Source organism: Gossypium hirsutum, chromosome A08 (genome assembly GCF_007990345.1).
Source record: "Gossypium hirsutum isolate 1008001.06 chromosome A08, Gossypium_hirsutum_v2.1, whole genome shotgun sequence".
In the NCBI taxonomy this organism is placed as follows: domain Eukaryota; kingdom Viridiplantae; phylum Streptophyta; class Magnoliopsida; order Malvales; family Malvaceae; genus Gossypium; species Gossypium hirsutum.
The window spans coordinates 72,780,178-72,852,266 of NC_053431.1; the positions used below are offsets into that span (position 1 = coordinate 72,780,178).

General features: G+C 35.4%; 2 protein-coding genes across 5 annotated transcripts; one reads left to right on the plus strand and one right to left on the minus strand.

Moving 5' to 3' along the window:
* Window positions 1-26,620: 26,620 nt before the first annotated feature.
* LOC107948898 (auxin-responsive protein SAUR32) lies at window positions 26,621-27,450 on the plus strand. Its single transcript, XM_016883561.2, has one exon. It carries the CDS (start codon window positions 26,962-26,964, stop codon window positions 27,313-27,315), a length of 354 nt encoding a protein of 117 aa, XP_016739050.1. The 5' UTR covers window positions 26,621-26,961; the 3' UTR covers window positions 27,316-27,450.
* A 3,510-nt stretch (window positions 27,451-30,960) lies between these two features.
* LOC107948907 (CDPK-related kinase 4) lies at window positions 30,961-35,378 on the minus strand. 4 transcript variants are annotated; one of them, XM_016883571.2, is made up of 11 exons: window positions 34,716-35,378; window positions 33,908-34,038; window positions 33,624-33,665; window positions 33,424-33,532; window positions 33,218-33,296; window positions 32,743-33,039; window positions 32,486-32,595; window positions 32,207-32,311; window positions 31,932-31,994; window positions 31,394-31,561; window positions 30,961-31,283 (listed from the first exon to the last, which is right to left on the minus strand). In XM_016883571.2, the coding sequence occupies exons 1-11, from the start codon at window positions 35,196-35,198 to the stop codon at window positions 31,146-31,148; spliced, it is 1,725 nt and encodes a 574-aa protein (XP_016739060.1). In that variant the 5' UTR covers window positions 35,199-35,378; the 3' UTR covers window positions 30,961-31,145. The 4 variants fall into 4 exon arrangements, with proteins under 4 accessions (XP_016739060.1, XP_016739068.1, XP_040930483.1 ...); XM_016883579.2 differs by having other exon boundaries at window positions 34,702-35,333; XM_041074549.1 differs by lacking the exon at window positions 32,207-32,311.
* Between the last annotated feature and the right edge of the window lie 36,711 nt (window positions 35,379-72,089).

A 72,089-nucleotide genomic window follows, 5' to 3' on the forward strand; every position in this document is an offset into this window, starting at 1 on the left:
GTTGCTCGCAGTTCTTGCATATGTTGGGTTTTTTGTAAGGTTAGTTGTTTATTTTTCTTTTGTTGTTATAGTCGTTCTCACATCATTTTCATTTGTTCCTAGAGTTTAGAGATTTGTTGGGAATAAAAGTTCAAGTTAGGTGTGGTTTGATTATCAAGTGTTGGGCATGGTCAAATTCTTGATGGTGGTGGAAATTTTCTTTGGAGAGTTGTCACAATATTTTCAATAGGGATAGGGTTTCTTTGATCATATGGGTTCAATAAATTACAAGGTTGATTACTAGCTTAAAGACAAATAGTGGCGGTTGGAATATTCTCTTGGTTTAAAGGTTAGTGACTAGGGATAATTTCATCTGTGTTTTCCATCAAATATTTAAATGTTTTTAGGTGAGTAATCCACGCTCACTGCACTAATTACTGATGTTGGTTGAGGGAGTTAGTAAATATAAGAAGGAAAATGACAAAACTTGGAGAAGGTACAAGGTTTACAAAATGTAACTTGGGTCGAGTGCCTAAGGGTCTAAAAGATAAAATCCCTTAACTAAGAAAGTAAGAGAATATATATATCCCTAGATAATTTTCTTTCTCTAGGCATTTGCTAAGGTGAGTCATGTGATCCTATTAATACATATATTAGGATTTATCTCATGAGACAGGTGTCACCTCGTTAAAATTTTGTAATTTGCATGGTGACAAGTGTTGGAAATGCAAATTGGGTAATCCCACATTGGTTGAGAAAATGCTTTTAAGAGAGATTCGATATATTCTTGCCTCTTACCCTCATTGAGCAATTGGAGCCAAAGGCCCAACACACGATCGTCGCCTAACCCATCCATGTTAACACGTGTCTATGACAAGTATCGCACGTGTTTCTTTTTGGATAAAATTTATGTTTTTTCTTTCTTTTTAATTATTTTTAGAATATTTTCAATTGCAGAAAATCTATTTCAGAAAATATATTTTTTAACTGTTGCAAATATATTTTTCTGTTATTGGGTATTTACCATTTTTCCCTTTTGAAAAATCCTATAAATAGCATACCATTCTCCTTATTTTGCACAAGGAAAACAACAATCTTTTCTCCCACGGCTTACCTATTCCTTTTTCAGCTTTTTTGATTTTTTTTAGAAGAGCAATACCAATTGTGTTCCATCTTTTTTATTCAAGTGTATGAATATTGAAGTATTGTGTTAACCTTGGGGGCAACGTCCACTACATGATTACACTAATCAAATCAGATTTGCTTCTAAGACAGTGGTTTTTCAACGGCATAATGATTATTTATTTGCTTATATTCAGTTTATTTTTCCTATCAATGCTAACGATTTCATTTTGCAATAGTATATTTTCAACAATTTAGAAGCAGATCATACTATTGTTTAAACATGCTTGTCATGATGAACAAATAAAGTCTTGATCTCTCCAAGCTCGAGCCTCTCGATAGAACCAACTACCGACGCTGGTCTCAAAGAATGGTTATATTTTTGGAGCAACTTGAAGTCAACTACGTCTTTGTCAACCCACCAGTCACCAAGGAAGCCAGAGACTCTACCATCGTTCCTAGAGACTTGGATGTCGATGCCACAACAAAAGCCAAGTTTGACAAGGACAATAGAACGGTAAGAGGTCACATGTTAAGCTACATGGCTAACAACCTCTTCAACCTATTTTTCAAGAATAAGTCAACCAAGTCCATCTAGGATACCTTGGGGAAGAAGTATGGAGTTGATTATGTTGGGATAACGAAGTATGTGTTGAAAAGTAGCTCAATTTCTAGATGATTGGTGATAAGCTAATAAAGGATCAAGTACATGCCTACGAGAAGTTAGTTTCTAACATCCTAGCTAAAGGGATGAAGATGTGCAAAATTCTCCAAGCAAACTTCCTAATTGAAAAGTTGTCAAAGTTTTAGTCTGACTATCAAAACCTCCTGAAGCATAAGAAGCTAGACATTTCTTTGGAGGAGTTGATTTCTCACATGAAGATTAAAGAAGTCAATCGTCTTAAAGATAAGGCTTTAATTACTTCAAATGAATTTTATTTAAAAGTTAACCTTGTGGAATTTGGTTTTGGTCCCAAGTTTAACAGGTTAAAAACCACTAAAATTTCAAAGAAGAATGTAAAACTCCAGAATAAGAAGGCTGTCAACTTCAAGAAATCAGAAAAGAATAAATCCAATAACTTTTTAAATTGTTACATGTGTGGAAAATTTGGAAACAAAGCATACCAATGCTACCAATGCTACCAACGCTCTGACCACTAAAATGAAAACAAACCACAAATACATTTAGTTAAAAATACAAATGAGATAATAACCATTGTGGTTTTTGAAGTGAGCCTGGTTGAGAACAATGCCAAGTGGATTGTAGACACAGGCACTTACAAACATTTTTAGCCACAAAGAAATGTTCACCTAGTTTAAAAGTGTAGCTAAAGGAGAACAAGTCTACATGGGTAACTTTAACAGTTCAGAAGTACTCAGTAAAGGAAGGATCTTACTTAAACTTACTTCTGGCAAAACATTAGCATTTAGTAATGTTCTTTATGTACCTACACTGCGTAGAAATTTGATCAGTGGTGGAATACTGAATAAGGAAGGCATAAATTAGTCTTTGAATATGATAAACATGTACTCTCCTGTAATTGAGATTATGTTAGGAAAGGATATCTGAGTGGAGGTTTATTTGTGACTGAGACTATGTTTAATGATAATAATAAAGTCACCATTTTTGCTTATATTGTTGAATCCCTTTATATGTGCATGCTAGATTAGGTCATGTGAATATTCATTCTCTAAAAGCACTCATAAAAATGAATCTACTCCCTAATCTAGATGATAGTAGCTTTAATAAATGCAAAATTTGTGTTGAAGCCAAGCATTCTAGACCTTCTTTAAAAACTCTTACTGTGACAGCCCTAAAGTGACCCTAGTCGGAAAGCGGTCGCGGGACCGCTAGACCGAGTCACCAAATTATTTGAATGTGATAATTATTGCCTAAAATATGTGAATATAAATGTGTGAAAGTTTTAAGCTTCGATTTAGTTAATTGCATGTGAATTTAGTTTATAGGACTTATGTGAGAAAATTTAGAAATGTGCTAGGCAAATGCAAGTGGCCTAATAGTGCATGTAATCAAAGGGGTGGACTTGCATGTCAATTTCCCCCCATTTAAGTACTAGTGGCCGGCCATGACAAGGGATGATGGGCAAAACATGTCATGAAACATGTTGTGTTAATGGAAAAATAAAATAAGAAGCATGGGCAATAAACTAATAAGAAATTGAAGGAAGAAAACAAAGAAAAAAAATGTGTTCATCATTCTCATGCATGACCGAAAAAAAAAAAGAAGGGAAAGGCTTCATACTTTAGTTCTTCTTAGCCGTGTAGAAGGGGGAAAAGGGAAAAAAAAGAGAACAAAAAGTCTTTCTCATTTTGTTCTTCTTGGCCGATTGTGAAGAGGAAGTAGGGAGGGAGGCATTCGGTCATCCTAGGCTAATAGCAAGGTAAGAAGTTTATATTAGTTCATGAAATTTTGGTTAATCTTGAGTAAGATATCAAACTACTTTTGTAACCCATGTAGAAATTTTGATTTGTGTTATGGACTAGGGCTTTCGGCTATGGTATTTGACAATGGTGAATTTTGTTGTTCCATGTTAAATTTAGATGAGCAAAGATAGATGAGTGTTTGAACTATACAAATAATCATATGTGAGCAATGGGTGCTAAAGGGAAAGAAATTGGCTACCTTATTATGTACCAAGGCCGAATGTGTACTTGGTAAAGGAGGGGTTGTTATTGAACATTAGGTCATGTCCCTAGTGAATGGATGAATTGATAACCATTGTGTATGAAGATTTGCTTTACTATGTTTTTGTTAGCAAGATGAGAAACGAGTTAAGATGGTCTTGGTGTAATTGCCGAATGCATGTTTAAGGAATTGGTTAAGTACATTGTTATTAAATACTTGTTGTTAAGGAGTTTTGAGTTGGTTATAAATTGGGTTTAGTGTTCGAGGAACATTGGTTTGGACACCTAGTGCCGAATGTGTTCAAACGCAACTTACCAAGTGCATAAATATGATAATGCTATGATGGTAGACTTAATTGGAATTCGGCATTGTAAGTGATGCTTTGGGCTCTTGTGTTGGTTAGGGACAAAATGTATGTTATGAGGAACTAAATGATGTATATGAATTCGAAAATGCAAGGTATTAAGCTAGTCCTATTATTCGGTGGTGCATGAGTAGAGCACATGTATAATGCTTGAATAACTAGTCAATAAAATTATTCGCACCTAATTGTATAATATAAATGTATTTAATCGAATAGTTAAATTGATAAATTATTAAATAAGCTCTATCTGTTTGAATTAAGCTCAAGAGCTTAGAGGACCAAAGTTGGATAAGGAGAAGGAAAAAGTGATCGAATAGCCGTCGAAACCGTTCGACAACATCCGAGGTAAGTCTTCGAGTAATGACCCTACTTGAATTATATTGAAATGATTAGTCATACTATGACGGATAGCCGAATGTGCATAGAGACTATGTTATAAAGCCAATTGAAATCATGCTCTTTGTGTGTGGCTATTGAGCCGAAATTGGAAAGGTTTAATAAATATTTTGTGTTTGAGCCTTAGTAACGAAAATGAAATATGGATGTGTCATGATTATTGATATATGTGTGCATTAGCATTTGAATGATATCCGGGCTAAGTCCCGAAGGCATTTATGCTAGTGATTTTATCCGGGCTAAGTCCCGAAGGCATTTATGCTAGTGATTTTATCCGGGCTAAGAGCCGAAGGCATTTGTGCGAGTTGATATATCCGGGCTAAGTCCCGAAGGCATTTATGCTAGTGATTTTATCCGGGCTAAGACCCGAAGGCATTTGTGCGAGTTGATATATCTGGGCTAAGACCCGAAGCCATTTGTGCGAGTTGCTATACCCGGTTTAAGACCCGAAGGCAATTGTGCTTGTGGTTATATCCGGCTAAATTCCGAAGAAACTTGGGTTTGAAGGTGAGCGTTTTGTGCTGTAATAAATTCAATTAATACGCTCGAAAAACCCAAACGATAAGGTATGTTTGCATGTGCATCGGAAAAGTCGATTCGTTTTAAATAGTATTCGTTCAATCGACTAACGAACTTTCGGCTTTTAGATAGGTTGATACCTTGTGTGTGTATATGTTGATGAAGTGTGAAGTAAGTATGATTATGAGAATGTGTATTAATAAAGTGATTCATTTAGCTATGTGAATGTAATACTTTAGTCAAAGCCGATTTCATTACTTGAAACTTACTAAGCTTTAAAATGCTTACCTCGTTGCTTTGGCTCTCTGTTTTATAGATTTTGTTCGTTAGCTATCGGATTTGGGATCATCGAAGTCGAAGTCATCCACACTATCAAAGCCCTTTTGGTACTCTTTTAGTTGAACTCTGGATATGGCATGTATAGGACTACCCTTTGTTGTTTTTTTCAAGTACTTTTTGTGATGTATGTGTGTACAGCCATGCGAAAATGGCTCGTAGAAGTGGAGTATGGCATTAGACCATTTGTGTTTATGTATATATATATGGTTTCATGATGTGACTATGGACTGGAATGGAAGTGTTGGGAAAATGATCAGCCATTGGAATGGCTAAATATGATCATATGTGGACCTATGTATGACAAAACTCTAGTTGGTCCATGGTAACCACGAAATAGGTAAAGTTTACCTTGAAAACAGATGCTGACAGCAGCAGTGGTGTGGATTTGAAAAATCACTAAAATTTGTAGGAATGGAATTAAATATTGAATAAATTATGTAATCGAACCTTGATGAATCTATTTTCATATGAAAGTAACGAAAAAATCATATGAACAGTATATTAAGAGATATTAAAGTTCTCGTGAAACAGGGCCAGAACGGTTTCTGGATCTCCTGTTTCGACTTTGAAAATTCACCATAAATTATCCAGAGACAATTAGAAGTCATGCCTTATATGTATAGATTCCCCTTTGAGTCTAGTTTCATTAGAAACAAATGGAATGAGTACGGAAGCTCTGTACAGGGAGATATCCAAGTCGTAATACGTGAAGGTCAGAGTAGTTGAACCCAGAATCAGGGGAGACTTTAACTAATAAACTGTACCAATTGGCCTGACCAAAAATTTTAGAAATAAATCCACAGATGGATATATGAGTCTAACTTCAGGGAAAATTTACGGAATCAGTTTTTGAGTTTTGGAACTCGAGATATGATTTTTAAGGCGACAGTGATGCGGTTAGCCAGCCTGTCTGGAATTTTTTTTTAAATGGACTGTGAAAACAAAGTAATTAAGTCTGTTAGCACCTCGCGTTCGACTTCGGCAACGGTCTCGGGTACGGGGTGTTATACTTACTAATAGGAAGACTGAACTTTTATTGTTAGTTCATACTGATCTAGCAGACTTGTAACAGCTCGATTCAGGGCCTAGTCGGAATAGTGGTCTCGGGACCACAAATCCAAAGTTGGAGGAATTATTTTATTTTTTTTAAAATAGAGTCATACCATGGTTATTATAGTGCATGAAAAATTTGGTGAGCTAATTTTAACGTTTGTGAGCCCAATTGCGAAAAAGGACTAAATCGCATAAAGTACAAAAGTCCTAAATTGATAGCTAAAGATGTCAAATAACTAGAGAACCAAAAATTGGGGGTCTTTAAAGGGAAATTAGTCCCTTTTAAAAGTGCTTGGTCGGTCATAGAGTCAAAGAGGGGACAAAATCTTTAAGTTTGGTATGTTAGGTGACTTATTTTGACTAAAATAGAAAAAGTAGTCAACTGTCTTTTCTTCTCATCTCTTCCCACCAAAATTATCAGCAATTTTTGGGATTTGAAAGCTTCAAAAACTTCAGCAACTTTGATCCCTCTCAAGTAAGTGATTTTGATAGTTTTTCTTAATGATTTTTACATTTTTTAGACTCTAGAAACATAAGCTTTCTAATGAGGGGTCTATTTTGCAAAATGATCAAGAGTTTAGGGTTTTTCCATGAAAATATTTGTGTTGTTTGCTGAGTTTTTATGGAAGAAAATGAGTCTTGGTTGTCATATAAACAACTTTTGTGAAAGGTGTTAGCATGAAAACAACTAAAGGGACTATTTTGCACAAGTTGCAAAATAAGTGATAAGTGTGTGAAATAGAGAGAATTTGGAGTTTCTATAAGATTAAAAAGAGTTCAGCTAGGCTTAAAATGCAAAGAAATTTGATAAAAATCGATTTTCGAGCATAGGGGCAAAATGGTCATTTTGCCAAAGTTTAAGGGCAAAATGGTCATTTTACCAAAGGTGTAAATTTTTAATTGCCTAATTGTAATTAGTGACTAAACGAGTGTATTTTTTCTAATATAGATCAAGAATTTCTAAATCAGAACCAAGACTAGGGGAAAGCCAAGCAAATCGACTAAACCGTATATTCGCTACATTTTGAAGTCCGAGTTAAATTGTATGTAAATCATGCAACTACGTTGCTGACATGTGTGTTGGAATCATCATTGAATTTATATATCATGAATTGATTGATTATGAAATTGAGATAGTATAACTTCCGTTGAAACCTTAGAAAGTAAACCAGATATTCATGCCGTAACATTTGGGTCACTTGTGTGAGCTAGTGTAAGACATTCTGGGACATGTATCGGCCACAATATGAGAGCCAGTGTAAGACCATGTCTAGGACATGGCATCGGCATCGAGTCAAGTGCTAGTGTAAGACATGTCTGGGACATGCATCGGCTTCAAGACGTAAGCCAGTGTAAGACATGTCTGGGACATGCATCGGCTGCGAGATGTATCAGTGTAAGACCATGTCTGGGACATGGCATCAGCACGATTATGTGAGATCTAGTGTAAGACCATGTTCGGGACATGGCATCGGCCTCGAAAATGATAGCCAGTGTAAGACCATGTCTAGGACATGGCATCAGCACCTTACCCATGTTTGAGTCTTATAGAATATCTGGTAGTGTACCGAATGGTTCAACAGTGAAAGTTATGGATTTAAGTTAACGAGGAAAGTATAACTGTATTATGAGTATTACAGGTACCTAAGTGATACATATGTATAAGATGTGAACTCATTGTATATGCTATGTGATTTGTATGAAGTGAAGAGTAAGTCATGCTTATGCCCACTTTGGTATCATGAGTTGTTCATAAATGGTAGACTTAGTGTTGTATATTTATTTATGTGCAACTTATTAAGCTTTATGCTTACTCCGTTTCCTTTCCATTTCCTTACAGTGCCGCCTATCTAGCTCAAGGATCACCAAAAGTCAGAGATACCGATCACACTATCAGCCGAAACAATCGGTATAGTTGGATTTATATTTTTAAATATGGAATGTGTAGGGCTTAGACTTTATCATTTTGTGTCTTTGAGAATTGGGCAATTGTAATGACTCGGGTTGGGAACCCTTTATTTTGAATTAAGCCTTGAATGATGGCTAACACTCATTTTGATTTATAAAAGATGTATTGTCATGGTTAAATGAATGTTTATTGTGGCTGATTTGATATTAGAAGTTATGTTGTTTTGATACTGGTTGGTATTTGTTTGAATCTAAGTATGTCAGGGTGGCAAAGAGGCTTGGTAAATAGCCTTATATTGTCCATACAGGTAGACACACGGGTGTGTGTCTAGGCTGTGTGTGACACACGGTCAGCCCCATAGGCGTGTGGTCCAGCCGTGTGTCCCCTGCACGTAAAAATTTTAGATCAGTATGCATGGTAATAAATGTACGGTCAGAGACACGGCCGTGTGTCTCAGCCGTGTGGAGGACACGGCCTAGTGCACGGGTGTGTGCCATGGTCGTGTGACATTTTAGGGATGCTGACGTCAGAAATAGAATGTCCAAGTTTTTGCACACGGGCTAGAACACGGGCGTGTCATGGCCGTGTGACTGTTGGCACGGGCGTGTATCCAGCCGTGTGATAACCCCTGGAGGTATGAATTAGAAATTAATTCTACATGGGTGTGTCCCAGGGTGCTTGGGCCATGTGAATCATATGGGCCATCAGCACGACCATGTCGAAATGGTCACACGGGCGTGTTACCCTTCCACAGGGGCGTGTGTCCTATTTTAAAGGCAAATTTCTAAAGGTTGGTTTAAAGACCTGGAAAGGTTCCGAATAGTTTTCAATGATCGATTTAGGGCTTGTCGGCCCATAATAAGAAGGTTAAAGTAGAAATAGAAAAATTTTTAATTTAGACCGAGTCTCAGTGACTTGAGGTTCATTGAAAGCATGATATCGAGTTAGGTAATGCCTTGTACTCCGCCCCGGTGTAGGTTACGGGTATGGGGTGTTACAAGACTTTAAAAAAAAAGTAAGAGTGGAAAACACTATTATATCACCTTTGTAGATGATTATTCTAGCTACACAAAGGTTTATCTTCTAAGACTGAAAGATGAAGCAGATAAAACTTTCCTTCTTTATAAAGCAGAAGTAGAAAACCAGTTTGATAGGAGAATAAAACCAATTAGAAATTGTTTAGGTGTTTAGAAAAAATAGGCTTGCCTGCTTTTAAAAAAGGCACTATTGAATCTCAAATTATTGATATTGTATTTGTTGGTTATGCTCTAAATAGTTTTGCATATAAATTCATGTCTTTGCATGATCATTCCATATGTGAATCTAGAGATTTTTTTTTTTAGAATTTTTTCCATTTTGGATATCCAACATAAGTACTAATATATAGTTAGATAAGCATGTTTTTTTTTCTTCTAGTGCACATAATAGATATGTTCTCAATGATGATATTGAACCTAGGATGAGTTAAAAACAAATGAATGTTACTAGTTTTTGGAGAGATATCATTAATAATGAGATAGAGTCTATTATATCTAATCACTTTTGGGAATTAGTAGACTTGCCTAGAGGTTTTAGACCTATTAGAAATAAATGGGTCTTTAGAAAGAAACTTAGACCAGATGGGTCAATACAGAGGTATAAGGCATGACTAGTTGTAAAAGGATTCACTAAGAAATTTGGAGTAGATTATTTTGATACATACTCTCCTATGACTAAGATCTCAACCATTCGTGTTTTCTTTACTTTAGCTTCCATTCACAATTTGCTAGTACATCATATAGATGTGAAGACAACTTTCTTAAATGGTGATTTAGACGATGAGATTTATATGGAGTAGCCTCTAGGATTTATGGCACTTGGTATGGAAGATAAAGTTTGTAGACTCATAAAATCTTTGTATGGTCTCAAACAAGCTCCAAAGTAATGGTATAAAAAATTTTATAAGACTATTCTTACTTCTGGTTTTATTGTTAATTATGCAGATGCATGTGTGTATTCTAAGATGTTTGGTTATGATTGTGTCATCATAAGTCTGTATGTGGATGACATGTTAATTTCCAGTACTAATACAGAAGTCATTAACAAAACCAGAAATTTCTTATCTACTAAGTTTGATATGGCTAATTTGGGAGAGACAGATATAATCTTAGGAGTTAAGGTTACTAAATTAGAAAATGGATTTGCTTTAAACCAATCTTCTTTAAACCAATCTTCTTTCTTTTCTTTTCTTTTTTGATAAAAATGACCCAAAGGTTCAAAAAAAACTCAATTAAAAGCATCATGAATTACACTGTTATGGATTTCCAAAGGATAATCTATTTTAAACCAATCTTACTATATAAAGAAAGTTTTAAAATGTTTAATGGCTTTGATGTAATCCCTGTGGAAACTCATTTTAATTCTAGTATACAACTGATAAAAAATAAAGGAAATAGTGTTTCTCAATTAGAGTATGCTAAAATTATTGGAAGCATTATGTTTTTGATAAACTACACTCAGCTTGATATTGCTTATGTAGTCAATAGACTAAGTAAATATACCCATAATCCTAACAATGAGCATTGGAATGCTCTAAAGCATTTGCTTAAATATCTTAAGGTACTATAACTTGGAAGTTGGAACTTGTCAAATACCCTGCAGTCCTAGAGGGATATTGTGATGCAAAATAGGTAAATGATAATTATGAAGTTAGCTCTACAAGTGGGTATGTCTTTACTTTGGGTAGAGCAACTATTTCTTGGAAGTCTACTAAATAGACCTGTATTACTTGCTCCACGATGGAATTAGAGTTTATAGCTCTTGACTTAGCCAGGCAAGAGGTCGAGTGGCTTAGGAATCTACTTGCAGAGATTCCTTTATGAGAAAAACCAACACCTCTCGTATCTCTATTATGTGTGTAACAACCCGATTTTGGGGCTAGTCAGAATAGTGGTTTCAAAACCACTAATCTGAGACCAGAGAAATTATTTTTAATATTATTTTATGTGTTAAAGCATGATTATATGAGTGCATGAAAATTTTGGTGAACTAATTTTAGCGATTGCTTGCTTAATTTCGAAAAAGGACTAAATCGCATAAAGTGCGAAAGATTTGTTTTACTAGCTAAAAGTGTTAAATGGCTATGAAACATTAAACTAGAGGTCCTTAGTGAGTAAATAGACCACAAATTTATTAGTGGCTGGACATGGAGCCTTAATTCATGGAATGGTCAAATGTTAGGTGACTTAATTGATAATAAAATATTAACCTAAAAGGCTAGCTATCATCCTTTTCATTTTCCTTTTTCCTTCACCGAAAATTTCAGCAAAGAGGGGGGTTTTGAGAGCTCAAAACTTTAGCAACTTCTATCCTTGCAAGTAAGTTATTTTGATGGTCATTTTTGTTGATTTTTGTATTTTTGGAACCCTTATAACTTAATCTAGCTAATGAGGGGACTATTTTGCAAAATGGTTGATACTCTAGAGGTTTACCATGAGAGTATTTGTGATGTTTGGTGAGTATTTATGGAAGAAAATGAATTATGGTTGTTAAATAAACAACTTTAGTGAAAGGTGTTTTCATGAAAACACATAAAAGGACCATTTTGTGAAGTTTATAAAATAGGTTGTAAATGTGTGAAATAATTGAAAATTTTGAGTTTCTATAAGAGTAATAAAGGTTCAGCTAGGCTTGTTAAAGGAGGAAATTTGATTAAAATCATTTTACGAGCCTAGAGGCAAAATCATAACTTTGTTAAAGTCTAAGGGTAAAATAGTCATTTTGCCAAAGTAGGAATTTTGGAATGCCTTGATTAATGTGATGATTAAATAAATAAATTTTGTCATTATAGTCAAGAAATACGAAATTCAGACTTAAACCGGGGGAAAACCAAGCTAGTAGACTAAATCAAACTAGTCGCCTATATTTTGCATACCGAGGTAAGTTCGTGTGTAAATAACGTACTTTATATTATGCAATTAATAATTGATGTTGAATGAGTTGTTTAATTAATGTTACAAATATGTCCAAAGAGACTTGATGTAGTAAAACTCTCAATTGAACCTTAGGAATAGATTGGATATCCATGCCATGACAATTGGGTGATATGTGTGCTAGTGTAAGATTATGTCTAGGACATGGCATCGGCCACATTATGAGAGCCAGTGTAAGACCATGTTTGGGACATGGCATCGGTGTTGATATGTGTGCTAGTGTAAAATCATGTCTAGGACATGGCATCGGCCACATTATGAGAGCCAATGTAAGACCATGTCTAGGACATGACATCAGTATTGATATGTGTGCTAGTGTAAGACCATGTTTGGGACATGGCATCGGCCACATTATGAGAGCCAGTGTAAGACCATGTCTGGGACATGGCATCGACATTGAGACGAGAGCTAGTGTAAGAGCATGTCTGGGACATGGTATCGGCCTCGACATATGAGCCAGTTTAAGACCATGTCTGGGACATGGCATCGACAAATTACCCTATTTTATGAGGCTTATCGGGTATCCTTTAGTATTCCAAATGGTTTCACAGGTTATTTTAAGCTTATGATAAAGATATGAAAGGATATAATCATGTTGTGAGTGGTACAGGTTCTTACTCGAAACTCATGAGATATGAGTTAGTTATGATGCCCTAATGGTAAGGATGAAATTGAGTAAGTTTTATCTATGAGAATAATTGTGGAGACGATCTTGAAATCTTTGGCTTATACTTGTGATGTGTAAATATGTAGTAAATCTAACATTGTTAAATCAAGAAAGCTATGCTGGTTTATAATATGATATGTGTTTAAAAATGCATGGTTGATGTTGTTACTTATTTGCATCAACTTACTAAGCTTTATGCTTAATCCCTTTCCTTTCCATTTTCTTATAGCATCACCAAGCTAACTCAGGGATCAAAGGACGTCGGAGGCTCGATCACACTATCAATCAGAATATTTGGTATAGTTAGATTTATCATTTTGAGTATGGCATGTATAGGGACTTGGTCTTTTTGCTAAGTGTCATATTGTTTTCGTTAAATATGTTGGCTTGTCATGAAGGTTGAGTCATTTTGTATAAGACCATGGATGATGGCTAATATTTATTATTGCTAAATGTATTTGATGAGGATTTCCATGGATGTGGTTATTGCATGGTTTGTATTGATAAGTAAGAGATGTTGTATGTGCTAGAAAACAGCTTAGAATCGATGTAGATGTTTGGTTGTGGCTGTCTTGGTTATGTGTTTATGCTTGGATTGAAGATGTTTGATGTGGTGTAGGTTGGTGCAAGTAAGGGTGGCAAAAAGGATTGGTAAATAGCCTTGGTTTTGTCCACATTGACAGACACACGGGCGTGTGTCTAGGCCGTGTGTGACACATGGTCTGCCCCATGGGGGTGTAGTCCGGCCGTGTGCCCCCTGCACCTAAATTTGGCAAAACAGAATGCTTAGTAGTAACCACACGGGCGGAGACACAGCCGTGTGTCTCAACCGTGTGGAGGGCACAGTTATAGCACATGGGCATGTGCCCAGGCCGTGGAAGTCTGTACCTTAAATGTGAAATTAAATTTTTCACACGGCCTAGCACACAGGCGTGCACCTTAGTCATGTGCCCCTAAATGGTCGATGACGTCATAAACAAAATGTCAAGGTTTTAATATACGGGCTGAGATACGAGTGTGTCATGGCCGTGTGAGGAACACGGGCCATGGGCACGGGCGTGTGTTAGGCCGTGTGAAAACCCCTGTAGGTTCGAATTGAGAATTAAATCTACACAGACCTTCAACATGGCCAAGTTAAGAGGACACACGGGCATGTCGCCCTTCCACACGGGCATGTTCCCCTATTTGCATTGAAATTTTTCAAAGTTTTCTAAAGTGTTCGGTTTATTCCCGAACTATTTCCAAAGCATGTTTTAGGCCTTATCGGTCCATATTAGGGACGTTAAGAGGAAGTTTGAAAGTTTTAAATTTGAGCGAAATTTTATGACCTGAAAATGTTTATATGCATGTGTTTAAGTCAAGTAACGCCTCGTACCTTGTCCCAGCGTAGGAATAGGGTAAGGGGTGTCACAATGTGACTCAAAGGATGCAATTTGCGTTGTTAAGAGTGTGACAACCCGAATTAGGGCCTAATCAGAATAGTGGTTTCCTGACAACAAATCCGAGATAGAAATAATCGTTTTATATTTATTTTTGGGTTTATGATATGATTTCATGATTTCATGAAAATTTCGTGATGAAATTCTGTGCATTTCGCGCTTAAGTTGAGATTAGGGACTAAATCGAATAAATTGTAAAACTCGTGTTTTAGAAGCTTTTAGTATGAAATTACTTTGGGATATTAACTAGAGGTCTTAAATAGAAATTTGACCCATTCTTAAGTTATGGACAAAAGTTGGACATTGAGGGAATTTTTTGAAAGTTTAGTAGTAAGGGCATTTTGGTCATTTGTGTATTAAATGAAATAAAATGGGAAAAATAACACAAAATTGGTTATCATCTTTATTAGTTGCTGTCGAAAATTGCTCTCCTCCATAGCTAGGGTTTCTTCAACTTTCAAGCTTCATAGTAAGTGAATTCAAGCCCCGTTTTTAATGTTCTTCACATTTTTGAAATCCTTGTAGCTCGGTTTACTTATTTCTACCATTAGTTCGAGTTAGGGTTTATGTTTAAAAATTTACCCATGAATCATAGGCATGTATTTTGTTGTTTGATGGTAGAATATGAATGTTTGAAGTTAGGGGAACGATCTTTTCTAAGCGATTTTTGACAAAAACGAGCAAAACGGCATAATCGATAAAAATACCTATTGTTCATAACTATGTGTTAGAGTGAGAATTTGATGTTGCCGTAGAAGAGAAAAATGATCAGTAGGTCATTAAACATAAGAATAAGGGCTGAAATTAAAATTCCGAGCCTTGGGGAAAATCGTAATTTTGTAAAAGTTAGGGGGCAAAAATGTAATTTTTGTATAATGTGATTTTTGGATTAAAATAAATAGTTTGAGTGTTAAATGAGCTAAATATGTTGTTATAGATCAAGAAAGGCGTGGAATCGACCTCGAACGGGAAAAGGAGAAAGTTTTGGACTAAATTGCAAAATTCCCATATTTTGCACCGAGGTAAGTTTGTATGTAAATAATACATTAATTTCATTTACATTTTTAAATTTCAGCCTATTATATATATTAGCTGATGTTGAAGTATAAATCGACTATTGAAAGAATGGAAATAAGTAATAGAGAGAGAGATCCCGGTTGAACATTCGAAAAAAATCGAATAAAATAGAGGGAGCGTAGCTAGGTCACATGTATGGTGCTGAGTGCACATCATGTGTACAAGAAGGCTACGAGATACTATATAGTAGCTAGGTCACATGTGTGATACGGGATGTATCCCATGTAGACAAGAGAGCTACGTGAGAGATAAATGTAGCTAGGTCGCATGCGTGATTCCAAGTGAAGGACACCATGTAGACAAGAGAGCTACGAGACAAATCGGCTAGGTCGCATGAGTGGTACTAAGTGTTCATCATGTAAATATGATGGTGGGGCTATGTGCTGAAACCATCAAGTATCGAGGATTAATCCGAATTGTTCAACGGGATGGTTTTGTGGTGACATTGTAGTCATGGACCTACACTTGTGATGTATGAAATGTGGTGAAAATGATTTGTGGTATATATATATGTAAGTTAAGATGAGGTTATTATAAAGAATGTGTGAAAGAATGAAATTAGCATTAAAACTGTTTTGGATAGTAGCTGTGACGTGAATTTTAAAATTCACCAAAAATAGAAGAAATTTAATTATAGGTTAAATGACATGTGAAATTAAAGCTTAATGAGTCTATTTTCATATAAAAGAAACATAGCAAGCAAAGGAATTCTATATTTTGATATATTTACAATTGTGTAAGACTTGGTCAGGATGACTATGTAATCCCCTGTTTCAACTTTGAAAAATCATTCAAAATTGTACAAAATAAATTAAGAAATATAGTTTATATTCCTAAATTCCTTATTGAGTCTAGTTTTAAATGAAACAGGTTTCATGGTTATTTGAATTGTGTACTGAGAGAAATTCAATTCGTAATGAACAGAGGTTAGATCAATTGAGCTGTGTAACAGGGGAAATTTTAACTAATAAAATGTACTAATTGGCTGAACCAAAAAATTCTAGAAAAAAATTAGTAAGAAGTTTTATGAGTCTAGATTCAGGGAAATTTTACGGATTTGAATTTCGAGTTTTGTAACTCGAGTTATGATTTATTTAGTGATCATGACGCAAGAGGGACAACTTGATCAAATTGGAGTAAACAATAAAATTAAAATTATGACATAATTGAGTTATGTTGTAAACATATTAGATTTCTTATTTGTTATTTATATACTTACTTACTAAGCTATAAGCTTACTTTCCTTTCTCTCCTTTGTCTTATAGTGTCATCCAGCTAGCACAGGAGTCAGAGATCATAGAAGATCCGCCCGCACTATCAATACTCTTGGTATCTGAACTCAACATTTTGAAATATGGCATGTATAGCAGACTTAGTTATTTTGTTACATGTCATAATTGTCTAGGTTCAAATTACTACTTATAGTATCAAACTAATCATTTTGTTCAGAAGCCTTTGAAGTTGGTTTGTATTGTTAGTGGCATATGTTATAATGATCAAATTGCACGCCATATTTTTGTTGGGTTTTGTTTAATAGTATATACTATAATTTGTTAATACCTCGTACCGTGTTTCGGCGACGGATACGGGTAAGGGGTGTTACATTTAGTAGTATCAGAGCTATAGTTTTGTCGGTTCTCGGACTAATAAAGTGTGTGTAAAAGTCTAGTTATACATGCCATAAAAATATTGTGATAGTGTGGTGACTCCTGATTATTCTAAACTGTGTTTTGTTTTAATATAGTAATGGATCCTAAAGGAACTGCGGCTGATGATGCTGCTAGTAATGCGCCGGCTCCCGCACAAGGGACTGCGCCTGTGGAAAGTAGACCTGAGACATTGAGACAGGGAGATGAGGCTCGGGATGCCTTTCTCCAAATGATGAACAATTGGTATACTGAATTTATTCGAGCAAATTCAAATGCTCAACCTCCTCCACCCCCTCCTATACCTCAGGCGATTCCTGTAGCTGCTCAAGGCATAGATTTGGTAAGAATAAACAAGCCTCCGGTTGACAAGATTCGAAAACAAGGGGCCGAAGAGTTTAGAGCAAAGGTCGATGATGATCCTGAGAAAGCGGAATTCTGGCTTGAAAATTCTACCCGTGTATTTGATGAGCTCTCATGTACACCCGAAGAGTGCTTAAAGTGTGCTGTATCACTTTTGAGAGATTCGGCCTACCACTGGTGGAAGACTTTGGTAGCAGTGGTGCCAAAAGAAAGAGTTACTTGGGATTTCTTCCAGGAAGAATTTAGAAAGAAATACATAAGTCAGCGATTTATTGATAAAAAACGGAAGGAGTTCCTTGAATTGAAGCAGGGCAAGATGTCTGTGGCAGAGTATGAACGCGAATTTGTGAGACTCAGCAAGTATGCCCAGGAATGTGTGTCCACCAAGGCCATTATGTGCAGAAGGTTTGAAGATGGGCTAAATGAGGACATTAAAGTGCTTGTAGGAATTTTGGAGTTGAAAGAATTTGTAGTATTGGTTGATCGAGCTCTTAAAGCCGAAGAATTGAACAAAGAAAGAAGAAAAGCTGCTATTGAGGCTCGAGATGCTTGAAAAAGGCCGATAAGCAAGCCATTTCAATCTCAATCAAAGAGGTCCAAAGAGACAAACCCTCGAATGACAGTTTCAACTGGGGATTCACACAGAGATCGTGGTAGAGCATATTCGGGGTCTAAAGCTCAAGCTACTTCGGTGACAAGTGTGGGTAATGTGCGACCTAGAAAGCCCGAGTGTCAGTAATGTGGCAGGCAACATTATGGTGAGTGTTGGGGAACCGAGCGAGCTTATTTCAGGTGCGGTTCTCGCAAGCATTTTATTAGAGATTGTTCGGAGAAAGTTAAAGAAGAAAGATTTTAGAGTGCTAGACAGAATACCACCGCTAGTAGAGGTAGACCACCGAGAAATACTGGAGGTGGGACTAGCAGTAAAACTGCGATGAAAGATTCAACGGCAAGATCAGAAGCTAGAGCACCTGCTAGAGCTTATGCTATACGTGCCCGAGAAGATGCATCATCTCTCGATGTCATTACTGGTACATTTTCTCTTTATGATACTATTATTATTGCATTGATTGATCCCGGGTCCACTCATTCCTATATTTGTATGAATTTAGTATCTAATAAAAAGTCGCCTGTTGAGTTTACTAAGTTTACGATTAAAGTGTCAAACCCCTTAGGCCAATATGTGCTAGTTGACAAGGTTTGCAAGAATTGCCCATTAATGATTCAAGGTCACTGTTTTCCGGCTAATTTGATGTTGTTACCATTTGATGAGTTTGACGTTATCTTGGGAATGGACTGGTTGGCATTGTATGATGCCAAGGTAGATTGTAAACAAAAAACACTAGAGTTGAAATGTGAAAATGGAGAAATTTTGTGGGTTGAAACAGATGAATCAAATAAATTGCCTATGGTGATTTCACACATGTCTGCACAGAAATACATGAGGAAAGGGTGTGAAGCTTATCTGGCTTATGTAATGAATACTGAGTTGCCTCAACAGAAGTTTGAATCAGTACCGATAGTCTGTGAGATTCCAGATGTATTTCCAGAGGAATTGCCTGGGTTGCCTCCGAACAGAGAGATAGAGTTTGCCATTGATTTGTTGCCGGGTACTGCACCGATCTCGATTGCTCCATATAGAATGGCTCTGATTAAATTAAAAGAATTGAAGGCTCAGTTGCAGGAGTTAACAGACAAGGGATTTGTGAGACCGAGTTTCTCTCCCTGGGGTGCTCCTGTATTGTTCGTAAAGAAGAAGGATGGTTCAATGAGACTTTGCATTGATTACCGTCAGCTTAATAAGGTGACTATAAAGAACAAGTACCCATTACAGAGGATTGATGATTTATTCGATCAGTTAAAGGGGGCCACAGTGTTTTCAAAGATCGATTTGAGGTCTGGTTACTACCAGTTGAGAGTTAAGGAGTCGGATGTGCCAAAAACCGCCTTTAGGACAAGGTATGGACATTATGAGTTTCTTGTGATGCCTTTCGGCTTAACAAATGCTCCAGCTATATTTATGGACTTAATGAATCGGATCTTTCAGCCATATTTGGATAAATTTGTAGTAGTGTTTATAGATGACATTCTAATTTATTCTCGGGATGAGTCTGAACATGCCGAACACTTGAGAACCATATTACAGATCTTGAAAGAAAAGAAACTGTTTGCTAAGTTCAGTAAAAGTGAGTTCTGGCTTCGTGAAGTCGGATTTTTGGGACATATAGTCTCAGGTGATGGTACTCGAGTGGATCCAAGCAAGATTTCTGCGATCGTTGATTGGAAACCGCCCAAGAATGTATCCGAGGTTAGAAGCTTTTTAGGCTTAGCCGGGTATTATAGACGTTTTGTTGAGGGATTTTCGATGATTGCCTCTCCTATGACTAAGTTGTTGCAAAAGAATGTTAAGTTTGAATGGACTGATAAATGTCAGCAGAGTTTTGAAAAGTTGAAAGCACGATTGATTGAAGCACCAATTTTAGTACAGCCCAAGCCAGGAAAGGAGTTCGTAATTTATAGTGATGCATCATTGACAGGCCTTGGATGTGTGTTGATGTAAGAGGGTAAAGTGGTAGATTATGCTTCGAGACAGTTAAAACCGCATGAGAAGAACTATCCTACACATGATTTGGAATTGGCCGCTATTGTCTTTGCCTTGAAGATTTGGCAACATTATTTGTATGGTGAAAAATGCCGAATTTTTACTGATCACAAAAGTTTGAAGTATTTGATGAATCAAAAGGATTTGAATCTGCGACAGAGGAGATGGCTTGAATTATTAAAGGATTATGATCTAGTGATTGATTATCATCCGGGAAAAGCAAATGTGGTTGATGACGCCTTGAGTAGGAAATTTCTTTTTACTTTGAGAGCCATGAATACGGGGTTAGCATTGTCTGATGATGGGTCAATCTTAGCAGAGATGAGGGCTAAACCGTTATTTCTCCAGTTGATTTGTGATGCTCAAAAGAATGATAGTGAGTTGCGAACCAAGAGAACTCAATGCGAATCAAGTTACGACTCAGATTTTCGAGTTGGACTAGATAACTGTTTGATGTTTCGAGATAGGATATGTGTACCGAAAAACGATGAATTGATTCAGAAAATATTACATGAGGCGCATAGTGGCTGTTTATCAGTTCACCCTGGTAACACAAAAATGTATAATGATTTAAAGAAGTTGTATTGGTGGCCAGGTATGAAAAGGGACATTTCTGAATTTGTAACCAAGTGTTTGATCTGTCAACAAGTAAAAGCTGAACATCACGTGCCTTCAGGATTACTTCAACCGGTAATGGTGCCTGAGTGGAAATGGGACAAGATTACCATGGATTTTGTAACCGGTTTGCCTTTAACTCCTAAAAAGAAGGATGCTGTCTGGGTAGTGGTTGATAGATTAACAAAGTCAGCCCACTTTATACCAGTACGTATCGATTACTCACTTGATAAATTAGCCGAATTATATATTGCTAAAATTGTGAGGTTACACGGAGTACCTATGTCTATAATATCAGATAGAGATCCGAGATTTACCTCGAGATTTTGGAAAAAGTTACAAGAAGCTTTGGGTACAAAATTGAACTTTAGTACCGCGTTTCATCCACAAACAGATGGTCAGTCGGAAAGAGTAATCCAGGTACTCGAGGATATGCTTAGATGCTGTGTCTTAGAATTTGGAGGTAGTTGGGAGAAATATCTATCTTTGATTGAATTTGCCTACAATAACAGTTATCAGTCAAGTATACAAATGGCACCGTACGAAGCCTTGTATGGTCGTAAGTGTCGGACTCCTTTATATTGGACCGAACTTAGTGAGAAACAGATTCACGGAGTTGATCTAGTTAAAGAAACCGAAGAGAAAATAAAAGTAATTCAAGACTGCTTGAAAGCTGCTTCAGATCGACAAAAGTCATATGCAGATTTAAAAAGAAAAGAGATTGAATTTCAGGTGGGTGATAAAGTGTTCTTGAAGGTGTCACCATGGAAAAAGATTCTGAGATTTAGCCGAAAAGGCAAGTTGAGTCCACGTTTTATTGGGCCGTACGAGATTACTGAGAGGATTGGACCAGTGGCATATCGGTTGGCCTTACCGGCAGAGTTAGAAAGAATTCATAACATGTTTCATGTATCAATGCTGCGACGTTATTGTTCTGATCCTTCACATGTGATTTCTCCAACAGAAATTGAGATTCGACCGGATATGACCTATGAGGAGGAACCAATAAAGATTTTGGCTCGAGAAATTAAACAGTTAAGAAATAAAAGTATAGCCTTAGTGAAAGTATTGTGGCACAGACATGGGATAGAAGAGGCTACGTGGGAACTCGAGGAAGCTATGAGGAAACAATACCCGAACCTCTTTACCAGTAAGATTTTCGGGGACGAAAATCTCTAAAGGGGGGAGAATTGTGACAACCCAAATTAGGGCCTAATCGGAATAGTGGTTTTGTGACCATAAATTTGAGATAGAAATAATATTTTTATAATTATTTTGGGGTTTATGATATGATTTCATGATTTCATGAAAATTTCGTGATGAAATTATGTGCATTTCGCGCTTAAGTTGAGATTAGGGACTAAATCGAATAAATTGTAAAAATCGTGTTTTAGAAGCTTTTAGTATGAAATATCTTTGGGATATTAACTAGGAGGTCTTAAATAGCAATTTGACCCATTCTTAAGTTATGGAAAAAAGTTGGACATGGAGGGAATTTTTTGAAAGTTTAGTAGTAAGGGCATTTTGGTCATTTGTATATTAAATGAAATAAAATGGGAAAAATAACACAAAATTGGTTATCATCTTCATTAGTTGCTGCCAAAAATTGCTCTCCTCCATAGCTAGGGTTTCTTCAACTTTCAAGCTTCATAGTAAGTGAATTCAAGCCCCGTTTTTAATGTTCTTCACATTTTTGAAATCCTCGTAGCTCGGTTTACTTATTTCTACCATTAGTTCGAGTTAGGGTTTATGTTTAAAAATTTACCCATGAATGATAGGCATGTATTTTGTTGTTTGATGGTAGAATATGAATGTTTTAAGTTAGGGGAATGATCTTTTCTAAGCGATTTTTAACGAAAACGAGCAAAACGGCATAATCGATAAAAATACCTATTGTTCATAACTATGTGTTAGAGTGAGAATTTGATATTTCTATAGAAGAGAAAAATGATCAGTAGGTCATTAAACATAAGAATAAGGGCTGAAATTAAATTTCTGAGCCTTGGGGCAAAATCGTAATTTTGTAAAAGTTAGGGGGCAAAAATGTAATTTTTATATAATGTGATTTTTGGATTAAAATAAATAGTTTGAGTGTTAAATGAGCTAAATATGTTGTTATAGATCAAGAAAGGCGTGGAATCGACCTCGAACGGGGAAAGGAGAAAGTTTTGGACTAAATTGCAAAATTCCCATATTTTGCACCGAGGTAAGTTTGTATGTAAATAATACATTAATTTCATTTAAATTTTTAAATTTCAGCCTATTATATATATTAGCTGATGTTGAAGTATAAATCGACTATTGAAAGAATGGAAATAAGTAATAGAGAGAGAGATCCCGGTTGAACATTCAGAAAAAATCGAATAAAATAGAGGGAGCGTAGCTAGGTCACATGTATGGTGCTGAGTGCACATCATGTGTACAAGAAGGCTACGAGATACTATATAGTAGCTAGGTCACATGTGTGATACGGGATGTATCCCATGTAGACAAGAGAGCTACGTGAGAGATAAATGTAGCTAGGTCGCATGCGTGATTCCAAGTGAAGGACAGCATGTAGACAAGAGAGCTACGAGACAAATCGGCTAGGTCGCATGAGTGGTACTAAGTGTTCACCATGTGTACAAGAGAGCCGAATTAAATGAAATATGATGGTGGGGCTGTGTGCTGAAACCATCAAGTATCGAGGATTAATTCGAATTGTTCAACGGGATGGTTTTGTGGTGACATTGTAGTCATGGACCTACACTTGTGATGTATGAAATGTGGTGAAAATGATTTGTGGTATATATATGTAAGTTAAAATGAGGTTAGTATAAAGAATGTGTGAAAGAATGAAATTAGCATTAAAACTGTTTTGGACAGTAGCAGTGACGTGATTTTTAAAATTCACCAAAAATAGAAGGAATTTAATTAGAGGTTAAATGAGATGTGACATTAAATCTTAATGAGTCTATTTTCATATAAAAGAAACATAGCAAGCAAAGGAATTCTATATTTTGAGATATTTACAATTGTGTGAGACTTGCTCACGATGACTATGTAATCCTCTATTTCAAATTTTTAAAATCATTAAAAATTGTACAAAATAAATTAAGAAATATAGTTTATATTCCTAAATTCCTTATTGAGTCTAGTTTTAAATGAAACAGGTTTCATGGTTATTTGAATTGTGTACTAAGAGAAATTCAATTCGTAATGAACAGAGGTCAGATCAGTTGAGCTGTGTAACAGGGGAAACTTTAACTAATAAACTGTACTAATTGGCTGAACCAAAAAATTCTAGAAAAAAATTAGTAAGAATTTTTATGAGTCTAGATTCAGGGAAATTTTACGAATTTGAATTTCGAGTTTCGTAACTCGAGTTATTATTTATTTAGTGATCATGACGCAGGAGGGACAGCTTGATCAAATTGGAGTAAACAATAAAATTAAAAATATGACATAATTGAGTTATGTTGTAAACATATTAGATTTCTTATTTGTTATTTATATACTTACTTACTAAGCTATAAGCTTACTTTCTTTTCTCTCCTTTGTCTTATAGTGTCATCCAGCTAGCACAGGAGTCAGAGATCATAGAAGATCCGCCCGCACTATCAATACTCTTGGTATCTGAACTCAACATTTTGAAATATGGCATGTATAGCAGACTTAGTTATTTTGTTACGTGTCATAATTGTCTAGGTTCAAATTACTACTTATAGTATCAAACTAATCATTTTGTACGAAGCCTTTGAAGTTGGTTTGTATTATTAGTGGCATATGTTATAATGATCAAATTGCACGCCATATTTTTGTTGGGTTTTGTTTAATAGTATATACTATAATTTGTTAATACCTCGTACCCTGTTCCGGTGACGGATATGGGTAAGGGGTGTTACAATGAGCCAAGCTTAGAATGGTAAGAATAGGTATATTCGAATAAGACATGAATCTGTGAGACATTTAATAAAGAATGGAGTACTTACTTGGAATACGTGAGGCCTAAAAGGAACCTAGCTAATCCACTAGCCAAATGGTTAAGTAGGAAAATGGTACTTGATTCATCAAGGGAGATGGTTCTTAAGCCCAGTAGTTGAGGAATTCATGGTGGATACCCAACTTAGTTTTCTAAGTTCAATGTGGTCAAACGAAACCATGGAAAGACTCGTACTGTACATTTTACTTATCCCTATGGCAAACGATGTACATGCATAAGGTTGAGTTCTTACTCTTAATGAATTCATATCCTAGGGTTTGGGCGGTCCTATTGAGACGAACTTGATGAATTCACCAACATGTGAGGTTGAGTTTCTTACTCCTAATGAGTTCATATCCAAAAGTTTGGGTGGTCCTATTGACACAAACTTGATGAACTCACTGAATTTAAATTTGTAAGGATGAGCTTAATAAAAGCTATTAATGATTTCATAGTCCTAATTCGGGTAGTCTACATTAAGATAGGTTTGATGAAATCACCTACGTAAGTGTGAAGAACTAGCCATCTTTTATAAAAGATGCTGGGCAGTCTTTCTAGAGCACTTACCAGCGCCCCGAGGTCTATTAGCTAAAATTTGTTGATCTATCACAGAACATCAATTGGATTTGAGATTAGTAATGTGTCATGAGTTAACCCTTATCTTAACAAATTAAAGATTTGTTCAATTGTTAAAGTAAAGAATCAATAATTTCACTATGTACTAGTTCGAATCCACAAGATACAAGTGCTTAACCGACTAATTTCACTGTTTCTCTTCTCACATTTTACCTTTTCTCATGTTTACAAAAGTTTCAATTCTTTTGCATTAGTAGGGGAATGTTGGTAATGCAAAATGGGTAATCTTACATTGGTTGAGAAAAGGTTTCTAAGAGAGTTTAAATATAGAATTGTTGCTTACCCTCATTGAGTAACTTAGGCTAAAAAACCAACACACAGCGTGTCGCTGCCTGTCTGTGTCCGTGTCTATGACAAGTAATGCTTGTTTCTTTTTGGATAATTTTTTTGTTTTTTTTCTTTCTTTTAAATTATTTTCAAAATATTTTTAGTTGTGGAAAATCCATTTCAAAAAATATATTTTTTAACTATTACAGAAAATTTGAAAATATATTTTGTTACTGCGTATTTACCATTTTTCCCCTTTAGAAAATCCCATAAATAGTAAATTATTCTCCTCATTTTACACTACAAGGAAAACAACAATCTTTTATCCTACAGCTCACCTATTCTTTTTTTTAGTTTTTTCGTTTCCTTTTTGAGAAGAGCAATACCACTTACACAATAAGGAAAACAAAAATCTTTTATCCCACAGCTCACATGCTCCTTTTTCAGTTTTTCCGATTCCTTTTTTAGAAGAGCAATATCACTTGTGTTCCACCTTATTTATTTGAGTGTACGAATATTAAAATATTGTGTTAACCTTAAGAGGCGATGTCCACTACACGATTACATCAATTAGGACAGATTTACTTCTAAGATAATGATTTTTTTTATGATACAATAACTATTTCTTGTCAATACTAACGATTTCGTTTTATAGTAATTTATTTCCAACATGTCATATAAGTGACAAATGATGATAGATGGCGAGATTTTTACTTCTAGCAAGATGATAAGCTTTAGTAGGACAGAAACTTTATTGAGTCCTCAGTGAAACAAGGTGAAGTACAATATTTTTTTTTTGAGTAAATAGTACAATATATCTTAAGTGTATATAATCAAGCCATAATTTTTTAAAACAAAATATTGAAATAAATATTTATTATTAATATATTCTATCAAATAAATCTCTGGTTTTATTTTTTATATAATTATGTCATCTATGATATAAAAAAAAAACCTTTTGACCTGAGAAATGTATTCCAGCTGTAAAATAAAAAATAAATATTACAAACAAGATAAGGATTGGCAAGAGACACGGTCATTTCGGCCTTGTCCGATTCCTAGTCAAATCTACCATCCCGAAAGCCTTAATTTGTGTGTAAGCTAAGCAACTCTGGCCTGGGCTATAAATACCCACCTCTACTTCTCCACAATCTCTCACTTCTCCACCTTTTCTTGTTTGATTGATGATTATCAGTTTATGATGAGCAACCTTCCAACTTCTTTAACAGACTCTTCTTTTACCCTTTTCAAGCTTGCCATTTCTTCTTCTGATCCTTGGCCTTTCTCTCTCCTTCTCTTATAACCCCCTTTATCTATATATTACTGTTTGTTTCATCTTTGGCCTTCTTGCTTTTTGGGGTTTTGCTTGCTGAAGATCAAAATTCAAAAATGGGGATTGGAGGAGACAAGCAGCAGCACGTGAGCTTCCACCTTCATATGCCGCACCTTCATCTTCACGGGTTCCACCATCATGAGAACAAGGACCTCAAAGATATCCCAAAGGGGTGCCTGGCGGTCCTGGTGGGTCAAGGCCAAGAGCAGCAAAGGTTTGTGATCCCGCTCATCTATATCACCCACCCCTTGTTCATGCAGCTCTTGAAGGAAGCGGAGGAAGAGTATGGTTTCGATCATGAAGGCCCCATCACCATCCCTTGCCATGTCCAGGAGTTTCGCAATGTTCAAGGGATGATCGATAAAGACCACCATCACCACCACCACCATCATGGCTGGTGTTTGTTTTAGGGTTTGATTGAATTAATGGATTTAGATTCTTAAAAGGTCATGCAAATTTGTTTTTATGTTTTCTAGTAGCTTTTGCGTTCCTTACAATTGCAGAGACTTTTGAAATTTGAAAATGAATTACAGGATTATTCTTTACACATAAGTTCATTTGGTTTCTTTTTGTTCTTTCTCCATTTCCATGCTAATGTGAACGTATATGGTGTAAAATTGAGGAGGAATATAAAGTTGCAAGCGTACAAGAGACGGTGGGAACTTGGAACCTTTCTGGGGTTATGACGAAAGAAAAAAACAGAAGCACAATTGATTTTTGTTTACTTGACTCGTCATCTCCATGAAAATAATGGAAGGCTTGATTTCATGTTTGACTGACTGCCTGTCATGAGGTTGTGCTACCACAATCCACGCAATTTCCAAGCATATGATATATCCTGCCTATATTCAGTTTCATATATGTTTACGTTTACATAGGTTAGAAAATTTAATTTGAAAAAATTAATAAAGAAATTAAATTTTGAGTTAATTGGATTGAATTTTTCTGACTTATTTTAATTATTTGAGTTTTATTTTTGAGTAGAGTTAAATTTTATAATTCCAATAATATATTGGAATAAATGTTCTTTTGATCCTATCAATTTTAAAAATAAAAAAATTACTCTCTCTCGTTAAAAAATATAAAAATATTCAAAATAAATTTTTAAAATCCAAAATTTATATTTTAAAAATATATAAAAATTTAAATTTTAAAAATTTTTTAAAATAATAATTTTGATGACCTAATTTATCTTTTTTTATTTTTCTTTAAAATTTTTTTAAATATATATTATTTTAAATTTATATGCTCTAATATGGAATTAGTTATACTGTAATAATATTTTTTATTTGAGATATTTAATTTTTTTTAATTTAACTCAAAATAATTTCACTCGATTAGAAAAAATTTTAAATTAAATTAGAATAATAAAATAAGACTCATAAACTCGATTAATTAAAAAAAAATTATTCGATTTGACTCAATTCAATCTTACCCCTTCCTATTATCACAAAACTTGAATATTGTAAAGAGGAATATAATATAAAGGTAATTCTAGACTGGAAATAACTGGGTGCTTCCTACGTAGCAATCCCATGTCATGTGGCCAAATTCATGAAGCAGCCAACTCACATGCCACTTTCAGGTAACCAAATTTGTATGTTAATTTTTAATAAATATATTCCGTAATGCCATCCTTTTCTCTTAATTCTATCATCTTCTAATTTAATATTTCATATCATTCCGTATTATATATATATTATTTTGCGTAGGAAGTTAGAAGGCATTAGGTTCCACCCACCTGATTAACACGACATGCTGCGAGCAGCAAAGATTTTTCCTTATTAACAAAAACGGAAATTTTTAATATTCACATTGGTTGAGATCCGATTTTAATTTTTTATAATCAAATTTTTTGTAATTTAAAATAAAATATCTTGCATAAATCTATTTTAATTTAACGCCACACTTCCAATTAAAATCATTTTTTTCAATTAATAAAATTAAAACAAATTAGCTAAATTAAACTACTCCAAAATTCTTTAAATCATTTCAACACAACTATCAAAATTAGTTAAGATTTAAGAATTAAGAATTTCAATCAAATTAATTTTTAATTTGATGGATTAAATAAATTATTAAAAATTTATAAAAATAAAAAAATCAATTTAATTACTAATTTAACCAATTTATATTAATAATTAATTCACAATTATCAATCCATCCAACACATGTAGCAAACTTCGTCTGACTCTGAAAATAAAGAGTGCAATTATATTAAAGGAGAGAATCAAAAGAGTTGGAACGCAATTGTGTTTCATAAGAAATGGGGAGGTGCTCTCAATCATTTGATGCGGTGAAAGCGTGTAAACTAAGATAGTGATTTCCAGCAATCTTTTTCTTTTTTGGAGTGCTTTATTTTTTCCGTTGACCATTCATTTTCATTTGTTTGTCATGTTCAAACTAACTTCTATTCTGTTTTTTAATAAATGGCTTAAAAATCAATATGCCTTACTATGCTTTCATTGGCTCTACAATTTGAGTTTAATCCACTTGTTCTATTTTTCCCCTTTTTCTTTTTAATATCCCTCCTCGAGGAAAAGGAGAGAAATCACGGGACAAGGGTGATACTCTCGCTGTCAAACCCAAAATATTATATTTATATTAAAAGCTTTTTTATATATTTAAACCTTCAGAAATTATTTTATAGATCTTTTCTATCACATTATTCATGATACTATCTAATTAAAAAAATATATATAATCTTTAAATTGAAAATTTAATTCAAATGTACGTACATATCATGTGAAAAAAATATGATTTATCTTTTTTTAATTGGATAGAACCATGGATGATGTGATGGAAAGAGTTTAAAAATATTTTTTTATAAAATTATATTTAAATTATCTTATACGATTGATTTCCCTTTTTAACTGACTTACCGTGAGGATATTGTATTTCTATAATTGAATGTATTTTTCAACTCTAATTTTATATTTTAATCATTGTACTATTTTTAAATTTAAATTTTAGTCCTATCTAATTATTAAAATCATTAAAATACTTCTATTAAATTAAATTACATGACATTTTTAAAATAATATTTTTTGTTCATATGACCAATATTACATACGTGAAAAATTAAATAAGCGGATAAAAATGTTGAATCTAAGGTTATTAGGTTTCTGATTGCAAATATAAAGTTGTATACTTCTTCAACACTCTTCCAAAAAGAATAGAGTAAAAGTGAATGCTTTTCTTTTAATTGCATAACTTCCAAGCGATTTAAATTGGCCTTTGAGCTTTTTTTGAAGAAGAAGATTGAATGTTCCATATTCCAATTTAATGGAAATCCTTTGAGAATGGTAACAAGGTCTAAATTATTGGAATTAAAAGTAAATAAATTAAAATTTAAGTTTGTAAAGAGTATAAGAATTTGAAAATAAAATTAAATATTTTTTTAGGTAAATTATAAGATTTAACTTAAGTTTACTTTTATCATAATCAAATAATCATCAAAATATCAACAAGTGTTGAGTGCAATGGTAAGATGCATTATATTCCTAAAGAAAGGTATAAGCTCAAACCTTGAAAATAACATTATTAGATAGGACAACTACAAACCCCAATAAAAATAGTAAAACAGATGAAAAATATCACTAAAATATATGATATATACCATTGGTTTGGGATTTTCAATTTATCAGTATTTAAAGCATTTCCTGCCTTTCTATAATTTCCATCAAAGAAAAAAAAAACCATTAGTAAAACGAAAAGGCATAACTAATAGCAACTACTTTCCTTTTTTTATCTCCTCTTTCTTGGTAAAAAGAAAACAGAATATGAATTATTTTCCACCAAAACTCGTGTTATAACAAAAAGCTAATCTCAAAGACGGATATGTTGCCGAATATACTAAAATTTCTAATTTTTTATTTCTTTGGATTATCATATTATATATCCTTATTCAAATATATTCAGTAATAGACAGTTTAAAATAAATATATATATTAAAGATGTCCGAATAACCTAACAAAGCTGACAAAATACAAAAGAAAGTTTGCAAAATGAAAACAATTAAGACTTAAAAGACAACACAAGCTTTCCAAGTAAAGTTCACCAAAACATTCATGTGAATTAAATTGTTAAGAGTGCACGATTTTCTGCCTAAACATTCACTTATATACCTATTAACACCTTTACTCTCGATTCAAAAACAGAAAGAATGCTAAATATATTTTTAGGTTAAATTTACTAAATGAAAAAGAAAAAGAATTCTGTCCCTGGCCGTCTTTAAATGCTATCGACGTCTTATATTAGAAGCACGAATTGTCACACTGTGTAAAAATTTCGTATACCCGAGGAAGCTCAGTTTTCCATCTGAAACTCTTATCCAATCTTTAAGCAAAGAATGAGCTGATGGCCCCAGATTTAGTTCCTGCAAAATAAACACCAACAATGACAAAAAATTTCGATTTCCCGAACTCAGAAGTGAACTAAGCCAATAGGAATGTCCCCATTTTGTATGAAAACAGATTATCGGAATACCAGTGTCAATTCCTCCACTGAAATGACCTTGTTTCCGTCTTGTTCGAAATACTCGAAAGCTGTGCTTGCAATACTCTCCCATTCTTCAGATGCTTCGAGCTGATATGTACTGATTGCAGCAGCGCAGAACTCTTCAAAGTCCATCTTTTTGTAATAGAGTGGTTCCATCTTGAAATAAAATTTAAAATTGTCAGCATTTTAACTACACGATAACATTTAACAATACATCCCAAAACCTGCGAGAAATCATATATACAAAAAAATCAAATATTAATCCGTTGTGCACGGCTATTCTATCAGTGCTTCAAAACAAAGAAAAAATAATTTCCTCTTCAGCTTCATCTTAAAATATGCAATGTATCAAAATCAAAATCATATTACTCTCAGATCATGCAAAAACTTGAGTGCCGTAATTGCTCTATAAAGCTCTAATGATTAAAAATGAACATCGTTAGAACCATGCTAAGCCCTTTAACATGAACGGTGCTATTCCCTCCACAATAAACAATATATGAGAACATAAAACAATATATCTCACCACATTTATAATGTCAAAAACTCTTGACTCCTGCATGGCATCAGTTCTACTCTTCATTAAAGCCTGCAATTATTCATAACAACGGTCACGACAAAATTACTGCAAATGGTACAGGCAAATACTAAAACAAGTTAAGAATCAATAGCAAAAAGTTTAAAACTAGTTTGTAGCTACACCAAAGCCTGAAAGTATCCACACGTCTAGTTAGAAAAGAGGTCTCAAAAAGCTTGTGAGAGTTGGAAAGAGGTAAGAAATTGATAAAACAAAGAACTAACTGTTTTAAAATTACTGAGGGACACGCATCCATCTTTTGGTTCTAAAAGCCTAAACTGTGCAGTAAGATACCGAAGCGCATCATCCGGTAAAGCTTTTGAAAGTGCCTGAAACCAACAAAACAAAACCATGACAAAAAGTTGATTCAAACTCTTTTCTTTTCAGATACTTTACTAATTTCCCTGTATAGTGTGTGTGTGTGTGCATGCGTGCAGGGTAGGAACTGGTAAGGGATTACTGATAATTTGTCCTTCTCTTAATAACAGGAACCAGTAAACTACCTTTTGTGCTGCTCGTCTGAAAGGGGTGGCCCGAATGTAAGACTTGACTAACTTGTAGATCAAAATATCCAAAGGCACAACACGATTGTTATCTTGTAACCATGGATGAGCTGACAATATAGAGGTCCTTATTAGTTTCCGAGATAATATATAATTTCGTTAGCAACTTCAAACCAAAGTTGTAAAAAGAGAGGGAGAGGGAGCATAAATCCTAAAAGCTTCTTATGCATGAGGTCAAACCAATAAACATGACTTACCTAAAGCTTGGGCAGCAGTCATTCTTTTCCTGTGATCCTTGTTCAAAAGCCTTTTCACAAAATCCTTGGCTTCCACTGATACAGAAGGCCAAGGTGAATCATCGAAGTTAGGATCAGCTCTAAGCACAGAACGAAAAATTCCTGATTCAGTTCTAGCCCAGAAAGGTCTGCTTCCACACAACAATATATATGTTATGACACCAATACTCCACATATCAGCTTCAACACTGTATGATCTATGCAGTACTTCCGGTGCAACATAGTATGCACTGCCAACAATATCATTCATACGTTGATCTGCAAATGAATAAAAACTGAATGGTTCTTGTTCGAACAAATTGTTGATAAATTATATGATTCAGAGGGGAGGGGAGTTCCGTATTACATGATTCAGACAATTATGCCAATGAGAGCACATTTGACAAATGGAATGCCAAGATTAATGCAAATATAGAAAAACCCAATTAAATCTTACCTGGCCTAATAAAATCAGATAAACCAAAATCGATAATTTTCATTGGAGCATCCTCATCTCTTGTGGTAAAAAGAAAATTCTGCAAAAAGAATGATTGGTTAATAACTAGAATTGGATCCAATGTCAAAAATATTGTGCCGTATATTAACAATAAAGCAGCATAGAACTAAATTAAAATTTAAGTATCATATTCCTCTATGCCACACCTCGGGCTTTAGATCACGGTGCACAACCCCTTGAAGGTGACAAAAAGCTACTACACTTAAAATTTGCACAATTATATTTTTAGCATCCCCTTCGGTGTATCTACCACCTCTGCAATAAAGAACAATACGAAACATGGTTTTAGCGATGAGGTTAAGAATTGACTTGGACGGTGCAAGAGAAGAGGGTAGTCCTTCGATACCTAGACAAAATTCTGTCAAGTAGTTCTCCACCTTCACATAATCTGACAACAAAACAACATTTCACTGTAATTACTTTGGAGGAAACTTGTTAACTCGCTGGTTTAGGACGCATGCCTAGACCAATCACAAATTGTTCCTTATGTATGATGCATATTGTTTGATATTCTGGCTAAGTTTATTTCAATCAGTTGAACTGGTGAAAAGATTAAACTTAAAGATTGAGGAAGGGCTACTAGAAAGAATAAGAGATCTTAAAAATAAACTATAACAAGTACAAACATACTCCATGACAATATAAACGTTATTGGCATCCTCAAAAGCATCATGAAACTTGATCATGTTTTTATGACCGGATAAGGCTTTCAGTATTTTGACCTCCCGCCGAACATCTTCTACTGATATTGCTGAGGTCATCTGCAAAATAATATCCACTCAGCTTCCGATTCTTCGCAAAACCATTAATCATCTCGAGTTATGTATATTTCATCAAAAACTAAAACATAAGTTCAGAAGTACAAAAGAAAAAAGCTATCATTGCAGAAAATTTCTCCTAGTTGTTTCCAACATGAAGGGTGAGGGGAGGTTAACTCCGGAAAACTGTATCTTAATTCCCCATTGAAGATTGAACAAAATTTAAGCCAATCCCAAGTTATTGATTAGTAACCACGAATAACTTGAACTACCACCAAATCATCGATTACTAAACACGCATGCATTCAACTCTATTAGCTTAAAACTTTCCTTTTTATCTTTAGAAGTCCGAATAGCATCATCTTGTTTTCTTTGAAAATTAAATAATAAAATCATGCAGCTATATTTGTTAACTTCGATCAACCGGTTTACAGTTCAGATCTTCATGCTATCTGCAAACTGCATTTGTTATTAACGTCAATACTTTTCTTTTTCACTTTCTACTCTTAGTAATGTATCCAAATTCCAAGTACTTCAAATATATTATACTAATGAAATCTCTGACGCAGATTGCAGTTTCAAATGAGACAATCCATCTAATAATCAATTTTTTTTTTTACTCCTAATCAATAATAACATCAACTATTAAAAAAAAAAAGCACATACCAAAAATGACACACCTTAGCTTTAGAAATGATTTTAACGGCCACCGACTTTCCCTTTAGCTCTCCTTTCTTTCCCTTGGCCCAGCAAGTATGTCCAAAATGCCCTCGCCCAACCTCCTTGCCTAGCTCAAATTTAGCCCCTAAATTCTTCCCGTATCCAAAATTTTTGTCTAGCACCGCTCCTTCCCCATCCTCGGGAATTGTTCCTTCCATCGGAGCCGCCTGGTTCGACCCCTTTCGTCTCATTATTGCTGCCATGATCGGCTTGGCAGGAGAGGGAGGCGGCAAAGGCCACCTGAACTTCCTTCCCGGTGTTCTAGCTGGTGATGGAGACGGCGCCACTCCAGCGGGTAGTGGACTAGCAAATGGACTAACAGCATAAGAGTTTGTCTCAACGGATGGGGTTGCCGAGGCCGGAACCGGTCGCGGCTGAGACTGATTGACTGTGGAGGTTGCTTCATTGTTGACGGACACGTTTTTGCTACAGCAATGGCCCATGATTCTGAATGCGGGAGTTTACCGTTTCTTCTCGGTCAAATCATCTGAACTTAAGCTTCAGACTTGATTAGCAACTGCAAAACCACCACGGCGAGAAATTTGAGATAGTAAATATTTTCTTTTTTAAATGGAAATTGAGAACAGAAGGAAGAGGAAGAGTTGAAAAAGTCGGTAATGTAGTATAAATTTGAAAGTTGATGAGAAAAGGCTAAAATCACAGGCAGCTGTGATTATTAATTGGGAAAGTACACTTTGAAAAAAAAAGTCAAAATTGTTTTTTTCAATATTAAATTTAATTATTCAATTGAACAATAAATCATTATAGTTAAAATAAAATTAAAAAAAAAGATAATAGAACCTTTTTAAAATATATATATCTATGAATATAACAAAGAATTAAAAATTATTGTTTTAATTTTATTTTGATTGTCTAATAATATAATCAATTTGTTTTGTTGGATAATAATATGAGACTTAAAAGAAAGCAATTGAATCATGGTACAAATAAATTTATTTTATTGAAATATTTTCTTAAAATAAAAGCAAAACGTTTGCTTTGAAATCAGATAAGTTATTATAATGGTTTTACTGATTATTGAATTCATTAATTTAAATATAAATACAATGCTTTAAAATGGCATGTGATTATTGATTAAGAAAAAATATATATCATGTGATACATTTGATGATAAAATTTGGGCACAGTGTTTTGTTTTGTGAAATAAGGATGCTTGTATTTCAAGCTTGAATGAGCTTTTCTTATAAATAAATAAATAAAATATTTGAATTTTGAAATAAAAAATTAATGTTTATTAAGAGTGTAATTATGGTAAAGGAGACGAAGCAGGTGGACCGACGATGCCAAAATTACGTGTTTAAAGAAGAAATTTAGTAAAAGGAAGCGACTGTGATTTTTATTGGTGACAGCTAGTAAAACGAGAATAGTCAAAAGAGAAAAACGCGTTTCTCTAGTTTTGGAAATTGCATATAAATATTATCCCCTAGAGAAAATCAAGTTAGACTTTCCCAATCAATAACATTTAAATCAAAATAGTTATTTTTTTTTAAATCCCAATTTCTGTATATAAATTATAATTTATTTGATATGTTGTATATAATTATGTTGTTTACATTTTTTATTGTATATAATTGAGTAATCAATTTGATATTAATTTGATTAAGGAAATTAGTAAAATAATCTTATATATATTATAATATTTTTTATTTTTTTAAAAAATAAAAATATATAATCATTACACCAACATCTATAATCATATCAACTAAAATTTTATTTTAATATTTTATAGATTTAAATGTTATTAAATAAATTATTTTATATTTTAATAACGTTTCAGGTGATTGGTGAGGAGAGGATGTGATAAAAGTAAGAAAGGACATAAATTAGCAAACAGCATTAGAATTTGTGAGGGATAGAAGTGCCTCACCTTGTGCAACTACTTTGAATGCATCGCTACGGCTTTGTTTGGAGTGTACATAACAAAACAAAACTAATTACTAAATTTATTTAAACTGCAAGAAGCATATGCTTAATTTTAGATGTGTTGGAGTGGGAGCTAGAAAGTAGCCTGTCTCATCTGCATCCATTTCTCCATAATTTCTCTAATTTTTTAGCATTAAAATAAACGGATTGATTGATGGAGTCAGTTAGTTATAATAAAATATCAATTGCAATGTGTAAGGAAATTCTATTTCTACAAATGTGTTTAAATATAAAAAAAAATCATATTTTATATCAATTTGTATTTTAATATTCTAATTAAATTAAATTATTGAAATCAAATGTTTTTCTTTTACGGTTTTATTATTTGATAAATTGAATATATGGAAAAGTTATTTTTTAAATTAACTCTTTTAAGTACTTCAACACTAGTGTCGAAAAGTTCATATCAATAGCCGCTCTTAAAAGGACGATTTAAAGGTATGACTAACTTGTTTTACGTAACTTTTCTCATCCTTTTGGGGTTTTTTATGCTAAACTTGTTTTAAGTATTTCAACACTACCAATAATCGTCATAGTACTTCAACAAGCTAGTCATACCAGATCGAAAAGGCCGTTATCGACTATGACGATTATTGCCAACGTTAGGCTCGTGATGAGTTAATTCTAGACCGAGATCCTCAAAAAATGTTATACGTGCTTCTGCTCGAGATCACTAATTTCATTCAGTGACTAGTGGATACGGGGGCCCTTGGGATAGCCCAGTATTAGCCATCTAGATAAAAAATGGTAGTTATACTCACCTTAAACCAAAGTGATTATTCCAGATCTATAACAACCCAACAATTTTAGATGTTGGAAATTTTGATTTTGTGCTAGAATAAAAAACAACCAAGCCGTTCTAAGAAGTTAACCGAGAGGTTTTTAATGCAAAACCCTTTACCCATGTTCCATTATGGTCCCAAATAACTTCACCACTTATGGCCAGTTTGGAAGCTTAGTTCCGTGCTCCATCAGCGTTGACTTTGAACTAGTTCTTCGGTGGTAAAGACTATGCAACCATAAGGCATGAACGATTAGCATACAAGCTTCCACAAACTGGTAGTATTGTAAGCATTGTGAATGAAATCATGAAACAACCTTTGGCTTTTTTTCCTAAACACCCTCAGCCTTGATAAAATCATACTTAAGCATCTATTTGTTATGTATGTACCATAACCACCTGCAAATGACATTGAATTTTAATCTTCAATCCTCGCTACCTATTGTAAAATACTCAGGTCGGGCTAAGTTGATATACACCTAACTTTTAACATCCGTTGACATAAATTCAAGGACTTTATCTGATTTTACAAGTCTAGTCCTTATCGAGAAAAAAATTCTCAAAGAACATGATTGGCACCATTCGATGTAACCTACACAAATCATACAATGAGAATTCAATGTAAGGGGTCTATGGGACCTTTTCTTCATTTGTTTGGTGACAATGATTGGAAACAAACCATAAAAAGAACTTGATACATTGTGACCCACAAATTTTCCAAATATGTTGCTATTTCTTATCAGTTTTGTGAGATAGTTCTGTGAGGCTCAACACTATTGAGGACTTCATAGGCTAACTTAGTGCTGAATTTCTTTGCTTGGCAAAACTCCATCTAAGGAAATCATCAATATCATGCGATGAGGGTGTTTTAAGAGTTGTGATCTCGATGAAGGTCTCCTTAGGTAATTAATTCTTTATTGATTCTAGGTAAACCTCAAGTCCTTGACACCATTATTATATCCTAAATTAGGATAAAATGCTCGATCAATGACGTCTTTCTTCAAAAGTCATGTAAAGCTCCATACTGATTAGTCCAACTATCATTGTAGAAGTACACAAGGTGCCCACTTCTAATATTCCATAGAATCTATTTTTTTAAATGACATAAGATGCAAGTTTAAGTGAAACAAGTAAGCATATACCATTATGGGTTCTTTGTTTGACGAAACAAATGTGAGTATAGTTTACCAAAATACATCTACGAGCATAGCTCATACATCACATCTGCGAGCACAGCTGGCCAAAACATATCTGCGAGCACAACCATTAAGAATGTGAGTAGTGAAAAGTGATCCAAGGCATAATCCTGCAAAAGAAACAATTGAACCAAGGCAATGTGTTTTTTCCCAATCTTACCCAACAACAAACAATCATATATTTATTATCTTAAATAATTTGCAATCTTGGTGAACTTGATGAATCTGATGAATCTAACAAATTAACCAACCTGGCGAACATAACAAATTGACTAACCTCGCTCTAATACCAACAAATGTAACACCCATACCTGGTCTAATCGACAGACCTAAGCTATGGAACGCCATATTAGCCACCTAAGTGACTATTTGGTCGAACACTAACCGAACCTCCAATACACCGTACAAGACATGTTCAGATTTGAGAAAACACAAGCTCGCGAACTTACATCGCTTGCTTCATGGTATGCAGTAGTAGTAATATGCAAAATCTTATCTTTTGATTCCCTTGCGTAGCTCACGCATTCTTAGTCTATCAAGTCCAATTGGGGAGATGCCCATCAGAGCGGATGACTCCTAGAAGATAGAGACATAGATGTAACTAATTAGACTAAAAGTACATCTAACAGGACCCAGGCATAATAGATCCTGAATCTGTTTGTGGAGTTATTCACTTGGTTATGTTCATAATGTAGCATACCTAAACCCTGTGTGGATGGCAGACTATGTATGTGTGAGTAAAAGCCTGAGTTGAAATAGATAAGGATCCTAAAGCTGGTGCGTTAGGTGTGCGACTTTTGAGTAGTATCTAGTGTCATTCACAATAGTGGAATTCATAGCCTAAAACATGGGTAAATGATATCCTCTCATTGGCATTACATGGTTGATGAAAAGTAAACATAGTCACAAGTCGTTCGTCTTTGTGATAAATGATTTGGTCACTATTTAATAATGATTGATTTTTAATGAAGGAAGATTTAATAATTACCATTAGATAAAATATGATCATAATGGGAGAACGGATATTACCCCAAAGAGATCAAAGATATCCTATGAGGGTAACACACTTATTACAAGGTCATTGGACGAGCACTAAGTAGTTACTTTCGTAATGGTATGTCGTTGAGGAGAGCTAAGTCACGATACTATAGTGGAATGACTTTGTGACTAAATGAGTTTATAATTAATAAGCGAGAAGCCAAAACTTAATTATAAAACATTTGAGCCTCAAGCACATATGTTCAATCATCCCTTTACCAACTCGTTGAAACTAGAAATGAATTACGCGTTTGAATAGAAATGAACAGAATGAATAGAGAAAAAGAAATGAGAAACATTCAGGAATGGTTATGGTTTTCTCCGAAATGGAAAAATAGAATCATTTTGAAATGAATGTAGGTTTCCAAAATTGAAAATATAAATGAAAATGAAAACTTACAATTGCATATAGGATCACTTAAAAAATGATGGAAGAATGAGTGTTTTTGGACTGTTTTGAAGCCTGAAAATGAAAATAAGCTATTCGGTCATAGCGAATATGTTGATTTGTGACATATTGGATGCATTTTCTCAAAATTTTACCAGGGTAAAATTGTTAAGAATTTTACTGGGGTAAATTTGGGATGAAAAAATTATTTAATATGTAAATATTAAAGTTTATTTTGGGAAAGAAAAAACTAAATCAAGTTGGATCACATTACAAAGTATTAGGTCAAAAAGGTTCAGAAAGTACTTATAATTGGACCTAATGTGAGAGACGTCCAAAACCCCTCATGTAAGGAAGTGGGACAACAAAACCTTAGAATCACTAACTAGGGTTGCTGCCCCCGATATCCTAGTTATCTTTTTTCTTATGGAAATAAATTTTACAACTCTATAAGGGTTCTATCTTCTTTTCCTATAAATAGATGGCACCGATAGAGCCGTTGACACAACTTTTGAGAGATTGTTATTCTACTAAAAAATAAAGAGGATTTATTATCAAATTATATACATATTTTTCAGAATAAAAATTTTACCGGTTTCCATTAAAGAAGAGATAATTTTTGTTTTCACCTCCAAAGAAAAACTTATCCTAGTTTTGTGTTTTTTATTCAATTGGTTCGAGCCCACACTCAAAGCAGTTCATGGTACAAGAATAGCGAAGAAGATCGTTTGGTTGAAAGCCAAAAAAATCAAGGATCCGCTTATCCAAAAATAAATATACGAATTCGGTTTAAGGTTTATTTCTATAAATATCATAAATCAGGTCGATTTTCAATTTTTTTATTTTTTTCAATGCAAGAAAACCATTTTTAAAATCGATTTTTTTCCAACGAAGAAGACTTACTCTCGAAACTTAGGATAAAGCCCTAAGCTCTTGATTAACACTATGGTCCGCACATACAAATGGCAATCCCTGAACACCACAGTTCGCTGAAAGCTTTAAATAAGCTTCACCTTTCCCTTACCTTTACTTGTAAATGATTCTGTCAAGTTCGCAATTTCACAAACACACACAAGTCACTGACAGCACATTAAGACTCATACATAAACACAGGTGAACCTAGGTTCACATATGCTAGTCTTTTGACAAACCTAGTTTCCTTTGTTGCGAACTTTCTTAATTATTTCTAAACGTTTTAACCCAATATAGAAACAAAGTCTTACCTTAAATCCTAATAGCTAAGTTCTAAGTGCTTACTTTCATAAAAAATTGACAAAAAGAGAAAGAAATAATCAATGAAGAAATTTGAGAGTTTTTTTGTTCAAAAGAATGTGAAATTTCAATAAAAAGAGTTTAATTTATAGGTACTAAGTGTTTTGATATTCTTAGGGTGCCTTAGTAGAAGTAGGAAAGAGTTATGTGCATGAGTGGTGTTGTAAAGAGGAAAATAAGTTGGCTTCCTAATTTGGTATAATTGTCCTTTAGTTACTCATAATTTTAATTCTCAACCCAAACCAACGGCCACAACTCACTAGGCCCACTAGCTACCCCAGCTTGCCAGGCCCTCTAACAACCCCAGCTCGCCAGGCCTCAAAATCCTAAGCCCTATTTCAGGATGTTATAGGATTGATTTTGGCATTGCATGTTCTTAGAACCCAAGCCTTATTTGATCACTAGTAGGCAAACATCTCCCCATTTAACCTAATCCAAACTCTTTTTCTTTGAGTTCAAGCCCTATACAAAATTGCAAATGATTTTCTCTATATCCAAACAAATGCCCTTAGGAATGTAAGTATACTGCATCAAATAAAGTGTAATGGGTTTTCAAACACTGACTTAGTAAGTGTAACTCTACCAGTAAGTGAGAGTGTATAGGTTTTCCATCAAGATAGTTTCAGTCACATCCTTTGAATCAAATAATGAAAGGTTTCATTTGTCACTTAATGATAAAGTAGAGGCACCCCCAAGTATTTTCCCAAGTCCTCTACGGTAAAGAAACCAAGCCCACAACTAATAGACTCATGAAAAGGAGGAACATTCCTAGATAAATAGATTAGTGTTTTCTATAAGCTTACCCGATGACCAAAGGCTTTGCAAAAGGTACCAATGACTATCTTAATGTCTCTCATTTAGTCAATAGATGCCTCCATGAATAGAACCAATCTACAAAGAATAAATAAGATATTTGAGAGCTACCTCACCCTAATTTAATTGGTTTCCAATTCCCAATTTCCACTCCATGAGAAATAGTGTGCACTAGACATTCTCTGCACAAAAAAAATAAATAAAGTGAGAATGGGTCACCTTGTCTAATCCTTCTAGTGGGTACATAGAAATCAATCATACTTCCATTCCACAAATTTTGTATAAACTATAACACCCCATACCCGTATCCCACCCCGGGGTGAAGTACGAGGCATTACTCATCTCAATCTCATACATTCGAACGACTTTAAGTAATAAAAACTCGGTCTGAATCTAAACTTTTTCAATTTCTACCTTAACCATCTATTTACGAGCCTATGATCCCCAATTTGACTATTAGAAATTATTCGGGACCATTTTGGGTCTTTAACTAATCTTAGAAAAATTTGCCTTTAAAACAAGGCACACGCCTGTGTGGAGGGGTAACACGCCCGTGTCCCCTACCCATGTAGCCAATTTATTTCCACAATTTTTTCATAAATCAAGTGCAGACTTCACACGGGCTGGCCACACGCCTGTGTCCCTGGCCCGTGTCCGTCACACGGCCTCGACATGCCCGTGGTGTAGCCCGTGTGCAAAAACCTTGACATTCTGTTTCTGACGTCAACAATTCCAAATTGTCACACAGCCATGGCACACGCCCGTGTGAATACTACCATGCATTCCGACTTAAAATTTTTAATGCAGGGGACACACGGCCGGACCACAGGCCGGTGGGGCTAACCGTATGTCACACACGGCCTAGACACACGCCCGTGCGTTTACCCGTGTGGACAATATAAGGCTATTTTTCAAGCCTCATTGCCACCCTTGCTTACCTATTTTCATACTAAAACCAACTTGTAACATCCCAAACCCAGCCCAGACATTATAGCCGGATTCGGCGTGTCACATTGAAGTGTTTTAGTGAAAACCGTGTTTTCACTGAAAACCCTTCTTAAACAAAAGAAACCTTAATTAACTTAATAATAAACACACCTTTCAATTTTGAAAGCCTTGTTTAAAACATTTGATTTAAGAAAGGTTATCATTTAAAAATTAAGTTTCGAAAACGTAGAAAACATACTATAATTTAGGAGCCCATGTTCACCTTCACGTAATTACAATGGAAATAATAATAATTCAAGTATTAATAACATAATGAAAACCTTATTACAATCTGATCTGAACACACTTAAAAAGAAATAAAAACTTAAATGCTTAAAAAAAACCAAGTCCGAATTATCTTGCTAGCCAGCCACCTAGAGTCCCTATAAACATTGAACCTTCTACTGAGCAGAATATCATATGTATGCATGTCACATCCATAAAACTTACATTTAACACCTAGGGGTATTTTGGTCATTTCTACCCTTAGGGGCATTTCGATAATTTTTCCTCTATTAGTGTTTTCACTTACCTTGGCCCGTTATCAAATCCTGTGAGCTAAGATGAAAGAATACCATGCACCAGGTAGGATTCCAGAGAAGAGGAGGTGAGTCATTAAGACCGCTTAAGTACCAAGCTCTCCCTAGATCCAATCCTAGACATGCATATACCCGTTGCCACACCTTAACCCTATGACATGTCCACGGTCTCAATTAATTAATTAAGTTTTATGTAGTCATCATATACTAGGCCCAAAACCCCTTACAAAGCCCAAACAATTTCACATACCTGTATCTGGCCCATTAAGCCCAATCATATTCATATGGCCCACTAGGCCCAAATCACCTGTATATGGCCCATTAGGCTCAATCACATTTATATGGCCCATTAGGCCCAATCACATTCATATTCATGCTCACATACAAGTTCCTATCACATAGCATTAACATTCAGTTTTTGCATATTATAGGCCCAACAGCCCATCGAGCCCATTTAGCCCATTCCTGCCCATATGGCTAAATCACAACCCAAGTCCACGAAATCAGCAGTGGGCCTTAGGCAACCTATCGGTCTCCCTCTTACGAGTGTTTGCATACTCGCAAGACTACCGTAGCCAAACTTTCTACCTTTCGGCATTTCAGTTTTTGCCGATGCATAATGTGTGTGCAGTGTATGTACACACTTAGTAAGCAAGCGTGCTGCGATTCCCTTAGTCCAAACCTACAAACGATATCACCTTTCCATTAATCGCATGCTTAATACATATTCTTACTAAAATCAAAACCTCACATTAACCTTACCTTGCGCGATCAGCCCTTTCTTAAATCACTAACCACGATCAACTCCTAGATCAAAACCGCAAACACCTAAAGAGCAATTCGACAGAGAGCTAAGATCCGAGATCTGATACTAGTTCCACTAGATTCGGTCAAAGAGTATTCAGCCCTTGGGAGATTCAACTTTTTGGCTTTTCAAACTTAGTATGGTGAATAAGGTTTATTTGGTACAGATTAAAGAAGAAAAATAGAAGAAGAAATCAGCTAAGTGAAACAAAGAAAATTGTGTAGAGAAGAATAGAAATCGGCAGGAAGAAAAGAAAGAAAAACAAAAGGGTTTTCAGCTTTTTGGATCTTGAAAAGAAAAAGGGTTTTCGGCTTTTGGAGAAACGGGTTTCTGGCAACAAGGTGAAGAAGAATTTCGGTAGTAGCCTGGCAACCCTGTATTTGGCCCCTATTTATAGCCCTTATAGCTAAATTTTCCATGCCCAATTCCCAATTTGGCTCCATCACTTCTCCCTTCTCATCTCCTTGTTTTTCTCCCTGATAACCCCTTGATCCTTTCTTTAATTTTCTCTTCTGAACACTCCCCTTAGAGTCCATTTTCACGCCACTTCCATCCTTTTAGAAGGACAAAATTAAACTTTTAAAACACAAAACTAGGATACAGACCTTAGACCTCCTTGCTAGTTACTAACGCAACCTCTCTGCACTCTAAGTGGCATCACTTAGCCACTCTTCCATAAGGCTTTTTGATGCTATTTTCCCCCTATTTTTATTTAAAAGCCCACCTACTTGCCAACCTTGATTCTTTTAATAATTAAACTATAATTTCATTTATTCCTTGGTTCGAACTCAAACCTTAATTAAGACCTACTATAATTATCACATGGCTAGGAACATAAAACACAATTTTTATCAAAACCAAAAACAAAGAAAGTTCAGGATTTCGGGATTTTTGGGTTTCGGCATTTTTGGGACGTTACAACTCTACCCCCTAAAAGAAATTTCGTCCTTGAAATTTCCAACTACTAACACAGACTACCACACCACACTTCCTCTGCACACTGTAATTCCAACTTAGGTAAATAACACACTATGGGTAAGTACGTACCATTATTCTCCTCTGGAGTATCTCCATCCTCGTGACGACGTGCTGAATAGACCAAAGCTGGCTGCCTCGCCTCAGCATGACCAACACCTCTGCCTGGTGCTTCACGACCTAAACCATTTCCACCCCTAGCCTGATCACGGCCTCTCGGCAATAGCTAACCACCTCTTGGTGGCTGTACACCACCTTGGTCCACGACTGGCACCTGAGTTGACATTCTAGGGCAATTACTGATCCTATGCTCCATAGATCCACAAGCTAGACAAGCTCCCGTCCTCTTCCAACACTTGCCTACATGACCTTTCCCACAATCAGCATAAAGTGGCACCCCTGGATTAACAGCAGGGGCCCTGCTATATCTGGCCCATTAACTCTGGCCCTAGCCCTAGGCATCTGTCTTACACCAGGAGTCTCAGCCTCCCTCTTATTCCTAACCCTTTCTTTCTCTCGATTTAAGCACTCAGTGCGCTTTACCTCCTCCGGTATCTTTGTCTTCTCCACCAACTCCGAGAAAACTCGCTCCCTTTGTGGAGCTATCAGTAACCTGAGGCTATCTCTAAGTGTATCCTCAAACCTCACACAACGCTCATACTCCGTTGCCACCATTACTCTCGCATACCTACTAAGGCGTAAAAACTCCGCCTCATACTCCGCCACCGATTTGTTCCCGTGGGTCAAATTCAGGAACTCCTTCATTCTAGCATCCATATAGCTTGCACCCATATACTTCCTTTGGAATGCAGCTTTGAAGAACTCCCAAGTGACCCGCTCAGGTTGGGTGCCCTCTTTCACCATCAACCACCACTGGTAGGCTTCTTCCCTAAGCAGTGACACTACTCCTTTCAACTTTTGCTTAGGTGAGCAATCCAGGTCCTCCATTATCCTTTCAGTGGCCGCCAGCCAATATTCCGCCATATTAGGAGCCACGCCAGCCACGCTCTTAATGATCTCAGCCCCATTCGAACGAAGTTGCTCCGGAATGGACCCCTGATTTTCATTGCCATTATCGAGCCCAGCGACCCTCTCCAAAATCCTTAGCATTGCCTGCGACAATGCATCATCCCCTGCAGCCCGATTGTACTGTCCATTCTCAGCCATGGGTGAGGCCAGAGCCTCTTCTACTCCAACATTGGGATATGACCCGATATTGACGATTTGGCCCTCACACTTCCATGGTCTTGGTCACGGCCTCTCGCACCTCTTCTAGCACTCATCGTCGATTCACGTATTTTCTAGATTAAAAATTTTATGAAGTTTTAGTTAGTTTAATAATTAAACCGATGTTTTATGAAAATATTTAAAGAGAAGATTGTTTTTGAAAATCCTCTACAGTTTCAGGATCCTACAAGCTTCAATTCTATCCTAACATAATCGTCTAAAGTAGCCCTCTAACTATCTACTGTATAACAATTTAAATGGGTTTAAGAATAAAAGAACTTACTTGGTTCGACGTTAGAGACTCGGTGTGCTGTTTAGCAAGACTTCCCTTTTTCCAAATCATAGTAATTTTTTTTAAAACACAAAAAGAAATCAAGTAATAAGGCCCACTTCATAGCCCGCGTTTTGCAACCTGGGCTCTAATACCATTAAATGTAACACCTCAAACCCAACCCAGACGTTATGGCCAGATTCGACGTGTCACATTGAAGTGTTTTAATGAAAACTATATTTTCATTGAAAACACTTCTTAAACAAAAGAAACCTTAATTAACTTAACAATAAACACACCTTTCAGTTTTGAAAGCCTTGTTTAAAACATTTGATTTAAGAAAGGTTATCATTTAAAAATTAAGTTGCGGAAACGTAGAAAACATACTATAATTTAGGAACCCATGTTCAACTTCTCGTAATTACAATGGAAATAATAATAATTCAAGTATTAATAACATAATGAAAACCTTATTACAATCTGATCTGAACATACTTAAAAAGAAATAAAAACTTAAATGCTTAAAAAAAAACCAAGTCCGAATTATCTTGCTAGCTAGCCACCTAGAGTCCCTATAAACATTGAACCTTCTACTGAGCATCACCTGAAAATAAAATAAAAGAGGGGTGAGTTTTCGCAAACTCAGTGTGTACAATCCTCGATGAAAAACAAGCATTCAAAGAGAAATCATCAAACATGCAATGCAATCCCATCCAAATTATCCATCCGCTACACACCAGCTCTGTCCCCCATCACACCATGTGGGGATATAAATATCGACCCACCCAGCCCACACACCAATGGTAGCCCGGTTACGAAACTACCTTCATATACATATTGGGCTTTAAAAGCCGTCGGTGGATCCACGATTGTCAAGCAACCATGCGATCCTCATATACTTCCTCAGTTCCATAATTCCCAACCCATATGCAACGTAAGCAGAATATCATATGTATGCATGTCACATCCATAAAACTTACATTTAACACCTAGGGGTATTTTGGTCATTTCTACCCTTAGGGGCATTTCGATAATTTTTCCTCTATTAGTGTTTTCACTTACCTTGGCCCGTTATCAAATCCTGTGAGCTAAGATGAAAGAATACCATGCACCAGGTAGGATTCCAGAGAAGAGGAGGTGAGTCATTAAGACCGCTTAAGTACCAAGCTCTCCCTAGATCCAATCCTAGACATGCATATACCCGTTGCCACACCTTAACCCTATGACATGTCCACGGTCTCAATTAATTAATTAAGTTTTATGTAGTCATCATATACTAGGCCCAAAACCCCTTACAAAGCCCAAACAATTTCACATACCTGTATCTGGCCCATTAAGCCCAATCATATTCATATGGCCCACTAGGCCCAAATCACCTGTATATGGCCCATTAGGCCCAAATCACATTTATATGGCCCATTAGGCCTATCAAAATTCATATTCATGCTCACATACAAGTTCCTATCACATAGCATCAACATTCAGTTTTTGCCTATTATGGGCCCAACAGCCCATCGGGCCCATTTAGCCCATTCTAGCCCATATAGCCAAATCACAACCCAAGTCCACGGAATTGCCCGTGGGTCTCAGGCAACCTATCGGTCTCCCCCTTACGAGTGTTCGCGAACTCGTAAGACTATCGTAGCCAAACTTTGAGCTTTTCGGCATTTTGGCATTTCGGTATTTCGGCTTTTGCCGATACATAATGTTTGTGCAGTGTATCTACACACCTGGTAAGCAAGCGTGCTGCGATTCCCTTAGTCCAAACCTACAAACGATATCACCCTTCCATTAATCACATGCTTAATACATATCCTTTCTAAAACCGAAACCTCACATTAACCTTACCTTGTGCGATCAGCCCTTTCTTAAATCACTAACCACAATCAACTCCTAGATCAAAATCGTAAACACCTAAAGAGCAATTCGGCAGAGAGCTAAGATCCAAGATCCGATACTAATTCCACTAGATTCGGTCAAAGAGTATTCAACCCTTGGGAGATTCGACTTTTCGGCTTTTCAAACTTAGTATGGTGAATAAGGTTTATTTGGTACAGATTAAAGAAGAAGAGTAGAAGAAGAAAATGACTAAGTGAAACAAAGAAAATTGTGTAGAGAATAATAGCAATCGGCAGGAAGAAAAGAAAGAAAAACAAAAGGGTTTCGACTTTTTGGATCTTGAAAAGAAAAGGGTTTTCGACTTTTGGAGAAAGGGGTTTCTAGCAACATGGTGAAGAAGAATTTCGGTAGTAGCCTGACAACCCTGTATTCAACCCCTATTTATAGCCCTTATAGCTGAATTTTCCATGCCCAATTCCCAATTCAGCTCCATCACTTCTCACTTCTCATCTCCTTGTTTTTCTCCCTGATAACCCCTTGATCCTTTCCTTAATTTTCTCTTCTGAACACTCCACTTAGAGTCCATCTTCACACCACTTCCATCCTTCTAGAAGGCCAAAATTAATCTTCTAAAATACAAAACTAGGATTCGAACCTTGGACCTCCTTGCTAGCTATTGACGCCACCTCCCTACACTCTAAGTGGCGTCAGTTAGCCACTCTTCCACAAGGCTTTTTGATACTATTTTTCCTCTATTTTTATTTAAAAGCTCACCTACTTGCCAACCCTGATTCTTTTAATAATTAAACTATAATTTCATTTATTCCTAGGTTCGAACTCAAACCTTAATTAAGACCTACTATAATTATCACATGGCTAGGAACATAAAACACAATTTTTATCAAAACCGAAAATAATGAAAGTTTGGGATTTCGAGATTTTTGGGTTTCGAGTTTTTTGGGGCGTTACACAACCAATACCAAAGAAAACATATTTTCTATAATCAATTCAACTACAATAGACATTTATGCAATCATGGAAATGCATTTTTTTATAAACTCAAAATGAATGTTAGCCATCATTCAAGGTTTAACGCAAAGTGTGGGGATCTATCTCAAGCCAGAACATTTGATCATATCTTAAAGACACAAAATGATAAAATCTAAACCCTATACATGTCATATTCAAAAATATAAATCCAACTATACCGAATGTTTCGGCTAATAGTGTGATCGATATCTTTGACTGCAAGTGATCCTTGAGCTAATTAAGCGGCACTGAAAGAAAAATAGAAAGAATGAGGGAGTAAGCATAAAAGCTTAGTAAGTTGCATATAAATAAATATACAGCAACAATTTCATCAATGATCAACATGGTCATGACTCAAAAGTAGGCATAGATGTAACTTACTCATTACCAACCATGCAATTCACATTTTATGAACATAGAGCTCATATCTCATATGTAACAATTACGTACCTGTAATCACTCACATCACGGTATTATACTTTCCTTATTAACTCAAAGTCATAACTTTCACCGTTGAACCACTCGAAATATTACCAGATATTCCATAACCTCAATATGGGATAAGTTGCCGATGTCATGTCCCAGACATGGTCTTACACTGGCCATCATCATTGATGCCGTTGCATGTCCCAGACATGTCTTACACTAGCTCTCGCATATTCGTGTAGATGCATGTCCCAAACATGTCTTACACTAGCACATCTTGTAGCCAATGCATGTCCCAGACATGTCTTACATTGGCTTACATCTCGAGGCCGATGCATGTCCCAGACATGTCTTACACTAGCGCTCGTCTCATTGCGAATGCCATATCCCAGATATGGTCTTATTCTGGCTCTCATAATGTGGCTGATGCATGTCCCAGACATGTCTTACACTAGCTCACACACAAATGACCCAAATGTCACAGTACGAATATCTGGTTTATTTATTAGGGTTCCACGAAATTTCCACTATCACAACTATTATTATTATGCAATATAAATTCACAATCAACCAATTCATGGTATATCAATTCAAACACATGTAAAAACAATGTAGTTGTACTATTTATATGCAACTTACCTCGGACTACAAAACGTAGACAAATTTCCCCCGATCTAGGGTCTGATTTGGTAAATCTTGATCTATATTAGAAAAATGCACTCATTTAGCCACAAATCACATTTAGGTAATCAAAATTTTACATCTTTGGTAAAATGACCATTTTGCCCCTAGGCCTTGGCAAAATGACCATTTTGCCCCTAGGCTCGAAAATTGATTTTTATCGAATTTATTCGCATCTCAAGCCTAACCAAACCCTTTTTACTCTTATAGAAACTTCAAAATCTCTCTATTTCATACACTAATCATTTATTTTGCAACTTATGCAAAATAGCCCCTTTAGGTGTTTTCATGCTAGCACCTTTCACAAAGATTGTTTAGAACTCTTCTAAGACTCATATTTTTCCATAAAATTTTAGAAAATAACATAAACATTCACATGTTGAAACCCTAAACTTATTTCCATTTTGCAAGATAGCCCTATCATTTGAAAGCCTATGATACAAGCATTCCAAAAATGTAAAAATCAACAAGAAAATCATCAAGATCACTTACATTATGAGAGGAATAAGTTGCTGTAAAATTTCAGCTTTCAAACCTCCATATTTGCTAATATTTTCGGTGGTGAGAAAAGATGATAAAGAAGAAAAATAATAGATAGGCCTTAGGCATTATTTTATCACCAAATCATGACATCATTTACCTAAACCTTTGACTATTTGTTTCAATTCATCACATGGCCGTCCAAGCTACTCGCTAAGGGTATATTTTCCTTCTAAAGACCCCCAATTTAAGTTCTCTAGCTATTTAACACATTTGGGCACTAAAATGCAATTTTTTTCTTTTATGCGATTTAGTCATTTTTTTGAAATCGGGCTTCCAAACATCAAAATCAACTCACCAAATTTTTTCATGTACTAATATATTCATCCTATAACTTCATAATAATAATAAAAATAATTTTCCCAACTTCGAATTTATGGTCCTGAGACCATTGTTTTGACTAGACCCTAAATTGGGCTATTACATAAACCTAGAAGAAAACGGTGCATAATTAAATTTCTAAGCTTATTGGGAATGCTAGTTTTTTATAGAGTATCATTGATAAAGTCCCAATTAAAACAATCGTAGGCCTTCTTTAGGTCAATCTTAATAGCCATCTAACATTTACTCCTGGGTTTCTTCCTCATTGAATGGATGACCTCTTATGCAACAAGAATATTATTACCTATGCTTTTGCATAGAACAAAGCTCAACTGGTTAGGATGTTCCTATCTAGTGACAAAAGGCTTAAATTTGTTCATAGTGGTCTTAGTAACAGTCTTACAGAGGACTATACAAAGACTTATAAGGAAAAGAGTTGCATTAATTCAAAGTTCTCCTTTTTCAAGATAAAGAACAAAATAGTACGATTTAGGAGCCCATGAAATTGATTTCTTGCAATGATTCTATGGAAAAATTCATAGACATTTTGCCCCATATCTTAATTCTTTAGTAACAAAAAGCAAGAATCCCATAAGCCCTTAGTGCTTTAAGTGGTTGCGTCTAAAACACAACCCATTTAGCATATTATCAATCACAATGCTCATAAAGGCTCTTATATTCAATTGCATCAAGTCTGAGAAAATAACCCTGGAATTGGTTCTTGGGTGAAAGAGAATAATCTTTAGAGAAAAGTTGTTTGTAGAACGTCATAACTGCAAGATAAAAAATTCTTGATTAATCACACTATTCCCCATTATCAAGCTTAGGAGCATTGATACAACGTATAAGGGCACTGAGATGAAACAACTTTGTATTATTATCACCTTTCAAGAACCACTAACTTCTCGATTTTTGTTGCCACAAGCTTTCCTCTTCTGCCAATACTTTTTCCAAATCAACTTTTAGGTCTTTCTCCAATTTAAATAAATAATTAGAGTTCTTGGCCTTTAACACTTTATCAATCCCCCCAATACGAGTCATCAATCACTTCTTTCAATGGGCAATATTTTTAAAGAGTTTATTGTTTCGTACTTTCTCCTTATCAATGAAGCAACTCAAATTTTTCGACACTTCCATGTTAAGGTTCCATGTGTTTCTAACAAAATCCATAAACTATGGATGTTGCCAAGCTGCAGCAAGTCTAAAAAGCCTAAATCCAGGAAAATTGATACTAGAATTAATGTTAAGGAATATCGACCTATGATTTGACTCAAAATGTTGAAGGTGGGATACTTTAGTGCCAATAAATAAAGTTAGCCAATGATCATTGCAAAGGAAATGATCCAAGCATTAAAACAAATTACTACTCAGCACGTAAACATAGGATCATTAAATTTTAAATTTATGAGCTTATAGTAAACAAAAAAAAGTCATTGAAGGGACGATTGCAACCATTTTTTAAACCAACTCCCATTTACCTTTCTTTGGATTCTAGAAAATTGTTAAACTTGCCTCTCAATAACCATAATAAAGACACATCATGGTGTAAGTGCTCGAGCTAACTCTAAAGACTACTATGTTTAGTTGCATCCGAGCTAGCATACACAATCGTCGTAAGAAAAGGAACACCTGATTTTGAGCATCCACATTTCACATGTACAAACTAGTTGTCCACGTCAATATCATCAACCATAATATCATTGCTCCAAAGTAGCCAAATCCCACTAGAAACCTTTGTGCTTCAACTTGAAAGAATGACAATATCTCAAACTATTGATCATAACATCTTCATTCTGTTAAAAAAAAACCTGGTTTGAAAATGGTTTTCTCATATAGTAGAAAATTAAAAATTTGAAAACCGACCCTATTTGTGATATTTATAGCAATAGACCTTAATCGAATTTGTACATTTTTTTTAACAAGCAGATCCTTGATGTTTTCTAGATTTCAACCAAATGATCTTCTCTACTATTTTCATACCACGAACTGTTTCGAGTTTGGCTCAAACCTATTAAATCAAAACACAAAACTAGAAAAAGTTTTCGTTTTGGGTGAAAACAAAAATTCTCTCTTTTTTAATAGAAAACAGTAAAAATTTTATTCTAAAAAATATGTTTATAAGTTGAGAATAAATTCTCTCTATTTTTCAACAGAATAATAATTTCTCAAAAGTTGTGTAAATAGCTCTATTAGTGCTATCTATTTATAGGAAGCGAAGGTAGAAGTCTTGTATAGTTGCAAAAGCTTATTTCCACTAGACAAATGATATCCTAGTTGAACTAGGATACATTGGGCGACAACCCTAGTTAATACTATTAGGGTTTTGTCATCCCACCTCCTTACATGAGGGGTTTTAGGCCTCTTTCACATTAGGTCCAATTATAAGTACTTCCTGGGCTTTTTTGACCCAGTATTCTGTAATATGATCCAACCCGATTAAGTTTTTCTATTTCCCAAAATAAAATTTAATATTTACATATTAAATAATTTTTTATCCCAAATTTACACTAGTAAATTTTTTAACAATTTTATCCCCGGTAAAATTTTGACGATATTCTCTTATAAAATTTCGAGAAAATTCGTTTAATATGTCACAAATAAACAGGTTCACTATGGCCAAATGATTTATTTTCTTTATTAGGCTTCAAAATAGTCCAAAAACATAAACTTATTCTTCCATCATTTTTTCAATAATCCTATATAGAATTGCAAATTGTGTGTAACACCTTTACCCATATTCAATGCCGAAACAGGGTACGAGGCATAACCGAACTTACAATACAAGCAAACGACAATTCCGAGTCATAAATTTTCATCTAAATTAAAACCATTTGCATTCAAACATAAAGTCCTTAATACGTGCCTACAAGGCCCAAAACATGCTTTGGAAGTGGTTTGGGACCAAACCGACAACTCGGGAAATTTTTAAAAAACTTAGGAAATTTTTGCTATAAACAGGGGTCACACGCTCGTGTAGTTTTGGGACATGCCCGTGTGGGCAGGCCGTGTGGTCACACACACCCATGTCCTTAACCCGTGTAACTCTCTAACTTGCAAGTCATGAACAAATTGAGATCACTCGGCCAAGTCACACGCCCATGTGCTAGGACGTGTGGTTAATTTAATTTTTCATAAAATAGGTGCAGATTTCACACGGTAAGGACACACGCTCGTGCTTGAGCCAGTGTGTCTACTTGTGTGGACAAAATAAAGGTTGTTTACCAAGACATTTGCCACCCTCATTTACACCTATACTTACACCAATTCAATGGCACAATTCATGGCAAACTTAGGCAACCAAAACATCCACAATCATGACTAGAGCATATCATTTCATTGTCAACACTTAACATACTTACAACATCATATTCCACCAAATCAAATCATACCAATATCACAACAACAAGTACAACACCAATACCTTCTTCAAGGAAAGTTTTGTTTGAGCCTTCTAACATATCAAAATACCAACTTAACCATTCCATAACAAAACCAAAGAGCCACATTCAACCATTTACCAAGCATTGAAAAACCATATCACCAACAAGGCATTGGCACATAAATGTATATCTATAACATATAAGCTTACAACCAATTCAACCCAAATGAGCCAAGTTACATTTCCAAGTTCCACATCAAACCTTTGACAATTACAAGCCAATACATTTGACCAAATTCATAATGACATATATAACAAAATAACCAAGTCCCTATACATGCCATAAACTCAAAATGCTAAATTTCATCAATACCCAAAATGATAGTTTTGATAGTGTGAGGTGAATCTTCGACGATCCCCAATCCTAGCTAGCTTGGCGGCACTATAAAATGTGGAAAATAAACAGAGTAAGCTATATAGCTTAGTAAGCTCGTATGTAAGAAATAAGCGAACCTTACCATACATTTAACATTCAAATAAATTAATATAACACAATGTAATTTACCATAATATCATAATCGTAATTCATTCCATCACAAACTTACCTCGGATTCATCATTTCACGAATTTAATAGTCGAAAGTTTTAAGCACATACCTGAACCGTCTTGTCATAGTTTCATATTTAATTCTCGTCTTTGGCATACCCAATGAACCACTCGGAATAATAAATTCAGATACTCGGGAAACCTTGCACACAAGGTGCCACATGTGTAGTCATTGCTACCTCTATCTCATATCACATGCATGCTTGCTTTCAAGCCAACAACGGGCTTACTCACACAAGCTGTCAGTCGAGACGTAGCTACACGGTGCTGCTCACACAAGCTATCAAGTAATTGCAACATATGCCAGTATACTCAGCCACCGGTAGGATGTACAGGACCAGCATCTGGAATCACATAACATAATACCCTAGTGACATGTCACTTGTATCCTAATCTATTCCTAAGGTTCGATTGGGATTTCTCGCTTACCAAGACATCGTCAAACGTGACAGTAGAATTAAACTCGTCTACAAAATCAATAATCAAGTTCATGCAATATTAAAGCATCTAATACAATTATATTAAAGCTTATTTAACATACGAACTTACCTCGGTTACAAAAATGGCTATTAGTTCGATTTAGTCCACAACCTTGTTCTTTCTCCGGTTTATACTCGAACTTTGTTTTTCTTTATCTATAATATCAAATTTAATTTATTTAATCATCACATTATTCAATTCAACCCAAAAACACACTATGGCAAAAATTACATTTTTGCCCTTAAACTTTTAACATTTTACATTTTAGTCCCTAGGCTCGTAAAATGATTTTCATCCAATTTCTTCATTACCCAAGCCTAGCCAAACCTTTTTCATGCTCATTACAGCCCACATTTTGCATTTATTTACATTTTACCACACAGTTTACAACATTTTACAATTAGGTCCCTTTTTGACATTTTCATGAAAAATCACTTTGTAAATGTTGCTTAACTAACAACAAACATGCATTTTCTACCATTAAACATCAAAATACAAGCTTATTCAACATGGGTAAAATTTTAGACTTCGATTTTCTTTCAAATTAGTCCTTAGATTAGCTAGATCAAGTTACAACATTCACAAAAACGTAAAAATCATTACAAACGGGACAAAGACGGACTTACAATCGAGCTTGGAAGCTTGGCCAAACCCTAGCTATGTCTTCTCTTGCAATTTTTGGCTATGGGGGACTAAATTGAAGAAGATGGATACTTTTATTTGTTAATTTTATCTTTATTTACTAGATTACCAAAATGCCCTTCACTTAAACTTTGAAATTTTTCCCTAACCATGTCCATTTTTGTCCATACTATAGTATAATGGTCTAATTCCATTTAAGGACCTCTAATTTAGAATTTCATAACAATTTACTACCTTTACTTATAGAACTCAAAATTTGTACCTATTGCAATTTAGTCCTTCTAATCAAATTGAGCACTCAATCGATAAAATTTCTTAACGAAATTTTCACACAATTGTTCTATCATGTTGTAGACCTTAAAGAAATAATAAAATAAATATTTTTGCTTCAGATTTGTGGTCTCAAAATCACTGTTCCGATTTGACCCAAAAACGGGCTATTACATTGTGCATTTTCGTTTTCATTTTCATTTCCATTTTTGGAAACCTACATTCACTTCCAAATGATTCCATTTCTCCATTTCGGGGAAAGCCATAATAATTCTTGAATGTTTTCAATTTCTCTTTTTCTATTTATTCTGTTTATTTATATTTAAACACATAATTCATTTCTAGTTTCAACGAGCTAGTAGAGGGATGATTGAACATATGTGGTTGAGGCTGAAATGTATTATAATTAAGTTTTATCTTTTCACCTATTAATTATAAGTTCATTTAGTCACAAAGTCATTTCACTATAGTATCATGACTGAGCTATCCCTAACGACATACCATTACGAAAGTAACTACTCAGGGTAACACCCTTAACCTGTATCCGTCATCGAAACAGGGTTACGAAGCATTACTGGAACTTTCAGAATATTTTTAAGATAATTCATGTCAATCACTGTTCATTTTTCGAGATTATTCCTAACATCCATTAACTGGACCCTTAAGGCCTAATACGAGCATTAGCATCAAGTCAGGACTTAATCGAAAACTCTAAGAATTTTTTGCGAATTTTTAAAAATTTTCCAAGGTGCAGGGCTCACATGCCCGTGTGGTCCAAGGGACACGCCCGTGTAACCCTAGGACATGCCCGTGCTACAGGCCGTGTTCGAACCCATGTAACTCTTTCACTTGTGCACACGGCCATGTCACACGCCCGTATGCTAAACCGTGTGGTTACTTAAATTCTTCAAATTTAGGTGCAGGTTTCACACAACTAAGACACATGCCCATGTTCGAGGCTGTGTAGCACACACAGCTGAGACACATGCCCGCATCTCTGCCCGTGTGCTCAATTCTGAGCATTCTATTTCTCAAAATTTAAGGTGCAGGGGACACACGGCCTAACTACACGCCTATGTACTAACACACGGTCTAGAAACACACCTATGTGGACAAAATAAAGCCATTTCTAGCTTCATTTCTCACCCAAATTCACACCAATGACCTGTACTTAGACTCACATCCAAATACCAACAATTTCAAGCATTCAAATTAAGCAACTCTATCATTCAACATGGCATATGATTACATGTATACATGTTTATAATCTTACCTTGGTATATTTCATATGATAGGCATAATTTGAACAACCATTTAACATGTATATAGCTACCATAGTATGACATTACGAGGATATCAAAAACAACCATTACTAGCCATTCCAATGGCTAGATTACAACCCACATATTTAAGCTATCTATGGCCAAGTAAGCATATACATGCCATTATACCAAAATTGTAACATCCCGAATTAGGGCTTAGTCAGAATAGTGGTTTTGGGACCACAAACCCCATGTTAAAATAATTATTTTATGATCATTATGAGGTTTAGGATTTGAAAATAAGCATAAAGTTTCATGAAGAAATTCTATGTGTAAGGTGTCCAATTGGAAATTAAGGACCAAATTGAATAAATTACAAAACTTGGATTTTAGAAGCAGTTAGTATGAAATTGCTATGGATTATTAATTATAGGTCCTTAAAGAGTAATTTTCCCAATTTTTAAGTTTTTGGACAAAACTTGGCATGCATGGAAAATTTGGAAAGGTTAGTAAGAAAGGGCATTTTGGTCATTTGGTTAATTAATGAAATAAAAATGAAAAATCAAGCAAAAATTCACTCATTTTCTTCTCCATGCTGCTGAAAATTGAAGGGTCTCCATATCTAGGGTTTTCAACATTTTCAAGCTTAATAGTAAGTGCTCCTAGCCCCGTTTTTAACGTTCTTTGTATTTTTGAGATCCTCGTAACATGCTCTCTCTATTTCTACCCATATTTCAAGCTAGGGTTCATGTTCAAAAATTTACCCATGCATGAGATGTTTGTATTTTGATGATTTATGGAGGAATATGAGAGTTTAAAGGATAGTAAACAACTTTTACCAAGTAGTTTTTCATGGAAATAGCTTAAGGGACTACTTTGTAAAAGTTGTGAAATTGGATAGAAAAATGTGAAATGAAAGAAAATGTGGGCTGCTATAGGCAAGAAAAATATTCGACTAGGCTTGGGTAACTTAGAAATTTCATGCATTTCATTATACGAGCCTTAGGACTAAATTGTAAAACTGTGAAAGGTTAGGGGCAAATTGGTCATTTTGCCTGGGGGTGAGTTTTAAATCCTCAAATAAAAAATGTGATGTATTAATAGTCAAATTTTATTGACATATACCTCAAGGAACCAATTCAGGAGGTTGATTGTGGAAAACAAAAGGTTTCGGAATAGCCGAAATACAAAATCGAAGCAATTACTAGGTAAGTTCGTATAACCTAAAGTAAACTCTTAATATACTTAAATATGTGTGTTCTTGAATATATGAAAATTTAGATTTTCACTGCATGATAATTTATGTAATGTGCTTGTGTGAATGAAAGATTATAAATGTCCTGGTTGAAATAGAAAAGGAAATTCGACGGATAAAGTATGGCTTACATGACATGAGATCCTGCATGTGTTGCAGAAAAGGATTTAGCCCGGACGGGTAATCTGATGATCTCAAAATAGAAAGGATTTAGCTCGGACGGGTGTTCCTTGAGTGATCAAGTCTCCCAAAGAATATGGGTACATTAAATATTTAGCCCGGACGGGTAATCCGATTGATGACTGAATTTAACCTGGACTGGTAATTCAGATGCGAGCTTATGAGAGCAATTGTAGTTGAAAGGGATTTAGCTTGGACCAGTAATCCTGAAATTGTTCTATGAGTTAATACTGCGGGGGATTTAGCTTGGACTGGTAATCCCGCCGTAAGATATAAGGTTCATGGGAGTGCGTACTAGAGATGATCACTTGTATAACTTGACGATAATTGGGCTATCCATCGAGATTTTTGAGAAATTCAACGGGATTAACCAAAAAAATAGAAATGAAAATATTGAATTGATGAGCTCATCTAAGACTAATGACATAATGTATTGTTATGAGACTAACTTGATGATTGAGTGCATGTGATAGGGAAACTATTCCATGCTTGTTGGAATTAATGACTAATATGGTTGTATGCTAATTAACCGGTAAGTTTACCTTCCAGTTATTCGGACTTACTAAGCATAAAAATGCTTGCCCCCTTCTCTTTTCCCTGTCTTACAGAGCTCGTAGACTCGTGAAGATTGGAAGACGGTTGGAGAATCAACACACTATCGACTTGTCCTACTTTGGTATATAGATACTTCCATTTTGTTTAATGGCATGTATAAGATTTTTGGTTATTTTGTTATATGTGTCATTTGGCTAGCCAATGTAAGAGCCTAAATGGTATACTTATTCTTTTGTATATAGCCATGAGATATGGCTCATATTGATGTAGGTAGTATATGGCTCATATTGATGTAGGTAGTAAAACTACCAATAATGCAAGCCTATTTTAAATGTTTCATGAGATATGATGATGAGGTTTATCATGACTGGACGATTGAAATGAAACCTAATAATTTGACAGTGGACATAGCATATAATGGTATATGGTTATAATATGGCCTAAGTGTAAAAAGTAAAATGTGCTATGTTAATCCCCAATACAAAAAGGATAATTTAGCATGTACTAAACCGATGAAATAAGATTAACATGCAATGAGTCATGTAAAGGTTGTTTAAGAGTATAATTAGGCCATGTTAAATACCATTAAATTCTCTAAGTCTGTATGGATTATAGAAGGTGACTAAAGGCTTGGAAAATAGCCTTAAAAAGGTTCACACGGGTAGAGACACGGGCATGTGCCTAGGCCGTGTGTGACACACGGTCAGCCCCATGGGCGTGTTGTCCAGCCGTATGTCCCCTGCACTTACAATTTTAGGCCAGTTTGTGTTGTAGTAAACACACGGGCAGAGACACGACCGTTTGTCTCAACCGTGTGGAGGACACGACCTAGCACATGGTGTGTGCCTTGGCTGTGTGCCTCAAAATGATTGATGACGTTATAAACAGAATGTCCAGCTTTTTGGACACGGGCGACGACACGGTTGTGTCTATGCTATGTGAGGGACACGGGCCAAGAACATGGGCGTGTGCTTGGCCGTGTGAAAACCTCTGTAAGTTCAAATTGAAAAATAAATCCAAATAATTCAACATGGGTGAGGGACATGGACTCATTGCATGTCAACTATGATGTTTAGCCCCGGGTCGCTTCTAATGTATGTTTTGGACCTTGTAGGTCCATAATCGGGACAATATGATGTTGTTTAGTTGGTTTTAAATTAGAATGAAATTTTATGACCTATATTTTTCGAAAGTGTCAGAGTATGTATCTGGTAACACCTTGTACCTTGTCCCGTTCTCGGGTGCGGGTAAGGGTTGTTACATTTAGTGGTATCAAAGCTACGGTTTAGTCGATTATCAGACTAATGTAGCATGTATTGGGTATAGCTATACATGCCATTATACAAGTTATGATAGCGCGACATGTTCTAACTGTTTTTAATTGTATTTGAATATAGTAAATGTCTTCCAATCAAGCCCAAGATGAGTTCGAGGGAGCCGAGAGCCATGCTCCAGCTTTCGTACAACGAGCTATTTCTAGTAGTAGCAGAAGGCCTATGTCTGAAGGCCGTGAAGAGGCAAGAGCTGCCTTCTTCGAGATAATGGATGAATGGTTTGGGGATTATTTGAGAAACCGCCCCAATATACCACGACCTAATTCTCCCCCTGCTCGACCTGAGGAAGAAGTGCCATAGGGTATTGCACTCGCGAGAATGGGTAAAGCCCCAGTGGACAGAGTTAGAAAATATGGTGCTGAAGAGTTTAGAGCTAAGGTTGAGGATGATGCTGAATGAGCTGAGTTCTGGCTTGAGAATACTATGAAAGTTTTGGATGAATTGTCATGTTCACCCGAGGAATGCTTGAAGTGTGCTGTATCTCTTTTGAAAGATATAACATATCATTGGTGGAAGACTATATCCTCAGTGGTACCGAAGGAAGACATTACATGAGAGTTCTTCCAAGCTGAATTTAAAAAAAATACATCAGTCAAAGATTTTTAGACTCGAAGCGAAAGGAGTTCCTAGAACTAAAACAAGGAAATAAGACTGTATCCGAGTACGAAAGGGAATTCGTGAGGTTAAGTCAGAATGCAACAGAGTGGGTCCAATTAGAGATAGAAATGTGTAAGCACTTCGAGGAAGGCTTGAATGAGGAAATTAAATTGCTGATCGAGATCCTTGAGATATGGGAGTTCGCCGCATTAGCTGATCGGGCCAAGAAGGCTGAAGAGCTAAATGATGAAAGAAAACAAACTAAGAGAGAGGCTCGAGTTTTGAGTAAGAGGTATAGTGGCAGAGCACACTCCTTCCCCACAAAGAAATCGAGAAGTTACCAAGAACGTTCCACTTCATTAGTAGGATATTGGGTACAGCGAGAAGCTCTAAGCAACATAACCCGAAGTCTTCTTCCCTATGGTAACTAGTGTGGGAAGCGTAGATGATCAAAAGCCGAAGTGTAAAAGCTGTAACAAATTTCACTTTGGAGAGTGCCGAATGAAGAATGGTGCGTGTTTCAGATGTGGGTCTCGTGACCATTTTCTCAGAGACTGCCCAAAGTGAGCTAACAAAGAGGTTGAATTAACTCTGCAGCCAAATGCTTGATAAACCGTAATTTATACATGTTTTTATCCCATGCTTAGCACATTTATGGATGAATTCTCCTTTGATTTGGTGAATTCAATACTCCTAATTCTTTAATTTCATGTTTTATACTTAGGTGAGCATATGAGATTAAAAAGAGCGAGAAATGGGCTGAAAATGGACCCATGTGGGAAATCAACACGGCCTGGACTTCCTCACACGGGCGTGGCACATGGCCGTGTCCATTTGGCATGATCGAAGCACGATTTACACGGGTAGACTACATGCTCGTGCCTATTCAGCAACCTTGACCACGGGCTAGAGTAATCGCAAATGGGTGTGTCACACGGGCGTGTCCCTGCCAAGCCCAAGTATAGTCCTATTCGAAAAAGGCCACTTTTGAGGGCTCTTAGGCATTATAAAGCTAATTTAAACACATGAGGAGGAACTTAGAAGGACACACGGAGTAGGAGGCAAGGAATTACTCAAGGGAAGCCGATTGATCCATCTCAGAAGTCGGATTCAGCGTCAAGACTGAAGATCTTCCTTCAATTTCCATTTCGAGGTTTTGGGTTTTCTTTATGTTTTGTATTCATTATTCTTCTGAGATGTTTTCTTTTATAATTATGAACTAAACTCCCTAAATACCTAAGGGGAATGAAACCTAAGAATGCATCTTGTTATTATTATCTGAATTGTATGATAAATATTTAACTTGTTCTTAATTATGTGTTCTTAATTCTTGTTTTAATATTTGAGGATATTGATTTAATTTAATGCTTTTATTCAAAAGAGGAATAGACCTTGTCTAAGAGTAAATTTGTCATAATTAAACGGAATCGATTGCACACCTAGAGAGAGGGTGATAAGATTTTTCCGGATTAGGGTGAAACCTAATAAGGGGATCCATAGATCAAGTTAATGCAACACTAGGGCGTTAATTAGAAAGAGATTCCAATTAATCAACCTAGGGTTAGACGTTATTAGTCTCGAGAGAGATAATAATATAACTTAGGGATTTTTACGGATCAAGTCAAATGAATAAATTGTCTAATTCAGAGTCAAATAACAAGTGAAGTTTAGGTGGATTTTTCCTTGGGTATTGTCTTAGTCAATCGAGTTTTCCCAAAAGGTTTTTCCCAATTTTTTCTCTGTGCACCCTTAGTTTAGTTAATTAGTCTAGATAAACAAAACCCTTAATTTTTAGGTTAGATAATAAAAAGAAAGTAATTACTAGTACTCTTGGTTCCTTTGGGTTCGACAATCCGGTCTTGCTAAAGCTATACTACTGTTCGATAGGTACACTTGCCTTCATCGTGATAATAGTCAGTTTCAAGAACTATTAATTATAAATATTTAAAAGCTATCACAAATATCACGTACCAAGTTTTTGGCGCCGTTGTCAGGGAACTAAGATATTAGGAACACTCGATTTTTATTACTTTAGCCATTTTACCTTATTTATTTAAATTTCTATTTTCCTTTCTAATTTTTATTTTATTCGTTTTGGGCAGGTTTTTATAGTGAATGACTAGAAGAAACCCGTCGGGACCATTACTGTTTGATAATGATATCGATCGCACAGTTCGGAAAAACCAAAGAGAAATTAGGCGAATCTTACGATACACAGAGGAAGAGCAAGAGGACGATACTTCAACCACAACAGAGGAGATGGCTGAAAACCAAGAAAATCCGCTACCTACTGCAATTACTGCTAATCAGATTCCTGTTCCATGTATTATGTATGATTATGCTAAACTTCTTTAACAGGAACTGAATCGAGGATAGTTAGGCCTGCTGTTGCTGCAAATAATTTTGAACTGAAACCTAACACCATTCAAATGATCCAACAGTTTGTTCAGTTTGATGGTTTGCAGGACGAGGATCCCAACGATCACTTGGCGAATTTCTTAGAGTTTTACGACACTTTTAAAATAAATGGCGTTTCTGATGATGCTATTTGCCTTCGGTTGTTTCCCTTTTCATTGAGGAATAAGGCTAAATAATGGTTGAACTCGTTACCACGAGGGTCAATCACTACTTGGGAACAAATGACCGAAAAGTTTTTATTAAAATATTTTCCTCTAGCTAAAATAGCCAAATTACGTAATGATATCTCTTCTTCTGTGCAGATGGATTTAGAAACACTCTACGATACATGTGAGAGATACAAGGACCTTTTGAGAAGGTGCCCTCGCCATGGGTTACGGCTCTGGCTATAGGTTCAAACGTTTCATAATAGCCTGAATCCTTTGACTCGACACATGATTAACGCAGCCGCTAGTGGAACTATCAATAATAAGACACCTGAGGGTGTATATGGATTTATAGATTAGATGTCACTGAATAATTATCAGTGGCAAGTCATGAGGACAAAACCAACGAAAACAGCTGGCATATTTAACGTCTTTTCGGTCACCATGCTCTCTAATTAGGTAGAACTTTTGAACAGAAAAATTGACGGTTTTCTCTGTTCTTCATAGGTTCACCCAGTAATGCAATGCGAAACAAGTAGAGGTGGATCAAGCAATTTAGAATACCCACCCTATGGCCACAACATGGAGAACGAGCAGTTAAATTACCTGGGTAATAATCCTCGATTTCAAAATAATCCTTATAGTAACACTTACAATGTAGGTTGGAAGAACCACCCAAAATTTTCATGGGGAGGCCAAGGAAATCAAAGACCACCCCATCTCCAGGCTTCCAACAACCACCCTACCAACAAGAGAAAAAATCGAACCTTGAAGAGATGCTAACAAAATTCATCTCAGTGCCAAAAACTCATTTTTAGAATACTGAGACAACACTTAAAAATCAACAAGCGTTGATCCAAGGGCTTGAAACTCAGATACGTCAGCTCGCTAAATTGATATCTAAACGACCAGAAGGTAGCCTACCGAGTAACACTAAACCAAACTCAAGGGAGCAAATCAATGCAATTACCGTTCAAGATGAGGAAGGGTTAGTTGCACCTAAACCAAAACCAAGGTAATAAACTGTGCTAAGTAAATGTAAAGGTGAGGTGGACCAAAATGACCAGAAACCGGTAAGTATAGAATACGAACCTTGTGTGCTATACCCAAACGCGACAAGGAAAGACCATACAGAAGAACAATTCAGTAAATTCCTTAAATTATTAAAGAAGTTACATATTAACTTACCGTTTATTGAAGCTCTTTCACAGATGTCAAATGCAGTCAAATTCTTAAAGGAGCTTTTAACAAACAAGCGGAAGTTCGATGAGGCATCGCATGTGGAGCTAAATGTGGTTTGCTCAGCCATACTACAGAATAAGCTAACCAACAAATTAAATGATCTAGGGAGTTTTACGATTCCCTGTTTAATTGGTAGCCTAGATGTTAATAATGCTTTGGCTGATTTAGGGGCTAGTATCAACGTCGTGCTTTACAAAATGCTTAAGCAACCAGGTCTTGGGAAATCCAAACAAACTAGGATGAGTATTCAATTAGCCAATAAAACAATTAGATTTCCTAGGGGGATTATTGAAGATGTACTCGTTAAAATTGAAAAATTTATATTCCCAGTTGATTTCGTTGTTTTAGACATAGAAGAGGATAGTAACGTTCCTTTAATTTTAGGGAGGCCCTTTTTAGCAACTGCTAGAAATATAATTGATGTTGGCACAGGTGAACTCGCACTTCGTGTGGAAGACGAAATTATCACCCTTCAAGCTCCAAATTCGAGTAACACATCAAAAATTGAAAGCGGTGGTATAAATCATCCTAGTAAAACTAACCATGTGGTGCAACCTACTTTGCAGGAAATAGGTTCAAAGAACATACATGAGCCATGTTCAAGCAACAACAAAGGACCTATCTATGAAGAACAAGGACTACAAATCGAGGAACTAGATGAATGGCGGACACATAAATCGAAAATACAAGATAAACCAAAACCATGCCATGACCAGCTAAATTTTTCCCTGAATCAATTTAAAGTTGGAGACAAAGTGCTATTAGACGCAGCAGACCGTCGTATTACCACTTCTGAACCTAATGAAGAAATCCCTCTTACGGTACTTAGCATTTTTCCATACGGTACAGTCGAGGTAATTCATCCCAAATTCAGCACGTTCAAGGTAAATAGTTCTAACACCCCCTAACCCAATTCTGCCGCTAGAGGGGTTATGAGGTATTACCTAATGATCACAACAACCTTTGAACATTCATATAGTAAATTATAACTGTATAATAATATGTTGCCAAGCCAAATTTAAATATAAACTTAACAACTCATTTGTTTATACTTACTAACAAGGTCAATTCACCATTTTACGAATTAAAAAAAAAACAAAATAATAATAATAGGTTAAACCAAATGCCATCAATGCTTGATATTTACTCAACAACATAAGGTATATATATAAGTACTTAACAAAAATTTATGCACATGAAATAAGATTATAACAAGACCAAATGTGCATCATTTGTCATCAATGTTTAAGTAAAATAACCATGTCCATTTCAATCATTTTGAACATCTATATAAAACCATATATATATTCAATATACATAGCAAAATCATGTAGGTAATAATCCAAATATAAATACCAATCACTAAGCTTAAAACATATTCATGCTTGCCATTAACACCGAATATCAATATCCAACCCATAATTGACCAAATTATAAGTAAAATTTTCGATTATAAACCAATAACATATAAAACAACTCACTTACCACAACATATACATACCATATTGATCATTACTATAAACAAATGCACATAATTTAGACATCACAAATAAAGGCAAACTCAAACCACAACCAAATATAACCAAACATTAGCATGTAAATTAAGTCATTTTCGCATGACTTAACCATTAAACATATATGAAATTTAAACATCTCCAAAAGAGTTATTAGCTTATACATGCCATAAGTACCGAACCAACTTTTAAAAGTACCAAAATATTGAAGATAGTGTGGATGACTTTACTAACGATCCCCGAGCACGTAACGATTTCCAAAATCTATAAAATAGAGACAAGAAAAACACATCCAAAGTAAGCTATCATAGCTTAGTAAGTTATAAGCTTCAACAACTCCAAATTAAATTTAATAGGCTAGTATTATCTAACTAAGTCATGCTACTAGATCAATTAATCAATATCTTACCACATTCAAAATAATTTATTAATCATATGCCCAATATGCATCTGCTCAACCATAATATACTACATTACTCACAAACACAAAAAAAAATCAATGCATTTAACATTCATCATCGAATAACATTAATATATTCGATCACAAAGCCATTAAATCCAATCTATCTTTATACATACTTTCAATTTATAATACTCATCACATAGAATCGATGCTCACCTGCAAAAACTTGAGCTATACATCATAGTTATTCATCAAGAAATTTGAAGCTTTAATTCATTCAACCATTTCTGAACTACTCAAATAAATCTCACACCTAGCGCCAATGTTTACTCGGAAAATATATATACAATTTGCACACTTAGTGCTTAATATTTAAACTCGCACACTTAGTGCTCAATAACCACATTCGCACACTTAGTGCAAGATTCACATCCGTAATCGTTTACACTCGCACACTTAGTGCCTAAATTCTATTACTCAATACACGTCAATTTAAGTTCATCAATTTCTTTTAAATTCGGCAACATCAATCTTTCATGTAATTCAATTCAGCTCTTCTACTTAATTTGATTTAAATTTATATCAACAACACAAAAATTTGCTTAATAACTTACCTCGGATATCGACGGACAGTTGAGTTTGACTACTCAACGATTTTTGATTTTCCCCGATCCACGTCCGATCTTTTTGGTTCTTGATCTAAAAAGTTCCAAATTAAGCTCATTCAAATAAAACTTTATTCATTTAAATCCAAATACACATAATTGAGCAATTTACCAAATCACCCCTAACATTATGCACTTTTACAATTTAATCCAAATTTTACAAAATACAAAATATAAAGAATTTGCATGTACAATGCTAAGGCCGAATGTTCACTAGGCGTATATAAGTCCTCCCATTTCACTAATTTCACAATCTAATCCTTCAATTTAATATTTTCAAAATTTAACCCTAAATGCTCAAAATTACCAAAAAAATATTCAATACCAAAAATGTTAATCTAACACATTTATCTTATTTTTAACATCAAACATAAATTTCATCAAACTATTAACAATGACACTTCATGAATACATAATCAATTTCAAAATTTCAAGCATGGGCTTTATAATATTCATAGCAACGATCTCAAAAACGTAAAAATTAATAAAAACCGAACTCAAATCACTTACCTAATTGAATTTGCAAGGACCGAAAATACCAAAGCTTAGACTTTCTTTTTCTTTCTCTTAGTTTCGGCCAAATGAGAATAAAAAGATGAACACTTTCATCTTTTATCAAATATAATATATTAATATATATTAAAATATATCATAATGTCATAATATATAATAAACAATTCAAGTTACTATTTCATGCATTTTGGCCGGCCACTAATTCCTAATTATGGCTAAATTGCAACCTTAATATTCCATAGTATAAAAACATTCATAGTTTGGCCCTTATACATTAACCCTTAAATTTTTATTTTACGCGATTAAACCCTTTTTCATCAATCGACCTCCAAACATCAAAAATTTTTAAACGATACTTTCACAAAAGCAACTTCACACATTTTAATCATAGAAAATAATATTTAAATATTATTTTGACTCAGATTCGGGGTCCCGAAACCACCGTTCCAAATAGGGTTAAAATTGGGCTGTTACAACTCTCCCTCCCTTAGGGATTTTCGTCCCCGAAAATCTTACCGATGAATAGGTTTGGATAACGTTCTTTCATTGAATCCTCAAGCTCCCAAGTTGCTTCCTCAACCCCATGCTTATGCCATAGCACTTTCACCAATGAGATTTTCTTATTCCTCACCTCTTTCACTTTTCACGAGCCAGAATACGGATCGGTTCTTCTTCATAAGTTAAATCAGACTGAATCTCAATCTCGGATGGACTAATTACATGAGAAGGGTCGGATCTATACCGTCGAAGCATCGAAACATGAAAAACATTGTGGATCTTTTCTAACTCAGGTGGCAACTGTAATCTATATGCAACCGGCCCAATCCGCTCTACAATCTCATACGGCCCAATAAATCTCGGACTCAACTTGCCTCTGCGACCAAATCTAAGTATTTTCTTCCACGGCGAGACTTTCAAAAATACTCGGTCACCTATCTAAAATTCTATGTCTTTTCGCTTTAAATCCGCATATGATTTCTGACGATCTGATGCTGCTTTCAAACTTTCACAGATCACTTTTACTTTCTGCTCAGTCTCTTTCACCAAATCAACCCCGAATATCTTGTTCTCACAGAGCTCGGTCCAGTACAAAGGTGTACGACATTTACGACCATACAAAGCTTCATAAGGTGCAATCTTGATACTCGACTGAAAGCTATTATTGTACGCAAATTCGATCAGGGACAAGTATCTTTCCCACGTACCCTCGAACTCGAGAACACAACATCTCAACATATCCTCGAGTATTTGAATGATTCGTTCAGACTGACCATCCGTTTGGGGGTGGAAAGCAGTGCTAAAATATAATTTAGTACCTAGTGCATCTTGCAGTTTCTTCCAAAACCGCGATGTAAACCTCGGGTCTCTATCCGAAATAATAGAAATCGGTACCCCGTGTAATTGTACAATCTGAAAAATGTATAATTCAGCTAGCTTATCGAGCGAGTAATTTGTACGGACCGGAATAAAGTGAGCCAACTTCGTTAATCTATCAACAATAACCCAGATTGCATCTTTCTTGCTCGGTGTTAATGGTAAACCAGATACAAAATCCATCGAAACTCGATCCCATTTCCATTCAGGTATCATAATCGGCTGAAGTAATCCCGATGGTATCTGATGCTCGGCTTTTACTTGCTGACATATCAAACATTTCGACACAAAGTCCGAAATATCTCTTTTCATACCGTGCCACCAGTAGTATTGTTTCATATCATTATACATCCTCGTGCTACCCGGATGAATAGACAATCTACTATTATGAGCTTCATTACAAATCATCTGAATCAATTCAGGATCCTTTGGTACACATATTCGGTTTCTGAACCGAAAACATCCCTCAGCATCAACCTGAAATTTCGAGTCGGTATTCGAATCACAATGATTCCTTTTTGTTATTAAGTCATCATCAACCTTTTGAGCTTCGCAAATCTGTTGAACAAATAACGGTTTCACTTTTAATTCTGCTATAATTGCACCATCGTCAGTCAGAGCCATATTTGCATTCATTGTACGTAGAGCAAACAGTGATTTTTGACTTAGGGCATCAGCAACCACATTAGCCTTTCCCGGGTGATAATCAATCACAAGCTCATAATATTTAAGCAACTCTAACCATCGTTGCTGTCTCAAATTTAAATCTTTTTGAGTCATCAAATATTTGAGACTTTTATGATCAGAATAAACATGACATTTTTCACCGAACAAGTAATGACGCCATATCTTCAAAGAAAATACTATAGCGGCCAATTCGAGATCGTGTGTCGGATAGTTCTTTTCGTGTGGCTTTAACTGTCTTGAGGCATAAGCTACAACTTTGCCTTCCTGCATTAGAACACAACCCAAACCATTCAAGGATGCGTCACTAAAGATAACGAACTCTTTACCCGATTCCGGTTGAACAAGCACTGGAGCTTCAGTCAACAAAGTTTTCAATTGGTCGAAGCTTTTCTGACACCTTTCTGTCCACTCAAATCTAATATCTTTTTGAAGTAGCTTTGTCATCGGAGTTGCAATCATCGAGAAACCTTTTAGAAATCGCCTGTAGTAACCAGCAAGTCCTAGAAAACTTCGAACTTCTGAAACATTTCTCGGGGGCTTCCAATCAAGTATAGTTGAAATCTTACTCGGATCAACCCGTATTCCCGATGCCGAAACCACATGCCCCAAAAAGCTAACCTCGTATAACCAGAACTCACATTTACTGAACTTTGCATACAACTGTTTATCTCACAAAGTCTGTAATACCAATTTCAAGTGCTCGGCATGCTCGATTTCATCACGAGAGTAGATCAATATAT

Bases quoted from the DNA above. Each gene is read 5' to 3' on its own strand.
- LOC107948898 (XM_016883561.2), top strand. From the start codon at position 26,962: ATGGGGATTGGAGGAGACAAGCAGCAGCACGTGAGCTTCCACCTTCAT.
- LOC107948907 (XM_016883571.2), bottom strand. From the start codon at position 35,198: ATGGGCCATTGCTGTAGCAAAAACGTGTCCGTCAACAATGAAGCAACC. The intron at 34,039-34,715 runs GTGTGTCATTTT...ATTATTTTGCAG, and splicing joins AAATCATTTCTAAAGCTAAG to ATGACCTCAGCAATATCAGT. The intron at 31,562-31,931 runs GTGAGATATATT...TTTTATTTCAAG, and splicing joins TTTTTGACATTATAAATGTG to ATGGAACCACTCTATTACAA.